At 45.9% G+C, this 71,767-nt stretch overlaps 1 protein-coding gene across 3 annotated transcripts; it reads right to left on the reverse strand.

Moving 5' to 3' along the window:
* Positions 1-7,383: 7,383 nt before the first annotated feature.
* Positions 7,384-38,121, reverse strand: EIF4E2 (eukaryotic translation initiation factor 4E family member 2). 3 transcript variants are annotated; one of them, XM_063306310.1, is made up of 9 exons: positions 37,976-38,091; positions 35,471-35,509; positions 34,528-34,642; positions 32,045-32,179; positions 20,762-20,866; positions 19,856-20,008; positions 19,634-19,770; positions 10,679-10,759; positions 7,384-7,771 (listed from the first exon to the last, which is right to left on the reverse strand). In XM_063306310.1, exons 1-8 carry the CDS (start codon positions 37,993-37,995, stop codon positions 10,714-10,716), a joined length of 750 nt encoding a protein of 249 aa, XP_063162380.1. In that variant the 5' UTR covers positions 37,996-38,091; the 3' UTR covers positions 7,384-7,771; positions 10,679-10,713. The 3 variants fall into 3 exon arrangements, with proteins under 3 accessions (XP_063162380.1, XP_063162382.1, XP_063162381.1); XM_063306312.1 differs by lacking the exon at positions 35,471-35,509 and having other exon boundaries at positions 37,976-38,121; XM_063306311.1 differs by lacking the exon at positions 10,679-10,759 and having other exon boundaries at positions 37,976-38,089.
* Between the last annotated feature and the right edge of the window lie 33,646 nt (positions 38,122-71,767).

The following is a 71,767-nucleotide window of genomic DNA, read 5'->3' on the forward strand; positions in this document are numbered from 1 at the left end:
GTGGGGTGGGGGTTGCTAGAAAGTGTTGAAGGGCAGCTTCACTAGCTTAAAGGGAAAGAGAAGGTCTTGCTTCATTGAGCTAGTAAAAGGGCATTTTGTGAATGGCGGGGGGGGGGGGAGGCCAAGGACCCCAACCCATTGAATGGCTGCTCTGGGGGACCAGGCAGGGCATGTTTTTAAAAGTGCCACAGACCCACAAAGATGGTTTAACCTTGTGATGATGCGCTCAAATGCCAGTTCTTCTGCCCTGTCCTGGAAGGGTATGATGCCCAAGGCTCGGCCACCACGAAGGTACGATGGAGGCTTCACCTGCTTTTTTTGGGTGACACAGGTGCAGATCAGGTCTGTGCGAACTGAGAAAACAGATTAAGGCAAAACCCAGATTACGTTGGGTTGGGGAGGCGCAGTCTGGCTGCATTCGTTCTCCACTCCGATCCAGATCTCCCTCTTTCTCTCCTTGGCTTGCTTTGTCCTGAGGAACTGTAGGATGTCATTTCAGGCTTCAGAAGAGATTGCAAAATAGATTCTGGAGCAGAAAAGAAAAGATCTGGGCAGACAGCCTCAAATCAGCGCATCTCAGTGGGCAACTCTAGTGGGGCAGAAAGGAAAGCAATGGATTTTCTTTCCCTGCGTTAAACACTGCTGATGGACTTGTTTTTAACAATTTAAAAGCCTCCAACGTTTTAAGTCGGCCTACCCAAAACTAGCTCCTCTCCCCTCCCCTCCCTGGGCATTTCCTTCTCTTCCTGATCCTTTCCTCAGCTCGCCCCCAACCCAAATGGCAGTGCTTTGGGAAAGGAGAAGCAGAACCGGCACAGGATATTCCAAAAGGGGTTGGTGGTCTCTGGTGGTTGCCAACCGGGGTACCCAGGAACAGCTGCCCATCTCGCAGGCCTGGTACAAAAGCTTCCTCTGCCGACTGCTTTGATAGACTGGCTTGGGCCTGGATGCACTTCTTATAATATAAATAAGTCAATCTCTGCCTTGAAGTCAAGCCAGTCTCGACTCTTGGTGACAGCCTGGATGAGTCCCTGCAGTTTTCTTGGCAAGATTTTCAGAAGTAGCTTGCCATTGCCATCTTCCCACAGCTGAGAAAAAGGGACTGGCCCAAAGTCACCCAGCTGATTCATACCTAATGAATTTCTAGCCTGGTGCCTTAAACCTCTACACCAATGTTTCTCAACCTTGGCAGCTTGAAGAAGTGTGGACTTCAACTCCCAGAATTCTGGAAGGCTGGCTGGGGAATTCTGGGAGTTGGAGTCCACACATCTTCAAGCTGCCAAGGTTGACAAACACTGCTCTACACCAAATGGGCTCTCTCTTATAATATTAGAAAGCATAAAGCACATTTGAACCCAGTTCCTGACTGTAAGTGTTCAGTGCCAGCAATGGCAGCTTTCTTCGACTCGGGAGGACCCAGCTGGCATTGTTAGATTCAGATCAGGAGTGATGGAGTCCCAAGGGTGGAGATTCAGAGCACAGCACGTGGGGCTTGTTAAAAAGGGGGGGAATTCATGGCATTCTTCAAATTGAGTTTAGCTCCTGATCACCTCACAAGCAAGCTGTATTGGGGGGAGGGGGGAGGGAAACAGCAGGAAAATGACTTGCCGTTGCCTGTTTCTGCAATGTTTGTTGACTTCCCAGTCATGCCTACACTCTCAAGATTTCCTGGTGGTCTCCCATCCATGTACAAACTTCTAATCACTGCTCAAAGAGGCTTCAAAAGCTAAGAATTCTTGAGACCCAAACGGTTGCCAGCCAAAACAGTTCACTGGATCAGGTGGGCCAAATTAGGATTTGGGATTTCTTTTTTCCCCGGGATGATGTGGGAATACCTGTTTCCCTCTGGTCCCACACCAGCCTGTCTGCTGCCATTTTGGCATTGTCTTTCCAAAGAGCTGAATGGAGGAGCATTGTGCTGGGGGGGGGGTGTCGCTCAGAACTGGGCACTACTTCCTGATTTAATGCAAGGCTGAAGATGTGAGACAGTGGAAAGATGGGACCTTTATAAGTGTAGACTTTAAGACTTACCCACAGATTTCCAGCACAAGAATACTCTTCTCCCCCCCCCCCAACACACACACTCCATTTCAAGAGTTCCCAAAATATGTCTAGTCTGTTTTCTTGTGTCTCACCAAATGGGAAAAAACTGTTTCTAGCCCTGCCATCTGATTGACCTGCTTGCTTTCTCAGTGCAGGGATTAGGGGATTATGTTTTCTGCATCAGAGGCTCTCCAACTGCCTCATGTTGGTCAACCACAGCTGAGATGGCCAAGCTATCTTCCACCCTTCCTGAAAGAATGCACATGCTAAGTCTACGTTGATCTAGCTCCTGGGTCCCTAAAGCGGTTACTCTCTTACCTGCCAGCTTTATTTCCAAAAGCACCCTTTAGTTCCCTTTCTGAGAAGCTGGTGTTAGAGCAATGTGGGGGTACAAAAGACTAGCTTTGTGGTTAAACTCTGCTCTTATTCTTAGTTCTCGAGCAAGTTCCTTTTCCTTCATCCTCAACAGTTGACTTTCGGTCCACCTCTCAAAGTTCTGGGACTGCCCACTGGTCCTGAAAGGTTGGGAAAGTTTTAGCTGTGTTCCCACAACATGCTTAACCTGGGTTACTGATTTCACCCACTTTCATAAACTGTAATCAGACTGATGATATTCTAGAGGTGACGGACTTGTCCCTGGGGGAGCTGGGGGTGTTGATGACCGACAGGAAGTTTTGGCGTGGGCTGGTCCGTGAAGTCACGAAGAGTCGGAAGCGACTAAACGAATAAACAACAACAATCAGACTGAATTTCCACCACTGATTAACTGCCCCCCTCAACCAATCCAGTGTAAATCTAGTCAACCCTTAGAGGTTGCATGAATGCATCTTCTGGGCCTGACCTGGTTAAGCATGTGTGAATGCAGCCTGACTGATCCACGGTGGCAGAAAATTGGGATTATAACTTCTTTCTTTCTTTGATTATAACTTCCTCCTGGGACTTCGTGTATTTTTAAGTAAGCTGAGGACGGGTGTCACAAGGGAGAGGGAAGGGCAATGCGCCCCTGGCTGCATCCCGAACATCTCTGCTGGAAAGGACTATGCCCAATGCCACAGAGCTGCCTGGCCCAACTGACACAACTCCCATCATCCTCTGCCAGCAAGACCTACTGCTGTCCGCAATATTTCCATCGGCACTGGATGGTCAGCCATCTCCTAGTGCCTTTCCTTGTAATCTGAGAGATGCAAATATGCAGCACAAAAGGCTTTTCCTACCAGGATGATGAAAAGCTTCACTTTTATGGCATCTGCATCTCAATCTGCAAGACTGGCCATTTGGACAAGGACATAACAGATAGTCCAGCCCTCCCAGGGGATGCCTCCCTGCCCCCCCCCCCCGGACGTTTTCCACCTATACCCCTGCTTGTGTCGGCTTCCTAGCATGGAAGCAAAAGAACGAGAGGGGTGGAAAATTAAATATTTCCAACAGCTGAAAGAACAAAGGAAACGGCTTGTGGTAGCCCTTGGTCCAGCCTACCAGAACCAAGGGTAGCCCCCTTCTTCCATGCCTCGGTTCTCTCATCATTCCCTTCCTGCCTCAGTGCCTGGAGGAGCAGCCCCAGCAGGGCCGCAACTAGGGTCTGTGTCACCAGGGGCAAACATGGATTCCGCGCCCATTTTGGTGCCCCCCCGCACTCATTTTGGTGCCCCCCCCCCAGCGTGGCGCCCGGGGCACATGCCCCGGTTGCCCCCTCCAGTTGCGGCCCTGAGCCCCAGCCTTGGTCGAAAGTCCAGTCAAGGCCCAGGTTGGCCCCTGCCCCTTCAGCTAGGCCTAACCCTTGTCCACGCAGAGACTGTGTCCCACCACCAAACCAGGGTTTGTCTGCAAAGCTTCCAGCTTAACAACGCCTGCTAGACTGCCCCTCCTTCCATCCCAGGTTTGACATTCTTCAAAACATCCTTCATTCCCCCCACTTTAAAAAGAAGGGGGGGGGATCAAAACGCAAGGGACCTTATGTCTGCGCGGGGCTGAGACAAGCCCTGGAAACCGGCGACTCAGCGGAGACAAAGCCCCCTCTTCCGACGAGGCTCAGCAGGAGAGGCGTTGCTGGGATTGAGCGGCTGCCCCGCGTCTTCGGATGGGCTCGTCCGCAGCTCGAGAGGGCGCGGGAGCTAAGGAAGACGCGGCAACTTGTTCTGCGCACAGCTGGGCTCTGGAGCGAGACTAAAGCCTTAAGTGCCGTCATTTGCAAAACAATTAATGCAACGTGGCGGGTAGGAGAGCACAGCTGGCAGCATCGGCGGCTTTTACATGGGTATTTTGTCGGCTTACAGCACCGGAGTGCTATTATAAGCGGAACGCAAATCCCACCATAACCAATATTGGAAACGGTGGGGGTCGCGTGTTTAGCTGAATAATAAATGTTAAAATGCTGCAGTGGCGCGGAGCAGAAAAACCTCAGACTGCATCCGGATGGGGCGAGGGGTGCGGTTTAAGGGGGCGGGCCGGAGGGGGGAAAGGGAAAAGTGAGGCTGAGGACCAGGTGGGGGTTGGAGCCCACATTCTCCCCCCCAGATCGGGTTTAGTCTTAAGAGGCGCTCACAAGGGATACCGGCACGTTTTGCCCGTCCTACAAGGCAGCGTCCCTCATTCTGCACCCTTTGGGTGTGTCGAACTGCAACGCTACTCGTCCCCAAGAGGGGTGTCTGCGGGGAGATCAAGTCAAGCGCAAGCTAAGCCTTGCTCTTTTCTGTGTGCATCACAGCGCTTCAGTCGTGTGGCCGCTGCTGCCGCCATCCCGGCTTTTTTGACCCCCACCCGTGGATGCCCTCACCCGCAACTTGCCAAAGGTTTTCCAGCAACCAAGCTGAAATGCCGGGCGGCCGGATTCAGGCCTCATGTTGAACCGGGTCAGCTAAGGAGTGGCAGAGCCCTACACACACCCAAGGGAGGCTTGGCTAGGGTTATCCTTGCATGCCTTAGCTGGCCTTATGTTGGGTAAATTCAGCTGCTTAGCTTACAGTCCCAACCCTTGGACACTGGAGCAACCCAGGGCTGATCCAGGGGAGTTTACTTTAGGCCCAAACTGGGTTGAGATGTTTGTATGCCCCAATGAATGAGCTCCACACATCCTTCCTGCGAAAGCAGATATAAAAGTCTCAGTGTGGATAAAAGGACAGTCCTTGGATCTCAAGAGCATCAGGTAGTCCTCACTTAATGACCATTCGTTTAGTGATGGTTCAGGCTTACGACGGTGCTGAAAAAACCAACTTACAACTGGTGCTCATGCTTACGACCATCAGTGTCCCCATGGTCACAATTTGGATGCCTGGCAACCGGTTCGCGTTTATGACCATCACAGCATCCCGTGGTCACGGGATCAGTTTTTGAGCTTCCTGGCCAGCTTCCGGCAAGAAAAATCAATGGGGAACCGTGTGATTTGCTTAACAACCGTGATGATCTGCTTCATGACCGCTGCAAAAAAGGTCATAAAATCAGGTTGGATTCACTTAAATGACCACTTTGCTTAGCAACTGAAATTCCGGTCTCAGTTGTGGTCATTAAGCAAGGACTACCTGTAAATGTGCAGCGCCCTCAATCAAAGCTGTTCTGCTAAAGAGCGACTGGGACAGTCTATTTCAGCGATGGGTGCATGACTCAATTTGCTTTTAACTTGGTTGCTTGTATTAGTGGCCTCAGTTGGAAAGAGCAGGATGGAGAGGTCGCTCAGTGGTAGCCTTACTTCTTTAAATTCCCCTTTCCCTTGCGCCTTTCATCGGCACCCGGCCCACTGCAGGACCCAGAGCCAGGATGCAAGCGCTCCCTGCCTGCCGTGCTCTGTTGCAAATGTTTTCTTTTACATGCTTCGCCGCCTCCTTGCCTGGCACTCGCTTCTTTGTCATTAAGAAATTATCAAGCTTCAGTTCCCTTCCGTCAGTCACCAGGAGCTTGAGTTCCAGAAAAAGGCAAGGCTGGCACAGAGACATGCCAGGCATTTCTCAGGGAGCAGGTGAATAATGGTGAATAAACTGAACCTCCAAATTGCAATTGCATAACGATCTTGAAATTCTGCAGGCACACACGTACAGCCAAATAGATAAGCAATAAAAAACAGGAGAGAAAAATCAATGTTGTTTTGTTATGCTCTTTGCTTTGAGCGCCTTTAGGACCCTCTGCACATTTAAATCACAAGAAGTAACCCTGGTTAAGACTTGCTCCTTGAGCTGGTGTTGAGCATGCCCACAGGGAGCTCTCCCCACCAACAGTGCCCTCTTTTAATAAGGAACACAGGGACGGGGGGGGGGCGCAAGTGACTTCTGTAGGGTTGTCTCTAAAATATGGTAGAAGGAAGTCAAGATGGTGGACGCGATGGTGGAAACTGAAGCTGTTTAGGTGCACTGAACACAACATACATAAGGAACAGGCAGTTTTGATTGCACTGCCATCTTGAATTTTTTGACCATTCCCTACAGACACCCCTGGACTTGTGCATGCTGGCACTAATGCAACTTAGGTGCTTACATCAGATGACGTGGGGCCGCTGCACCACACCATGTGGGTGATGGTATCTTGATGCGCATGTAGGCACAATGATGTCATTGTAGCTAGTTACGGGCACTGCCAACGAGGGGGCTCTCGAAATCCAGGCTTAACACTGGCCTCCCTCATGGCTCTTGGCTGGGGAAACTAAGTGGCCCGTGCTGGGGGAAAGCAGATTTAGAAAAGCAGTTTTGTTTCCAACTTTTTTATCTCTAGTTTGCAGGAAGTGCTCCCCCAACAGGAATCTAAAGCTTAGTACCAACTTGGCCTCCAAACAGTGGGCTGATAGGGAATTATGGGGATTGTAGTCTCACACATCTGTGAGTTGTATTTCAAACTTGGGCAACGTTGTTCTCAAATCCCCTTTGTTGGCTAATGAACTGGAGGAACATCTGGATCCTAAGCATTACCGCAAGGTGGAGAGATGTATTCATTAGACCAGGGTTTCTCAACCTTGGCCACTTTAAGATGTGTGGACTTCAACTCCCAGAATTCCCGAGCCAGCCATGTCCTAACCCTTACACCCCAGCATGCTGCTTCCATAGTATTTCTGAAACAGAGGAAAAGTCCAGTAGTACCTACAATTTAAAACAGAGGCTTAGTCCAACTGGCCCCGGTCTTGTTTTTAAGAACCCCTGAATTCCTTTTCACATTCCGCCACACGAGCAGGACTGAGAGACGCTGAGCATCAATCAAGTTTGACTGATTAACTCAGAATTTATGCAGCCCACCCCCAATTTGCATTTGCAGGCATGATTGGTTGCAGATTTGAACGAGGGCTTCCAACGCGAGCTCGGCAGGCTTTTGACCCCAGATCCCCACACCCACATTTAAAACAAGACACGAGGAGGAGGACCAACCAGGAGCCTAATTGTTTATTGGCAGAGGAAGGGGTGCGACTTGCCAATTCTCCGATGGCCTCTGTCGCAGCAGAGGCCCTTATAATACTGGAAACCCTCTGGGCAGACGTGGGCCCTTGGCAGGAGGAGCAGCATGGAAAGAAGCCAGGTGGGAGGGGTCCCAGGGAACGCAAAGGACAGCCCCCCGCCCTCGCTCGGCCCGGCAGGTCCCTTGGGCTCTGTAAGGTCAGTCTTTGACATGGGTGTAAAGGCCATCTTCGGGGTCCAGAGTCCGGGCCATCCCACAGGCTTTGACCGCAGGGCACTGAGGCCAGCCGGAGGAGCTCAGCGCCGTATCCTCACCTCCTCCTCACAGTGTGATCTTGGTATTCCGGAAGCTGGAGTTATCCCTGAAACACAGAGGAGGAAAGCAGGTTGTAAGGCCTCCCGCAAAGACAGAGCAGCCACCCTGAGTTTGTGCCTGCAAGGCAACTGATGAGCTAAGCCTGGGGTGGGGGGTTCCCCTTGCAGAAGCAGCAAATACTTCCTCAAACCCACAAGGTCCCACTGGCTGACAACAGTATGCTACACACTGCCAAGCAACTCTCTTTCTGCCTGGACCCCAGGGGGCACGAATGCAGCAAAAACAAGGCAGCTAACAATCCATAAAGGGCAGGGAAAGCCCGGACCAGACGGCTTGTTAAGATTTGATGATGGTTGTTTGCATAAAGAGGGTCCCACTGCAGAAGAGACGGCATCGACTGGCTTCTGTTTAACCCTTGCCATCCAAGCGAAGGGACGATGCCAATGTACCCCAATGCGGGCGCTCTCCAGGTGTCTCAGAGCTCCCCTCTCGTGGCTCTGCTGGCTGGGGGAATATGGGAGGTGGTCTAAGCCATCCAGAGGGCATCCAGTTGGGGAAAATATCCACACAGTTAGCCTGCAATGATCATCTCATGGGACTGAATGCCCCAAATGAAGCGGACCGCTCTAATTTCATCCCTTTCTCTTTCATGCACACCACCCATGTCTGGTTTATGACATCTGTTCAGAGCTTCTCTCTTTAAAACAGCCAGAGAGACTTAACTCATGGCTCCCATTGTTGGAAGGACCAATGTGTATCTCTAACTGAGTGGGCTAAGCCCTTGGATCCACACAGAGCCCTTCGCCAGCCAGCTTTGGCAGTGCACAGTGGACTGAAAGGGGGCCAATCATTTTCCCCAAACTCCAGAAAGTGGCCGATGCAAACCCAAGGGACCCATTTCCACCGGCCTGGCTGCAGGCCAGCAGAGCTTCTGGGGCATCCCATGAAGTTGGCCTGGGTGAGTCTACAAGGTGCCTTCAAAGGCAATAGCTGGATAAGAGGGAGCCCTTGGGGAGCGGGGAGCCCTGAAACAGATTCATGGGGAAATAGGTAAGGCTGGAGCCCACCTCAGGCTCAACCCTGCCTCGTGCTTGCTAAAGAGGAGCAGGTATTTGTGAAACCAAACATTTCACTCATCTGTAAGCAGTCATCTACCAAGCGCGGCTTGGGCTATTGTGTAATTGTTGCATAATGCCAACAAAGCTTGTCCTGATGGAAGATAATAAAATCAACACCTGGTCAGGCTCTTCCTGGTCTACCTGGGGAGGCTTGCTATTTTATTGTGGGTTTTTTGTTGCTGTTGTTGTGGCCATGCCCCCTCCCCTCTCAAGTGCCTGGTGCTTTATCAGCACAGTGGCTTGCTCCTGCAATCCAAGATGACTTGTCTGTTGTTTGGACAAAGGAACTGGGCAAAGCTTAATTAGTTAATAGAAAGCAGGGGCGCCCACAGAGCGTGGCAAACAAAAGTCAGGATGGCGGACAGCAGGTACAAGAGTGCAATGGAAGCTCTGCACATGCGATGTAAAAACTGGGGTGGGGGTGGGGAGCTTCAGTTGCACTGTCATGGCCAGCATCCTGACTTTCTGATCGCACCCTGTAGGCACCCCGGACAGAAAGCCTTTCTAAGGGGAATCTTCCACCCTTTGCGCCTTCTCCCCCCATTATAACTGGCCGGACACTTAGAAAACACGCAGCAGCCTCAGAGAAGGAAAGGCCCGTCAGTAGTGCCCAGGAGGAAGCTGATCATAGTTGAATGCCAAGCCAGCCAGCCATGGAGGCAGATCAAAGCTAGTTTGGGAAACTGCTGCTTTGGGCCAGCCTCGCTGGACCTCATCCTGCAACGCAAGCACCTTGCAATAGGCAGCACGTTCACAACAGCAACAACAGCAAAATGAAATAAATAAAACGCTTTTTTAGAAAATGAAGGGAGCCCTACAGCAGCCACTGGATCTGTCCTCGCAAAGTTCATTTTGGGATAGCCCCCTGGCCCTCTCCCTCCCGCATCTTGAGGGGTGAGGGCCATGACCAGAAGCTGACTCCTGGTGGGTGCCGAAGGAGCACGCTGGCCTCCCAGCCTTCAGGGCAGTGCCATTTCTTCTCCCCCTCATCTGTCACTGAGACTCAATTCTACAGACGTGGACAGACTGGACCAAATCTGGCCTTGGCTGCAAGTCAACCTGCCAAATCGAATGGAGGACGCTGGTCACGGTCCTACCTGCCAGAGGTGCTTCTTCCCAAGCCCATGCGTCTTGTTTTTAAAAATTGGAGGAGGCGACAAGAACATGTACATGGCTGACAGGCTGTGCCCAGACCGCTGGTTCTCCAGCTGTGTTGGCTGAAGGCAGATGGCAAGCGGGCTGGACTGGGGGCCTTCCTCCCTTCCCACTCGATGGTCCCACATCCACACAACACAAGCAAGCTACAGATGTACCTCTCAGCCTCAGAAGGGCCTTGCCAACAGGCCAGGCACTCTCCCAAAGGGGGCAGCCACGATGACATTTAAGGGGCCTGAACTCCCCGAGAATTTAGCCCGGGCCCTCTTCCCCGAGACCCACTTAAAGGACCATCCGTTGACAAGTTTCCAAGCAAAGTGTAACAATCTTCAGTCTGGGTAAGGGAGGGGTAAGATTGCTGGCTTCTTTTCAGAGATGCTCCAGAGCTGCATGGAGGATCATGAAATTCAGCTGTGGAAGAATTTGGTTTGGTCACACTTACAAGACGCTGCTCTGAGACTGCAAGGGCGAAGGGTGGCGTATGGAGATTAAAAAAAAAAAGATCTGGATTAAGGGAAAAGATTAGCCAGCCAGGAAATGGAGGAAGTCTGAAGGTGGCGGGACTTAGAAATGGAACCGCGGCTCCCTCGGAGCGGGTGTGAGTGCGAGTGGCGCTGGGGGCAGAAAGTTTGGGCTGAGAGGTGCATCGCACAACCGTAAGAAGAAAGATGTTGCCCTACCCTGGGCGTGTGAGAGAGGGAGGGAGAACGTTCGTTCAGCGGCCGCTGCTGTTCACCAGGCCATGAAACTCTTCCCAGGCCCTGGCAAGCCAGAGGGGGGTGGGAGAAAACCAAGGGGGTGGGGAAAGGGGAAGGGAAAGAAGTGGGGGGGACATACACACAAAAGAAAACAAAAACAAAAACAAAACGAGCACTTCAAACCAAAGGCTTAACTCTGAACAAGAGAAAAAGACAATCACGGGCAGCTTTTTCAGTACTTTCCAGGTTGGCTTCCTGGAAGGGCTGAGATGCAGTCTCGGAAATGCAGCCCCCCCAGCCTCCCTCGGGTCCCAGGCATCAAAAGGCAGCTCGGACACCCCCCTCCCCACTCCATATGAAGCCTTAGGAAGCAGGTCTTTTGCTCACATTCACCCTCTGCTTACTCCCAGCTCCCTCATCTCTCTTCTCCAGCCTCGGCTTACTCCCAGCTCCCTCATCTCTCTTCTCTACTGCTCCCCATCTCTGTAAGTTTCCCCTTCCAGGAATCAGACCAGTGTTTCTCAACCTTGGCACCCTTAAGATGTGTGGAATTCTGGGAGGTGGTCCACACATCTTAAAGGAGCCAAGGTTGAGAAACAACGAGTTTGACTGCAGGGTCCTTAGCACACCTACCTTTTATCTGGTTGTTAAAGACCCCCTCTTCCCCACCACCTCCAAAGAAGCTGGATAAACAGTTGTTTCGTTCCTGCTCTGGGCTCTGGAAACAACACCCCCCCCCATTCCACCCAGCCCCAACTCTTCCTGCCTTCAAGAATGGGTTGAAGACCTGGCTCTTGGCACAGGGCCTGGAACAAGGGCCTTTAAGATGCCCCATTGTTAGGTTCTCTAGGAGGGAAGCCATGTCAGTCCACAGTAGCCAAAATTCAGAAGGACTGGAAATCAAACTGGTTAGTCAGAAATTTGGTAATCAGAAAAGGGGATACCAGGCACTCTCTGAAGTTTTGCCACCGTTAGGTTGAATGTTATGGAATTGTTGGGTTTTTTTTTCTCCTCTGGTGTAGCTGAGGGAATCCTGGTTTAACTGTTCTAGGGTTTGAATCCTTGATAGCTTCCCAGAATCTTGTACCAGGGGGTGGCCATAAAAGTCAAAATTATAAACCAATAAACAGACGATACCTAATGTTATTTGAAATGGCTGCTTTTATGCTATTTTAGTACAAGCCATTTCGAGATGCATTTGCATGGGAAAAGGTCCCAAAATATATATGAGAACATCCCCCCGTCCTCCAAATGCAAGAACACAGTGTGACAGTCCCCCACTTCTGCTCTCAGGTGATGTCAGGGCATGACTGCCACACACCTTCCTGCAACTTTCCAAAGCTGAGGAAAAAGAAAACAGTTGCCCACCACCCCTCAGACCAAAACTGTCAATGCTGACTGATATAAACCTCCCTCCAATGTTTCCTAGGCCTGTGCAACATGCAGGCTGTTAACCGGAGACAGAAAATCCATGATTTTTGACACCTCCAAGGTTTGGCGCAACCCGGACCAATGCATCATTTTGCAAGCTGCACACGAATCTGTTAATAGAGCCATTTTTTGATTGGAAAGGGAAAACCAATTGCTACCAGTCACAGCTTGCTTTAAATCTGCTTTGCTAATGACACCCACAATAAACATAAAAATGCGATCGCTACGTGCAGCAAAAGTGCTTTCAGATAAATCTCAGGGAATGGGTCTAATGTGGCGGTTGCTGGGGCTATTTTTCTTGCTGATGGGTAAAGGGAACAGGGACGAGATCAAGCCTGCCTGCTTAGCAAAGCTAGACAAATGGGAGAGAAGGAGGCGCGAGCTGATGGGGCGCGCAGTGATCATTCATGGTCATTAGAGACAGACAAGGCCTGGAGCGCTCAGTCCCCTGGGTCAGTCTCTCCTGGCCGGCCTTGTCTTCAGACAAGAGAAAACGCTCACGCCCACCAGCACCACAGGCTCCCCTTAACAGTCTGGCCCTGAACTACCTTGTCACCAGGTAGTTCCCAGTGAGGATGTCCCCATGCGCCCCGTTTTCTGATTTTTTAACAGGTTTCTTTGGCCAACTGTCACATCAAACAATTCTACCTCCCCAGAAGTTAAAAGGAAAGTGAAAAATGAGTTATGTTTTGATAAAAGGAGGGCGCCTTCTTCCTTGATGATGCTCGAGAAAATAATCAACCTGCAGCCAACAAGATTTTAACATGATAAAGCCTCCCTCAAATTAAACTCAACTTTGGTGACTTTATCGCCAAGTCCATGTAATTTTCTTGGCAACAATTAAAAAAATATTGCCCCTGCCTTATTCCAGGATATTTACTGATTTTGCGGTTTAGTCTGTAGCCCAGGGACTTCCTAGCAGTCTCCCATCCAAGGAGTAATCAGGCTTGACTTCGCTCTGTTTTTTGAGCTCAGCCAAGTTTGGTGGCCCCCAATCTTTTGCAGAAAACTGAATGTGCCAAAGTCTTTCCTTTCAACTTTCCAATCTCCACTCGCTCCCTCATCCCAAACAACTTGCTGCCCTGTATAACCTCAGGAATGTTCATCCCAACTCACCCATTTCATTATCTCACCACAAAAACTTTGGTGATCTTAGATACCCCAATTTTGTGATTCGAAACTCGTGTAAATTTAAGCCAAACCTGCCTAAACCCCACAGCTGACCTCAGTCCCAAACTGACCGGGGTTCTCTTAAGTTGCAGGAGAGAGAGGGCTCATGATAGCTGTCTTCAAATACCGAAGGACTGCCACACTGTAGGGGGTTCAGTCTTATTTTCACTGGATGTAGATACAGAAGAGCCATTAGGACGAACTTCTCAAGAGCTGCCGATCAGTAGGATGGGTTTCCACATGGAGTGGTTTCTTCCCCTTCGCTGGAGGTTTTCCAACAGAGGCTGGATAGTCATCTATCAGGGATGGTGCTGTGAATGCTGCCATGTGCAGGGGCTGGACTTGATGACCTCTTAGGTCCCTTCCAACTCTATGATGTTTGACTTAAAAAGGGCTCTGGCTAAGGAAAAGCCTGAGGTCAGTCCTCCCCTTCAGGCCTTATTTGCTCCACAGCTTGGGACACCTTTTTGCCTCATCTCAGTGTCACAACTTCTCCAAGGGCTATTTTGCCTCCATGGAAAATGAGGAGAGACTAATCAAATTCTCAATAAACCTTAAGACTCTGAGAACTGCTCCTGGGTCAAACATGGGAAGAATGTTTCCCAGGTTGGGCCAGGGGGAGGGGAGGGAGAGGACTGGCAAACTGCAAATAACTTGCACAATTTGCCAGAAGGTGGGGAGGGGAGGGGAGAAGAGGAGGTATATGGGGGGAGCAAACAAACAAACAAAAATCTCTGCTGCAGACAACTGACCATAATGTTTGGGTTGTAAAGCTGTGTGTGACTTGGCACATATTGGAAGCCTTACCATACCAGGCGTGTGTCCATCTGTACTGGCCGGGCCATTGGTTTTTAGATTGCAGTAACTGCTTTAATTTGGATTTTGCAGAAATGGCTTTGGCAGCTGTTCGGGGTAGAAGGTGGACTACGAACACGAGAAGCACATGGGAAGCCTGGCCCGTCACATGGAAAGTTCCACAGATTCCTTGCCTCTGAGCTAGCCTTCTAATGCAGAGCAGAAATTATTAGAAAGCCACTGGGGGTGGGTGGTCATACAAGGGAGAAATCCCTGAGGGATGGAGGAACTTTGTTTTCCTATGATATATTCAAGGAATAAACGAAGAAGTGATGTGTCAGACTCCAAATCAAATGAGTGCTGAATCGTCTGATCGTGTTCGTCTGCACAGACGAGCCAACTCGTGTCAAGGAGGAAGACGGGAGGGGGGAACTGCAAGGAGTGTGAATCACTGTTGTTTGGGCTGCCAGGGGAGAGTCAAGGTCATACTGCCAGAGACATCTGCAGCCGGTATGGCTGACCGCCTGAGGTTGGATGAGAAAGGAGCAGGAAGGGGGTGCTGGAAAGTTTTAGTCAGTGAGTTTAGGCGGGAATCTCTTAATCACAGCTTTTCTTCTGATCCGTACACTAGTTTCAATAAACCTAATTTCTGCATAATCCAATTGTACATGAGTTGGGTCCATACTGGGACTGATGGTGTCAGTTCTTACATGATGGAAGGATTAGGGATCGGAAAGCAGGCAGTGAAGAGCCCATTAAAATGGTGTATGGGGCATTTTCTTTGGGTTCAGCCAATTTTTCTTTCTGAGTTGCCCTGGGAATCAGGGGTTTTCTGAAGCTGAACGTTTGAGGAAATTCTGGAGGCTGTTCACACAGAAGCAGCTCAATTGGCCTCCTCTGTTCTGATGCTCTCTTTCCTTCACTGTTCCCTATCTGGGGCCAAACTGGGTCCATGTTGAAACCAGCTGAAATTACACGGCTGAAAAATAACAGTTACATCAGCCATGGGGGGATATCTCAGGAATGACCAGCTGCACAGCCAAATTTGCTTTAAAGTGGCGATGCACTCCGCACACTGGTTCTACACTGGTTATTTATTTTATGGCATTTTGCCTAAAACTTTAATGTGGGTCAGCCTGGTGTTCCAGAGGTACCAGGATACAATGCGCATCATGTCCAGGCATGATGGCCTGGGCCACTGCACTGTTTGAGGGTGCATGGCTGGGGAAGGCTCAAACAGGTGCACGCGCGCTACTGGACTGGCAGAAGGTGCAAGTGTTCTGAGCTGCCATTAACTGATGCTTTAATAAATCTCCTTTCCTGTTAAGCAAGCAGTTTCCATCCATTTCTACCCTCCCTAAATCTTCCTTCAGACAACCATAAGCCTGCAGCTATGCCTAGGTTATTTATGAAGTATTATTGGGGATTTGCTCCATTTCCAATCTGTTTCTCTGGCGCAATGGGATGCTGTAAAGGGCCTGCTACTGCACCAAAAAACAGGAAAGTGTGTGTGTGTGTGTGTGTGTGTGCGTGTGTATGCGCACACACATTTCATCACTGATATAAAAGTCCATGATGCGGAAGAAATAAGGAACACTCAGTTCAGCATCTGACAGGTCTACCTTCAAATGAGGGACCTTGCCAAGCCAGCTCTTGTTGGCTACCCCAAAGTTTGCAATACCACGTCCCTCTAAAAATAATAAATACGTTTGTGTAACTAACACACACAGACACACACACCCCTTATGAATAAACTGGGCTGCAAAATTTGAGACGGCTGCTAGATAGCAGCCAAAGGAGAATAACAAAAATATATAACCATAAAAATAAAAACCAAAACTTGACAGAATCCCTGCTTGGTCTGCACAAGCCTCGCCAGCTTGAAAAAAAATACTGCAACTGCTCTGCCTAAGTGGGTGGTGAGGGGCATCATCAACAGTCTCTTCTTTGTTTGTTAGCTATCTTTTCTTGTTTCTCTATATTTGTTATATTGTATTTCAGCTATGTATATTGAAACTGAATAAAGTGCTTAATAAAAAAAAAAGAATCGGAGAACCTCGATCACAATGTTTGGTGGAGTGGATGCAGAGGTCTGAATCTACCACTTCCTCCACTTCACCGTTGCCTGGTGGGGAGTTCTTGCAGGGCCATCTTTTATGAGCTGGTTTGATTTACGTTATGAATAAAACAAGGGAGTGGATCTCCACCTCTCTTCCTCCATCTCCTCCCCAAAGTATTGCATTTAGGAAAAGGCATCAGTGCACCTCACAAACACTCCTTTCTGCCGCACAAACCTTCCACAACCTTTCTGCCTGACATTTGGCACTGGAAGTCCTTTCTAAACTACTACCAATGTACATTTTTATCACAGGATGCCCCCAAATCAAAGCACAGGCACTTTCCTGGAACAGGAAGGAAGGAAGGAAGGAAGGAAGGAAGGAAGGAAGGAAGGAAGGAAGGAAGGAAGGAAGGAAGGAAGGAAGGAAGGAAGGAAGGACGGACTTCAAGGGGCATAACTTCAAAATGTCTGCCATTTCTATGAAATCAGCATGCTCCTTTCCTTATAAAGGTTTAGCATTTATATATGTTTTTTTCCTATTCTAATGAAAAGGGAACATTTATTTTTAACCACAGTTCGAGACACTGTATCTCTTTTTCTGTATCTCACTGGAGATTTGGGCATTCAGCTGGACTGCCAAATCTCCAGGTGGAAATCCGACACAGCGACCAAGACTTGGCCGGTGTTTTCTTCCTCCTATGTACACTTCACAGAGAAGATGGAGAAGACTCAGAGAAGACTCCTGGGAATACTGTGGACAGCCAGGAAAACGAAGCGTTGGACCATCGAACAAATCAGCCCAGAGGTCTCACTCGAGGCACAGATGACCAGGCCCAAATGAGCCTCCTTCAGACACACTATGCGAAGACCCGGCTCTCTGGGGAAGGCTCGGATGCTGGGAAGGGTGGAAGGAGACAGAAGAAGAAGAGGGCGACCAGCAGCAAGGGGGAGGGGCTCAGTGACAGCGGCGATGGGGCGCCATTGGAAGACCTGAAAGAAATGTTGGGGACAGATCATCCTGGAGAAGATCTACCTATGTGGTTGCTAGGAGTCGGAAATGACTTGATGGCCCCTAATCAATCAATCAATCAATCAATCAATCAATCAATCAAAGCTCCTGCCTTTGCTCAGTACTGACTGCCAAGGGGAACAGCTTCTCTCTAGGAAGCCCCACTGGGGATAACAGGTTCTCTTCATAAAAGAAAGATCAGAGGCTCAGCATAAAGCCATAGAGAGGGAAGACCAACGACAAGAGCTGTTGAGTGTGCACAAAAACGTATCAAGGCCACTAAAGATGGGACTGAGCTGGCACTCCTAATCATATGGATGCAATAGCAACAATATTCACTCAGCCCTGCAGGGACAGAAATCTCCTCTACAACAGACACAACACAACGACTTAAGCCAGGAAAGAGCTTTACGTCCACCTTCCCCAAGAGGATGCCCTCCAGAAGTGCCAAGTACAACATCCTCCTAATTCCAGCCATGATCCGTAGCTGGGTATTACTGTATGGACATTTTACTCCACCCTCTCTGAAAGACACTTCATCAAGGAACAGCAGTTTAGACCTAGGCCCACTGGGCTTCCTCTCTGCTCCAGCAACTGGTCCATCCTATAAAGAGGCTGCCTGAATTCCCACTCCCAAAGCTTTTTATTTAACACAAACACAACAAAAGCAGCACTGCAGTGACCTCTCACCAACTGTGAAAGCTGCCTCGTCCACCATAAAGCAGCAACGGGATACAGTTTCAGAAAGGCCTGACGTGAGGCCTGAAGGCACGTCCTCCAGACGTCTGAAGCTAAGGAGGGCAGAACGCTCTGCTCCCGTTTTCTTCAACGCCACAACCGCTTTGCCAGGGACATTTCCCAACACTCCTCCATATATCAATATTGCACTTGGCTGGGCTCCAGCCTGGTTATCAGTTTTGGCAGAGGTCTCTGGGTGGGGACTGTCCAAAGCAGAGGACTAAATTATACGGCTTTTGGTCTGATCCTGTTGGACGGTTCTTTTTCTCCTGTTGGGGAGAAGAGTCTACCCTACTTCATTGCTCATTGTCTGGACATGAAACTTTCTCATGGCTGAATTCTATCTTCCACCTTATTCGACTCCTTTGCTTACGTTGGTTCTTCAGTGTCAGTCCTCCCGACCCAGCCTGCGTCTTTGCTTACAGTGCACTGATGCGTAAAGGGTTTTTTCATATTCTTCACCCCAAGCTCTTAAATATGCAGTGATCTTTTATCACTTTGCAAGAAAATAAAAGTCATCTTGAATGGCCTGTCTGGTAAACTAGAACAGCCTTCCTTAAAATACAGCTGTCTCCTCCATATATTACTGTCCTCTGTCCTGGTTAAAGAGCCTGTGTCACTGAAGGGGCTGGGAACACTTAATATACAGCATTTAAAGTCATCAGAAATCATTTGTACAGCACAGTCAATTTACATAGTGCCTTCCTGAGAGCATTTATAAATCTAACGGGCTTATAAATCCGTTAGCTTCTGCATTTTATTTCCCCGGGAATGCAGTGGGATCACACTGCGCATTCTTCTCTTGCCACTTGGGCTCACAAGAGCAAATTCAAACTTCAGCCCAGCAGCCACTGGAAACTCAGGCTGGAAAGCAAATTGCGTGGGAAGTTCTGAGGCGTGCTGGTGCTCCCTGGCTTAGAGGGAGGTTCGGGATGAGAAGCTCATCACAGCAGATGAGGCTGTCAACGTAGCACCAGCAGGTTAGAGATGTCCTGATATGAATGTTGAATTCATGATAGCGTCGAGACCGTACCCAATTCCTGCCTGGCAGCCCAAAAGAAGTGAGGGAGAATCCAAGAGCTGCCCCAGGGGCAGGCCAAACTCCTGAGGGCAGCAGGAACAGTGGTGGTTTTTGTGCTCTTCAGAATACAGGCAGTTCTCGACTTACGACCATTCATTGAGCAGCCATTCGAAGTTACAACAGCACTGAAAAAAGTGACTTACAAATGGTCCTCGCGCTTATGACCATCACAGCGTCCCCACGGTCACATGATCAAAATTCAGCGCTTGGCAACCGCTGCGTATTTACAACGGTTGCAGCATCCCGGGGTCACGTGATTGCCACTTGTGACCTTCCCAGCTGACAAGCAAAATCAATGGGGGAAAGCCAGATTCGCCTAACAACCACGTGATTTGCTTAACAGCCACACAACTCGCTTAATGACCATGGCAGAAAAGGTCGTAAAAATCGGGTGCAGTCATGTGATGCTTCACTTAACTGCATCGCTTAGCAACTGAAGTTCTGGTCCCAATCATGGTCGTAAGTCGAGGACTACCTGTAGAGAGCCTGCAAACCGCTGAGCTAGGTGGCTAACAGCCCTGATGAGAGCCACCTAAACAGAACATGCAAGCACTGTGCCCTCTCTTCTTTTTCAAGCAGCATTCAGCATGTAAGGAAACGGAATCAAGCGCATTCCAGCAACTGGCAGCTCCCTCATGCCCCCCCTGCACGTACTTGATGCTGTCCGTGTGCGTTTTGTATTCCATGATGGTGTTGGGGGGAAGGTTGAGAACTCGCCGTAATGTGTCCCTGATTCGGGCCGTGGTCGCCTGGTCGCTGGCTGTCTTGTTCCATATGGAGATGATATCCTCCTGTGGGGGACCATCAGGCAGTGAATAAAGGGGAGAGCCCCCTGCTCAGACTGGCAGCCACTCCCGTAATTCCCAAGTGACTCACCTGGAAACGGACGGAGACAACTGCCCCACAGATTTCTTCCCCCACCATAAATTGTTCTCCCAGCATTGCCAGAATAAGGTTCTCCCAGCACCGAGAGGCAAGGCCCTTTCGGAGGCGGATAATCCACTTGCCGCCATTCTTATTGGCATCGTCCTGGGAAGAGGGCAAGGAAGTAAGTTAGTGATCAACCTATCACAGGCTTGGGGGTTAACATTGCAGAGGGCAGGGATGCTGGACTGACGGGGTCTGCGACAGAGCAAGACTCTTTCTCTACAACAGAAGCATCCGCCTGTTTATTCCCTTATTTGCTAACGGATGCATGAAAGGTAGGAGCGTTTCCAGTAAACAGCACCGGTTTATATGCCACAGCATTCTGTATCCATACTGTGTGTGAAACGTGGCATCTCTGCCTCCCCTATGACAGCTTAACTAAACTGGAGGTACCCAACCACTGGAGGGCCTTTATCTGGCATGATGTCACTGCTCTCCCCAGCTGTCCTTGAAGGCCAATACAGGAAGATGCCTCACCTGGAGAGACAAGGCCCCTGTGACTCTGGAGACAAGAGAACCACAGAGCACGTCCTTCTCCACTGCCTGTATTATAGAGATATTCCTACTAGCCTCATCTCACCATTACTGTGTCAATACCCAGGATGCTCAGGACAATTTTACACCTCCCTGCTGCTGTCAGATTCCAGCCCTGGCAACTTACAATGTTGCCAGGTTCTGCGCAGATGATGACTGGTGCCATAAACTAGTTTTTATGAGCATCTAATTCATCACACTGGAGCGTTCTGTATTTTATGCTCCCCTACACTCAACCTAATTCTACACTGGAAAAGTCAGTCGCAGGAATGCATTGCCAGCAAGCCCCATTATCAGCTTTAAAGCAAGGGTCAGACTCACCTCCCACATGGGCTTAATCCCTTCTTTGAAAAGATGGAAGTCGCTGTGGCCTGTCAGGTCCCCAGGACGGACCATATGGCTGTAAAACCGCCAGAACTGTTCCACCTGTAAGACAACAGCCCCCAGTCAGCCAGACTTCCCAGTGAGGACGCTTGTTTTCCAAGCCCAGCTGTAGAGAGTCAAGCCTGAAGTCAGGACAGAGAGTATTTTTCAAAGCACTGAGGCCGCCCCACTCGCTCATCAAGAAAAAATGAAGGAAAACAGCAATAGGCAAGGCCTCCACTGCACTGCCGGGTTCTGGGCTGATTCTTAAAGCATAGTGCATTTCTGGAGAGCAGCATTTCTTTCTGTTCACTAGCTGGCTCACCTGAATCAAGGTTCAGCTGAGTCCAGGGTTGGGACCCAGAAAGATTTTGGGGTAACTGACAATAATACAGTGCCATTAAGGGATTTATAATGCCTGCAGATCTCATCTTAAGGTCTCTATTAACTAGCAGAGGAGCTGTGGACTCAACTGAAATCAGATCAATCCCGTATCAGTCACACAACATTAGAATAATAATAATAATAATAATAATAATAATAATAATAATAATAATAATAATAATAATAATACCTCAACCACATCCTGGATTTAAGGAAGTGGACTTTAGTTTGCAGAGACTTTAAGGGTTTAAGGCAGTGTTCCTGAACCTTAGCAACTTTAAGGTGTGTAGACTTCAACTCCCAGAATTCCCTAGCCAGTTGAACTCCACACATGCTGGCTAGGGAGTTCTGGGAGTTCAAGTCCACATATCTTAAAGTTGCCAAGGTTGAGAAACACTGGTTTAAGGTGTTTCAAGTTTCTTTCTTGTTTTGGTTGCAAAAGATTAAAATGGCAGTTGTCCCCCTTTGGAAAGCCTATCCAGCTTTATAATGCTTTTAAACATTCAAGTGCTTCATATATGCCATTGGGACAATCCCTACAACAATATTGTAAGGTGGATATTACCTAGCCTCAAATACTGATGGGGCAAAAAGGCTTGAAGGCAAGATGCATCTTGTCTAAGGCTACCTACTGAGTTCACTGTAGGGGCAAATGACGCTCTTATTTATTTCCGTTCGCTTTTGTCATCAACTAATGGGACAGGAAAAAAAAATAAATTTGATCACTTTGCATGGTGAGAGAGAGAGAGAGAAAAACTTAAAAATTGGACACCAAGCCAACTGACATGCATAACTTATACCATGACCAAGAGTTAGACTGACAGGTAAGTTAATCAAGAAGGAATGTTTTGTTTTGTTTTGTTTTATTTTTTTTATTTTTCTGGGTTTAGAGATTACTCCAATCACAAAGGAGCGGTACAACCTCCTCCATAAACTGGGCTAAAAATGATCCAACAAAAAGAAACAAATCAATATTATTATATAACTTACATAAAACACTGGGAATTAATCAGCGGTTAACTGCAGACAAATTCTACAAACTACCACAGAAAATCTGGCCGCATTAAACACCGATTCTGTGTCCTGGCCAGACAAAAAGATAACAGATGCAGAACTCATCTGGTTTTCTAAGCGGCACTATCCATCTATTATAAGAATCCCCATAAAGATCACAATATGGCTGGGCACAAGCAGGTGACTGAACAGTTGAGCTCCACAAGGCCAGATTCTATAAGCATTTGCAGCCTTCCTGGACCTGCCCTCTAGGGTAAGATGTCAAAACACAGAAGCATGAAGCCTCTGTGTCATTTAGCCGTCTGATCAAGGCACTTAGCTGGTTTCCAATTCATTCAGCTGGTTTCCTAACTCAACTTTACTATGAATTTGACTCCGCTCAGTTGGAGCTCCATATCTAGGAACGTTTGTTTGAGGACTACTGTACCTTGGCCTGTTTGTAGCCCAAGACCTACAGGGACTCAGGAGAACATCCGCACTGCAAAAGCTTACAGTATCTCCTATTCCAAGTATCCATCCGGGAGGACTAATTATTGCCCGCTGAAGTTAGTGGGACCAACCTGGTGGCAAATGGTGGTCCATGCTCTGGTCTAAACTTACTTCAGTGCTTTTGGGATATGCCATACTGGTTTCTGGATTCATAGCACAATTATTTGGTCTTTAAACTGGAACGATGTACAATGATTCAGCAGGAAAGCATGTGCTTACTACAGAAAAGTTCTCAGATACAATCCTGGGCATGCCCCGTAATAAGGATCTCATAGAAGCTGATTCCTCTGGCACTGGGTCCTGCTGAAAGTCAGAACATAAGCAGAGAGCAACTGCACATTTACGGAATCTGTTTTATACCTCACTAGAATCCTGAAACCCAGCAGCTGAAGCTAGTGCAAAAAGCAAGTAAAACGCTGAGAAATAAAACCCCAGAATTTAATTGTGAATCACTCTTTCCATTAAAAAAAGGCTACTGTGTATTTCACTCATTTGGGTCAGGTTTTCTTGTTGCTTTTGTTAAAAAACAGCAAGCTGGAAGCTCTTGCTGATCTACTACAAGTCACCTGGAAAATGCTTAGCAGATCCAAATTTACTCTGAAGTGGTACCGTGGTCCGACAGCTTAATTTCCCCCCCTATTATTAGGACAACAAAATGCATAGAGAGAATTTAGAGCTAGAGCGGCAGTAAATTCTTGTACTCTCTTGCCGACAAATTTGTCCGACGGTGGAAGAAAGAACAACGGATCTGCTATCTTGGATCTAATCCTCACCAATAGAGAGGAACTGGTTAAGAAGTGAAGGTGATTGGTACCTCGGTAGAAAGCGATCTCCTGATCCCTGAATTCCTGAAATCAGTAGGAACTGAGAAGAACGATACCTGCGTGCTGGGTTTCAGAAGAGCAGATTCTGATGAACTTGGGAGAAGATAGGTAGAATTCAATGGCTTGAAATCCTGAAGGAGAGAAACGTCCAGGAAGGATGGGAAACTCTGTGAAATGAGATACTGAAGGCGCAATCCCAAACAATTCCTACAAGAAGGAAAAACGGGAGAAATCTAAAGAGCAGCATGGATATACACTGAGCTCTCCAAAACGAAGAGAAAAGGGAACATGACTAGGAAATGGAAGGGGAGGCACATCACCAGAGAAAAAATATAAGATAACCTCCAGAAATTGTAGGAACTCTGTCAGGAAAGCTGAGGCTCTAAAAAGAGCTGAGGTTTGCAAGAGATACCAAAACAACCAGAAGGATTATTTGGATATGTTCAAAATGAAAGCGTGTTTCGATCCATTGCAAGAAGAAAGCGGTCAGTCAGTGAAAGGGCAGAACTCCTTAAATCTTATTTTACGTCTGTCTTCTCTCAGAAGGGAAATGTAGCCCTGGCCACTGTCGTGGGGAAGGGGAAGGAGAGTCGAGGAGAGGATAAGGGTTGATTTAAAAGAACACCAGTTACCAGGGACAGATGGATTACACCTTAGAGTATGGAACGAATGAGCAGGGCCACTTACGATAATCTTTGAGGGCCCCTGGAAGATTGGCAAGGTCAAGAAGACTGGAAGAGAACAATGCTGTCCCTATCTTCAGAACAGAGAAGAAAAAGGACCTGAGAAACTATCGTCTGTCAGCTTGACATCGATTCCTGGAAAGACCCTTGAACGTATTATTAAACGACATGCTTGCGAGCACTTGGATAGGCGTGGGTTTGTTGTGCCAGACTACCTCCTTTTTTGACAGAGTTATTACTTTAGTAGATCAGGGAAAGCTGTAGCTATAGCAGAGTTCCTCAACCTTGGCAACTTTAAGATGTGTAGATGTGGCTGGCTGGGGAATTCTGGGAGTTGAAGTCCACACCTCTTAAAGTTGCCAAGATTGAGAAACACTGAGCTATAGTGCACCTGGACCTCAGCAAAGCTTTAGACATATACACCTGCATGGTATTTTTCTTCATAATATGGCAAAGCGGGATCCCCCAAAGCGGGATCATTGATGGTTCTACTTCAATTTGGAGGGACAAACTGGTGCTACAGAGTTCTGTCCTGAGCCCTGTGCTGTTCTATTTTTAACTATGATTTGGATGAGTTGAGGGGACGATTATCAAGTCTGCAGACGACATAACGCTGGGACAGCTGGCTAACATTTTAGATGAAAGAGGGAAGATTCAAAAAGATAGGTTTGGACAGTGGCCTGAGATGAAAAGGATGGTATTTATCTGGGGGAAATATCAAGGTCTATAACTGGGCTGAAAAAAAGAAGGTACAGCTGTGATGGGTTGGTGATAGGACATACTTATTTATTTTCTATCCAGCCTTTATTACTTTTACAAATAACTCAAGGCGGGGAACATACCTAATGCTCCTTCCTCCTCCTGTTTTCCCCACAACAACAACCCTGTGAGGTGAGTTGGGCTGAGAGTGTGTGACTGGCCCAAGGTCACCCAACTGGCTTTCGTGCCTAAGGTGGGACTAGAACTCACTGTCTCCTGGTTTCTATCCCGGTGCCTTAACCACTGGACCAAACTGGCTGTTAACCACAAGTTAAACATGAACCAGCAATGGGATGCAGTTGCTAAAAAGGCAAATGCTATCTTGGGGGATGTTAATAGGAGGACAGAGTCCAGATCATGGGAGCATTTGTTCTGCTCTACTCTGCTTTGGTCAGGCCTCACATGAATCCTCTGTTCATTTCTGGACATCACAGTTCAAAAGGACACTGACAAACTGGACTGAATTTAGAGGAGGACAACCAACCTGGTGGAGATGATTGGAAACCAAGTCCTACGAGGAACATTAAAGGGACTGTGTTAAGTTTACCCTACAGAAAAGACAACAGTGAGGAGATATGACAGCCATCCTCAAATATCTGAAGGGTTGTCACACAGAATAGGGAGTGGAAATTCTCTATTGCCCCAGAGGGCAGAACCAGAACCAAAGGGCTGAAACTACAAGGAAGCAGATACAGGCTGGACATCAGGAGGAATTTCCTGACCGTACAACCTGTCAGCCAGTGGTGAGTTCTCCTTCACTGAAGTCTTCCAAAACAATCTTGGATAATCATCTGTCAAGAATGGTCTAATGGATGTTGCACTGGCGGCAGGATTAGATAACCCCTAAGATGCCTTCCAACACTATGATTCTGTGAAGATCATACCAGAAAGCTATCCTTGAAAAGATTTCAGAATCTGGTCTTTCTGAGCTCCGATTACAATGCATTATATTTGCACAGTGCTCTCACCCACTCTTCCCAAAATGGCAACAGATGGGGATCTTCTATCTGCTTGCGATCTCTACCACCATAAGAGCTGCCTGTATTTTTCCTGCTTTTTCGTCCAAAAATGGGTCTGCGGCTTCAGTGGGAGCGAAGAAGCAGAAACAAGAACCTGAAGACTTGTTGGCGAAAGCTACCCTAATTCTGAATATCCTGCAATAAAAACAAAAAGGTGTCATCTACAGGAGGGTACCCCTGGCCACAAACCCTTCACCACCTTTCACTACGGCCACAGCAACAGTCAACTAAATCTGGAGGAATCAACTGAGCGAGCATCTGAAACCAGGGGCAGGGCAGTGGGATGATTCATACCAGCAGGCTGGATTTGCAGAATGCAGTATGTCACAGAAAAGCAACCAGCCAATCAACCACCCTAATCATAGTTAATATGCACCAGGCTTAGCTGTTAGAACTTTAACTGACTTAGTTAAGCATGTGGTGTAAACCCAGTCTTTGGAAGCAGCCGTGCTACAGCCACATGATGCTAATCTGCAGTCCATGTCCTACAGGTACCACCAGTATCTTCCTGGCTGTCATACTTTCCTGCTGCTCTTCCCTGCCAGGCTCCTTAGGGTGTCCAGGAACTTAGAGGAGAACATTCCCACCACCGTCTTCTTCAGGAAGCACTCCGACTCCTCGAAGGAGGCAATCATGGACCTCTCTTAAAACTCCTGCCTTGCTGCAGTGTGCTGCATAACCTTTCTCTTCTTTCGGTGCCCTCTCCCATCAGTACTGACTGTTCAGACATTGAGGGCTTTCCTGGGAAAATATAATGTGGGGGGCTTCCACTGCCTTCTGCTGGCAGAATGTACCTCATCCTGGCCATTCTATATGCCAGTGCAACTGTTCCAGGCTACATTTCCATGTGTAGTTGCTACCAATACAACAGCTACCTTCAGTTGGGGAACTTACTCACTAGGTCACAACACTGTCCTTGGATACACGGAGCACAAGTTGTTGCTAGTACATCTTGGTAGTACTGCCCCGAATTGCCCACAGCTGCTGTGTGACAAAATATTTAACACTGATGCCAAATGGCCATTTCACCAGTCTGGCCCCAGAATGAGCTTTACAGTAGGTTTTCGGTTTCGTGGACCTTGATATAAAAGACTTCAGATCTAATGGACAATATTTTTGTACAGACTCTCTCATTTAGGGGACTAAGGCCCATCAAATCAGGAGTCTATCTGTCACCGTGACTCTTCGACAAATGCATTGATAGCAGACATAATGTAAACAGGAGCAAATCCAGATTGAACAGACACCCTCACCACCCACATCATCTATCGACATTTTCCTGTCTTTTGTTTGCAGAAAGAGGTTATATCTTTAAAACTTTCAGGAACCATGAGAAGAGATGACAAGAGTTATGAACATGAGACTAAAAAGACGGCTGCCCAGGACCACAGCAGACACTGCAAGCATTCGCCAGCCTTTCTGGAGAATCCTAGTGCCCTCTAGGGACCAAACCATAAACCACCATCCCATGCTTGCAGCAGCTTGGCTAAATGCTGCTTGGTAGGTTTACCATGCAAGCTTCTAGAGATTTAATCTGAAACCAACCCTGCTGAGTTAGTTTATGGAGGCTTACTCCCAAGCATGTAACCCCCTGGGTTGCTGTCTAAGCCAAGGGTGATCAATCCAGGCCCCTCCCCAATCACGTATAAAGCAGTGGGTGGGTGTAGAGTCCATCCGTAGTCTCTGTCACCCTCTCCAACACTGTGCTTTCATTTGCAGCCAGTCTCTTACAAGGAAGTAAATTCTGGTGGAGAAATAAAGCTTCAGAGAAAGAAGCAGGGCTGGAGAGGGACCAAGAGGAAGCAGAGAGTTCAGGGTGGGCTTAGCTTCCCTCAAGGCGTCCTACCTTTGCTTGAAAAGCCCACTATCTGGTGGGGGCGAAGCTGGGACAACAGAGGGGCCACCTGCCGAGATGCACCCATCATTCGAACCAAAGGGACCGATTCGGTTTGGCAGATCCACACGTAAGAATCCCAACGATGCCTTGGGGAAACCCAAAGTGGCTTTGGAGGAGGAAATCTGCCCTTCTACGCAAGCTGTCGTGTTAAAGAGGATTCCCAAAGCAGTTTTTTCACCACCAAGCTTCAAATGTGTCCTAGATACACCTCTGAAAGCACACAAGAAAGCAGGGGGTGTGGGAGGGGAGATGACCCAAGCCATGAGAAGTGGGGAAGATGTCACGTGGAACGAAAGTGGGCATTCAAGGGTTAAGGAAGAAGTCTCTTGGTTTTCAGCGGGGGTTCCTCACTTGAGGCCCTGCTCTCTCCACTTCCTGCAGGCGCTGGAAGTTGCCACGGCTGATGCCCAGGGCCCCTTTCTGTGGGCAAAAGGAAACAGAGGTGGCACTGCCAGTGGCAGCCAGAGCTCCCTTGAATCTGGCACTCACCCCTCCAGAGCCCACATTTCTGAAATGGAGATCCTCCACTCTCATGAAGCAGCCCTGCTCTGCCAGCCTTCCCTTTCAAGCGATGGGCTCTGGGATGGTGGAGGGAAGACACAAGGGCAGCTGGTTTCCACGGGGCCTATTCCGTGCCAGGGAGATACTGCTGTCCTTAGGGGAGGTGTTCCCAAACAGTTTGGCATCACACCCCCTTCCTGAGTCACCCCCCTGCTTTCCCACCCAAATCCATCAAGCATTTTATGCAGACATAAAATTATGTATATGCCTCCATCCCGTTCTTTCCAGAGATCCGCTGCTGATCTGCCGATCAGCCCCTATGCTGTAATCTTTCTGCTGAATACTCACTGATGTTTTATTTTTTTGATTTACATCCCACCTCTCACTCAGATGCTCAAGCCCTGTCCTCTCATTTTCCCCAAAAAATAACTCTGGGAGGTAACGGAGTTTCTGTAGCTGAGGGGACTAGAACTTGGGTCTTAGTCCACCTGAACCATCATACGATGCTGGCTCTTGATCTTCTAACTGTGCTATTAAAGTCCACACTGGTCTGAAACAAAGTCACACTCTTTTACCAACAACTGCAAAAGTAGGGACCGACTAGATGTGTGTCCCAAGCCCTGGATGGTTGAACAGCATGAATTTTATCTCCCTCAGCTGTAGGATGTAGCCCTGCCTCAACACAGGAGCAAAGGTGGGCCTAACAAAATAGTGGCTTTCCCCTTAACACTTACAGGTACAACTTTATTTTATTTTTATCCCACCTTTATTTTTTTTTATAAATAGCTCAAGGCGGCGAACATACCTAATACTCCTTCCTCCTGTTTTCCCCACAACAGGAACCCTGTGAGGTGAGTTGGGCTGAGAGAGAGGGACTGGCCCAAGGTCACCCAGCCGGACTTCATGACTGGGGCAGGACTAGAACTCACAGACTCCTGGTTTCTAGGCCAGCACCTTAACCACTAGACCAAAGTGGCTCTGGAGGATGTTGCTGGAATCATATGGTGGGCAGGGGAACTGTCATGAGTACTGATGGTGAGCAGGAGGGGGCCCCTATCCAGGGGGGAAAACGTATGCGTAATACTGAGGAGTTGAGCAGCCATTCAGAGAGACACAGATCAGGCCCGCCTTGACTTTTGTAGTTTATCTGTCTGGATTTTTCCCACGCTTCTTCAGTTTGTTAGGATTTTCTGTCTAATGTAGCAGTAATAAAACACTAGAGACCTATTCCTTGTCTCAGCGTGGTTCCTGACTGTTAGGACAGGAACACCCTCCATTAGTGGCCGAGAAACCTGTCACCAGCTCCCCATTAAAATTGCCTGGACCAATTCCAAACTGAATCACTGAATCGAGTCCAAGTTGATTTGAAAAACCGGCCTCTGGACATGTCCCCCTCCTTCCTTTGCTGGAGTCCAAACGGATTTGAAGGCATTCATTTTGGACAATCAATTTGGTCAAATTGCCTTGGATTCAAACCTCCCACTTGAATATTTGCATGGCTGTATCACAGATGCTCTGGATAATGCACACAAGGTTTCATTCATGAACTGGACACTTTGGTTCTCCCAAAATAGAAATTACTAATTTATATATAATAATAAAATATAAATTGGAACTAATATAAATCTGTGACATCAGCGCTCTTTCGGCCTCCATTTCCACTTTTTCTCACCCATTCTTTTGAACCCAGTTTTAATTTTTATATAAATACACACAGCACACATACATAGGTGGCAACACTTAATTCAGCTTGGTTGATTTCAAAAAGCTAAACAGGACCAAACCTGGTTAGGCCTTGGATTGTAGAAGGGCAGGATAATGGGTTAAGGCAGTAACAACATATTCCAGAAATGCAGGCATTACTCATGATGAGCAATCTAAGTCCTATTAATTTCAGTAGGAACGTGCTTGCCACTAATTTCATCTGCATGTGATTCATGAATGCTACCAAGAAAACAGCACAGATTTCTCCATGAAGTCACTAGGAGTTGAGCAAAACTCAATAAATGAAGTTGATGCTCCATACTGCAGCTTGGAAGGACGCTGCTTCATGGTATTTTTGCGGCATCCTTTCCACACTCCAAGGGGTCTCTGCGAATGCTGCAGGATTGTTCAGTAGGGCAGAACATCTATTACTGCCTGGATTTCAGGCTGAGGAAACCACCCTGTGGTGTCCCCGGGGCATCCATCCACACATTGGTTGGACTGAGAGAACAGCAGAATGGAAGCTGGTCTGAGAGCCGGCAGAGGCTGATTTCCACACACCAAAACTTTCCAACAAAGGCTAGCCTGTTTTAAAGCACCTTCTCAGCCCCTTCTCCCAGGCAAAATTAAGCATCCTGTTGCACTTGGACATTTACGTACTTTTGTGCACGTGGACATAGGCATCTTCCAAGATGTCTGCAAAGGGGATAAGTAAAACGGAATACCCTGAAATAAAATATGGATCACTAGCCGGCACGTGGAATAAGAATTGCCCACCCAGCACTGCTTTTAATACCTATCTGTTTGTACACTACTATCATCCCTGCCGCCAACAATTTTATTTTAGATTATTGGCTAGGATGTCAGAAAAGGGGGTGGGGGGTGGAAAACAGAAACATTGGGGTTAGAAAGAAGGACCGACCACTGAATTGCTAACAAACTTGCTTTCTACGACACCTTCTTTGCCTGTAATGCAGTTTAGATGCTGATGCTACTGTCTGTGGAGTTTCAGTGAACCAAACTGCTTTGGCAAGGTTTTCTTTTCTTTCCAAGCCTATTCAAACAACAGCATTTCAGACTGTGCATCAAAATATATTGATATGTATTGACTCTATTTTCTTGTATACAAGAGAAACCTGAATTGGTCAAACCGATTTTCCCTGGAGATACTAAACACTTCTGGATGTTTTACAGCAGAGGGGAGGAACCCTTGGCCCATCAAAACTGCTGGACTATAGATCCCATCATGTCTGACCTCTGATTATATAAACTAGGGCTGAGGGGATGTGGAGCCTATCGATAGCGGAAGAGCACAAATTGGCTGGGTACACGCAGAGAGGTACTTCTTTGTCAGCTACCAGAAAAATTCTAAAGCAACTGACAATAAAAACAAATAGAATCAAACGAAAGCAGATTTTACCCATCAATTTAACATTTGTTTACGAAGCAAAAGAAGTTAAAATAAAGCATCTCATAAAGATAAAACTCCACAAAAGCTGCAGACAAAGCAGAAACGCTAAAGAGGAGCCTTTTAATAAAAATTGGCTCATCGGAAAAGGTGCGACCAGACTCCTGACTTTCTGCAGACTAAATGCCTAAATAGTGTCCTCCTGTGATGTCTGAAATCAGGGGAGGAACCCTTTTGAAAGCAGAAGGAAGATTTAAATGCAGAGATCCGGTTTAGCTGTCACGGTGCACAAGGTTCACAGAAGGGATGAATCTGGCTAATCAAACTCCTAAAACTCACAGCCAGCTCCACGTTTTGTGACAGGGAGATCCGCAAGACATTACACGTGGCGGGACAAAATGCTTTCTTTTGCGGTTTTAAGAGCCGGTGGTGGCTCACTGCAGTCTCCTGCCGGGAGAGAGGCTGTCTCGCACCGAGGGCTCTATCCCCCTATTCTTCTGTGCATGGGTAACCCCCACATTCAAGCTCCACTGGAACCACATGACGGAAGTGCACTCACAGAGGCAAAGGTGCCAATCTGCTTGATGTTCTGCTCGTAACTCTGAGAGCTGGTGGGCCTCCCGGGTGTCCGTCTGGAGTACCAGAAGGTGTAATTATACTGCAGAGGGTGCTCAGCCGGTCCTGGAACCACAGCCTGTGTGTGAAATTGAAATACTCATTTGTCCTGATGCATTTCTCCAAAGAGGCATTCGCAGCATTAGAAACCTGCCTGTTCCTGCCCGCGCCGAGCGGGAAAGGACAGTTTAGCTTCATTTTCTTTCTGAAATTCCATCTCTGTTAATAGCCTGAAACAGACCATTAGTCTGCCAGAAACTGACTATACCTTGAGTAAGAGATGGGCCGCTTGCAGAGCACTGGAGTTTCTCCAAATTGGCAGAGGACGAGGCTCACGAGAGACATTTTGTGTTCCTTAAAAGCAGCTCATTAGGCAGGACCGGTTCACGAACTCTGCTTACACGCCTTTATTGGCCTCTGGTTGGAGGGTAACAGATCTTAAACTAAAACCACCTTGTGAGGCAATGAAATCTATTCCCCTTTCTGGGCATAGGAAGCGGATGGAATCAAGTTGATCTGACAAACGCCACAAAAGGTTTTTAAGCAAATCACCGTTAACAACTCTGTTCAGCTTTTAGATTTCCTGGATCAAAAATGTCAGAAGAATAGCTTCCAACTAATACAGGATAAATCAAGAGGATCCATTTTTTATCCTTTCCCAAAACATGGGCAAAGAAAGAGCGCCTGAAGCGAAGCCCTTAGACAAGGAACGCTTCCTTCCCACCATGATAATGACTTTTTTTTTAAAAGAAAGGTCCTGCTAAGGTCTGAAATCCTAACTTCCCTGCAGTGTGTACAAAATAGCCACCTTTACGGTGACAGGGTTTGAGTATTTAAAGGTGTTGAGAAAAATTCACTCAGTCTCTCTGGTCCGTTCTGCAGCTTTGGTGTGCCTTTCCATCCTGTTACCTTAACAATGGGGATTAAAGGTTAAGATTTCTCTCACTGCCAATTTTTCTGTCCCCCACGTTTTGCATTCTAGTGGCTCTAATTTGGGGGTGGTGAAGCCACAGCCTGCACGTGACTCCCACTATCCCATGTTTATGCTGCTGAAATTCGGCAGCAAAACGGCTGCATTTAGGCAGCATCCTCTTCTGGTAAGAAATAAAAAGTTAACAGAGGGGAAATGGGAGCTTAAGATCTCTGGGAGGTAAAGCACACTCTGAAACCCAGGAAAAAAAAATCATTAAAATGGCCTCTCCGGAAAGCCTTCTGAGACTGATCAGGTGGGAATTTAAAATGGTAGCCCCCAGCCTGGAAGGGTTTGATTGCCTCTAATGAGAGGCCTCCATCTACTCCCATGTAGAAAATGAGAGAAGGTGTGCTGGAAAGCCCCTGTAGGAGAAGTGCATCCCATCCTCAGATGTCGCAGAGACTCACTTTAACCTTGCCTGCTTGCTGTCACTGAAGCGTGATGGAGTTTTGCTTTCTGGCTTTTAAGTGTGGCAAGTAATGGATTCCAACAATTCAGGTCCAGGGCGTGAGAACTAAGGTGAGCAGCACAGAGGAAAGAAGGGCAGGAGCTGTGTACAATTTGGATCATTCTGGCTCAGGAAGGCTGGTACAATCTAGCAATTAGGACGAAGGGTTTCCAGTCTAGTAGATGCAATTTTGAACCTTGCGGGAAGTGTTCTGATCATACAGGTAGTCCTCACTTAACGACTACAATTGGAACTGGCACTAAGGTCACTAAGTGATGCGGTTGTTAAGTGATCCTAGACCCGATTTTACAACCATTTTTGTGGCTGTTGTTAAGCGAATCCCTACAGCTGTTAAGCAAATCATGTGGCCATTAAGTGAACCAGATGGTTGTTAAGTGAATCATGCGGTTCCCTGTTGATTTTGCTTATTGGAAGCCAACCGGGAAGGTTGAAAATGGTGATCATGTGACTGCACGACACTGCAGCCGTCGTAAATACACAACAGTTGCCAAGTGCCCAAATTGCGATCATGTGACCACAGGGATGCTGCAACAGTTGTAAATCTGAGGAACGGCCATAAGTCCGTTTTTCAGTGCCGTTGAAACTCCGGACGGTTGCTAAATGAACGGTCATTAAGCAGGGATGACCTGTGCTGGAAATGGTCCCACTGTGAGCTCAGACTGTTTTGAACTGAAACTATTCTGCACACAGTAGACGCAGACCCTTCCAAGCTCTAGCTGAAGCTGCGGTGCCCAAGAGACAGGTGGCGTTCTGGAGCTGCTCGCCACAGAGCACCTTTCCCAACTTGGTGCCCTCCAAATCTATGAGAGTACAACTCCGGTGCTGGATAGAAGTGCTGAATGTTGCAATTTCAACTTAGCTGGAGGGCACCACCTTGGGGAAGGCTCATCTTCCCCACAGAGCACCTTCTGAGAATTATAATCTGCTCTGAGAACCTTCAAGCAAGTGCTTCGACCTAGTCTCTAGAGAAAAGACAGCAATGTACCTTCCTCTTGGCGCTGCTTTGAGATTTGTCTTTATCGTTCTTTTCCTTCTCACCATCTTTCTGTGTGCTATTCTCTTCATTCTGGTCATGATCTCCACTGTCGTCATCCTTCAGACTGGCAAAAAAAAAAGAGAGAGAGAGAGAGAGAGAGAACCAGTTTGAAAGTGAGAACGGCTGCGTCCATTTTGGGATGAAACAAGCCTTCGTGACTGAGTTCAAACATCCTATTAAACAACGATGGCCTGCTGAATAAGCTACAAGAGGTATGTTCATGTGATACATGGAGTCAAAGCCAAACCAATAATGGCTTTGTAGGATAGCCTTAGTTATTAAAAAACAAAAAAACGATTCCCAAGTTGCAATAGAGGCCTTGTCACCGTACACAGTGGGAAAACACAAAGACCTCTTTCTTCTTTAATCCTTTTTGTACTGTAATGTCACTGCCCCACATCAGGAGCTAATAAATCCCACTGCAGGGAGAAATGCTCAGGGCAGTGAGAGGAAGTTCACAAATCTCTGGCGCTGACTTAGCTCTCTGTCCCAGGTTTATCGAAAGCTGCAGCTTATTTCTTTAGTTTTAAATGCAAAACAAATAGATCAATGTGAAGCAGAAAAGAACAATACTTTTTTGAGAAACCTTTTCCCGCACTAACCTTGGAGGCGGAATTTTTTTCCGGATATATCAAGAAGCATTTTTATTTTCTCCAAGACAAGAAAATACCCACCACCGTAGGGGAAGTTGGGGAGGGGAGAGATTGTTTAGCATAATTTCCAGGGTTTGTTTACAAGCATGGGCCAAGGCATTCATTGCAAGGGGTGAATTTCACTCTGGTGACAATTACGTGCCCAGGTGGGTCCTCCGGTGGAGTGCGATGGTAAAAGGGGGAAGCTCAGTTTGAATCTCTGCTCAGTGAAAGCTTTTTCACTGACCTTCGCAACTTACCTAACAGGACTGTGAGAGTGAGAAGGGGGACTATATGTCCTGTATTGAGAAAAACAACAAGAGTGAATAGCAGTAACAACTTCCATTCAAGAAGAGCTAGTTCGAGGTCACTATCTGAGATGGAAGCTAATTTGTTCCAGCAATCCTGACAAGCGGAGTTAAACTCAGAGCTTGTCATCATCCATCGAGACAAATTATTCCACCTAAGCCTTTCCCCCCCCCTCCTCTGCATAACTTTGTGGCTGGACCTGAGAACCCAAACTGAGTTGCTGACTATAAATTCTTAAGGAAATGATCAAGTTAAAGTGGGGAATAAGGTTTTTAAAAATCAACAAGCTTTCCCCTTATCTAAAAAGATAGTAATGAAGATGGCAGATTCCACCTCTGACTGTTACTGACGGTACTGCTGGCCCCCAATCCCTAAAAGGCAGGATGCTAGAGATGCACTTCCAAGAAAGAGCCATGAGAGATGATGCTCCTATATTCTGCCCCTACAACCTGCTGCTGCTTTAAGCTTTAAAGGCCAAACCAGCCTTTGGGGAAAAGGCTGGAAATGTGCAAACGTATTATATCTGCTAGGACTGTGAAGTCGTTTGTGCTGTATTTGATTTGGCATGGGAGCCCTAACTCAGCATCTGTCTGCAATTTTTCACAGCAGTTGTGTATTTTTCAAGGATCACAAAGCAACCGCAGAGGCTAGCCACATGATCTGGGAAAATATGCATCCGCTTTAAAGATCTGCAGACAGGTGCTACGTTGGGAGCACTCACGTAGTCTGAAGCATCTTTTTTGGAATCAAATATAAAGCACTACATAGTCCTATTATGGACCAATGGACCTACTTAGCCGCCTAAATTATGAAAGAAAAAAAATAATCACAGTACTGCTTCCAGTTCAGAGTTTTACATTCTTTTCTCTCTTTTCTTTGGGGCTATTTTATCTTGCCTTAAAAAACACAATAAAACGAAACAGAGCATCCTCATCAATTTCACATCCCCTATATTTAAGATCACCCTTGATCTCATCTCATTCCCATCAACATTTATGTAACTGCCCTGTTCTGCTGAATAGAGATGATGGGCACAGTAGTCCGACACAGCAGGAGGACATCAGCTTTGGAAATTTAACTTAAAGCACACGCATCCCATTCACAATCATCCCAAGCAGCTTTCTTCTTTAAGCGGTAACCCTGGGTTTACCCAAACTAGCAAACATTTAAAAAACCCTCAAATCACTCAATTCAGGTAGCAAGAACACACCAGTGTTATGAAATTAAAAACAGAAAGCTCAGCAACTGAAGACACATCGAACATATATCTGCTGTAACAGGCAAAGGAACTCTGCACACTGAAAAATGTGGGAGCACATTCAGGCAAGAAAGGGGTGCCTGATCTATCATCGCTATGGCTGTTGAATATTTTGCCTGCCATATGCCTTGCCCGGAAAAAAACAGCAACCTCAGTCTTACTCAATTACGGGTAATACAAATGACTGTAAAATAGAGAAACGCCTGCAAAGAACAGCTAGTCTAATCATTATGCGGAACAAGTAGTTTTGACAAACATGACTACGGAAATCCCAGCAAACTGGAACGTAACCAATTAAGTCGGACCCTTGCTCACTTACTTCAGGATGGCCCAGCCTGGGCTCCTTTGCATCCCCTGCTACCTGGTCCTTGGCTGATCTCAAAAGGCTAAGCAGTGCCAAGGCTTTGAGTCCTTGGAAAGGAGACCACGAGGAAACAGCAGAGCTGTAGACTCGCCTGGGGACCCTCTTTACCGCCAAGAGAACGACAGGGGGTATCCAGGAAGGTCCCCAGAGGCAGCTCAACTCTTGGCCGCTCATGGGGAGGAAGAAGCTGCAGAGGTCCAGGATCGAACCGGGGCCTTTGAGCAATACTCCCCGCCCAAACAGAAGCCGATGCCTGCAGACCCTCCATCCGCCTCCGGGGAGCCAAGGCTGCCATGAGCCCCGCATGCCTGTGGCCAGCCGTGTCCATGGAGAAAGCCGAGACTGTCTCCAGTCAAGCTCCACCGCGGCAATGAGAGAGCAGGGGGCGCCGCTGCCTTCTCTTGGGGCGCTGTTCGGGTCCCCGCTAGGATTTCCTGGTGGTCTCCCCTCCAAGGACTCCCGGGGAGGAGCTACTGCGCATCGGCTGCCCGGGACGAATCCGGCTCTTTGGCCTCGGTCCCCCGTCTCGGAAGCAGCCGCCTCGACGTTCCTGCTCGCCTTGGGCCTTTCCTGAGGACGATGAGGGCTACAACCTTGGCTTCGGCTTGAGGAAGCCGGAGCCCCGGAGCCCCGCCGCCAATCAGGGGCTCCGCCGGCGGGCCCCGAAAAGGGCTCCTGTGTCTTTAAGAGTCCGGAGCGAGGGGGCATTTCGGCGAACGCCGCTTCTCCCCCGCCCCGAGGACCAGCTGCGCACGCGCCACGGCCGCTCCCCGACCAGGAGGCCGACGCGAAGGCCTACCGCCCCGAACGACCGCGGCGTCCCGACTCACTCACGCGTCGAATTTGTTGTTCATCCTCCTCAGTCCGTCGCTAGAAGCCTCTTCGCCTCCCCTCAGCCCCGCTACTTCCGTTCAGCGGCCTCCCTCGCTTCCATTCGCTGTCTTCCCCCACTTCCGGCCCTGCGGAACCCTTGCCCTGGGTGGCGGCTTCTGCCCGGGCTGACAGGACGGTAGCACTCCGGCTGCCGCGGGGGACCTTCTTGACTGCGGCACTCTATGGTTGTCCCTCTACGCCTCGTCATCTCTATGTTGGGAAGTCTCCTAGACCAGAGAAACAAGAGGAGCACCCCCATTGCCTGGATAGGCTGTTTCCTGGTTCGCGTGTTTAAAGCCTGAGAACCGCCCAATGACATCACGGCAACGCAGAAACGCGCAACTCCTTAACCCGCGAATGAAGCAGGTTTTGCGCAACGTGGGAAGGCTGCGAACCTAAAGGGGAACTATGTGGGGCGAGGGGAGTTAGAGACTAAATGGAGGTCTCAGACTTAAGGCAAGCTCCTGCCTCCAATTACAACAGCGTTTCTCAAACTGGGCAACTTGAAGACATGTGGACCTTAACTCCCAGAATTCTACTGGGTGGGGAATTCGACTGTCTGGCTGGGGAATTCTGGGAGTTGAAGTCCACATGTCTTCAAGTTGCCCAGTTTGAGAAATTAGAAAATGCAAAGGAAGAGGCCACTTGGGAAGCTGAAGTTCTGATTCCCCATCCACAAAATCCACCCCCTCCCCATTTTTTGTCGTTATTATTTTTGCTTCTAGCAGCAGTGGTAGGATCTCCTCATGGTGACCCTCCCAGTTCTAGTCAGGGTCAATCCAGCTTCGCTTCTTAAATCAAAAAGGTTTGACTAGGCGCCATCATCTGTTGAAGCTAATGGGAATACGCATATTAAAAAAGCCACGGGGAGGTTGCTTGTTTTGTGTGCGTATGCTGTAGCACAAACACACAGCTCACAGAGGATTTGCAACAGATTGGGAGTCGTGTTGAGGCCAAGAGCTTGGTTTCCTGCAAACTAACCCAGTTCTATTACCCCTTTATGATAAGCTGAGGGATCTTCCCTATAGCATTACCATGAATCCCCATGTGGCAAGATGGTCTTATTGAGCTACCACACAACAACCCTGCAGGGTTGTGCAATTTTATTAAATCATTATTGCCGGTAATTTCATGCATTGTTTACAGGGAAGAGTGGAAGCGAGTTTGAAGCTGATTGGGCTTCTTTGCCAACATTCCTTCATAGGGAAAAAACTCTGAAATTACATACAGTATAAATTCAAAAGATCTGAGTGATGTTTCTCTATTGTATTATTATTAGGCTAAGACAACAGTCTCTGAGGTTTATTGATCTCCTCTTTTTGCAGATATTTTCTATTGATAATGGAATTGTTTGAGGACAGATTATCCTATATCAAAATGTATATTAAACATTTATATTAATTGGCTGACTCTCTTCACCGTCCCTTGCTCAAGTTTTTCATCAGGATGCTAAGAGTACGTCAACTGTACTTTATTACGAGTCTAGAGAGCACATTGAACTGTCAATTAGACGAGTGCTTCTCAACCTCAGCAACTTTAACCCATGCTGGCAGGGGAAGTCTGGGAGTTAAAAGTTGCTGAGGTTGAGAAGCACTGAATTCTTATTTTTTATATAATAATTTTATTAAAGTTTATACATACAAAGATAAGAAGCTAAAACAAACGAAGAAAATATAAAAAGGAAAGAAACAAAAAAGAAATACAAAGAAATAGAGAAAAAGGGAAAAGAGAAAGGAAGATATATAAAAGATGACCCCCCCCAGATAAGTATAAACAATTTCAGTAAGTTAACACCTTCCCTAATAAGAAAAAAATAATACTCTCTTCTTCCCATATCACATCCCTTCTTAATGATCAAAATATAAGAAATCATCATTTAATTCTAATTTGCAAAGATCTATTAAAAGCTGGAGTTAGCATACAAATTTTAACCTTAATTTAAAAAAAATCCATTTTATACTCCAACTTATCCCTTTCTCTAAAAAATAAAACAAAAGAAAACTCTCTTCTCTTATAGATAAATCCTTAAAGCCTTGTCATACAGTGCTGACCAAAAAAGAAAGCCCATTAATAACTATTAGATAGCACAACACATAACATTTAGCCCTGATCAAATAGATTCACTTTACAGAGCTTCTGATTACTTTAAAAAAGCTTAATCTTTAACCCTGTCAAATAATGTCCCACACGTTCATTTTTTATTTTGTCTTTGTTTCCTTTCAGGAACTGTCTCCATAATTTCTCTTTGTCTCCTCCCAGAAACAGCTTCATTGGTCTAACACACTCTTTTTGTAAATATGCGATAAAACGTCTTTCCAAGTCACTGTTTCAGGTGTACGTACATCTGAAATACACACAGCTTGCAACATGATGGTGCCATGCTATTTCTGTCATTTTGATGAAAACCCTGGACCCTGCAGGCACCTAATTTCCAGGGGAACCACCTCCATGAAATAGGTGCTGCCACTGAGGAGCTGTGCCTACAGACCTCCCCTCATGTATGTCCTGGAAATGGGGGATCCCCAACGCTTCTTCCCAAGACACACCCTTGGGGAGAGTTGAATCTAGTCGGAGAAGACAATCCTGCAGGCACCTTGGTGATAAACCCTGGAAGCTTTTATAAGTAACAACCAGCCCTTTGAATCACATCTGGAAGCTAATTTGAAGCCAGTGCAGGGCCTGGAGTTTTTTCTTAACAAGTGCGTGAAACTGCTTTTTCCTTCATCTTCAAAATCATAAGCAGATGCTGGGAATGTCTAGGAAATGTTAAGGGAGGCTGGATAATTGGTGGGTGGGAGGCACAACTTGCAGCTTTGATTATTTAATATATTTGCTAGGGCTGGGAAACCCTTTGAAAGCAAAAAAACAAAGTGTTTTGCAGGAATGGCACAATCATACTATTTTCCCCTGTATTAGAATTTCAGCTTTCTTTATTTCTCCAGATTGCTGTTCAAGGGCGCACCTAGCTAACCTGGGCTATCCCTTAAGGCTTGGACCACACAACCACTTAACCTGGTTCCTGAATTAACTCACGTTCTGGGCATGCAGAATACATTGGACTATAAACTAATCAAAGGAGCTGAGTTCACACAACACCTAAGTCACCAAAATCCTAACCAGGCTTAGCATGTTGTGCAAATACACCTGCTACATTGGGTTCTCTGAGCTTTGTTGTTTTCCTGCAGATGTTTTGTTATCTGCGGGCTAGTTACCATTACCAGTGCATCTGTACTATTGGAACATCTGGCAGGGCAAGGCAAGTTACAGGGACACAGCTTAGAAAATAAATGGAAATAAAGCTTCCCTGCCGGCAGATAGCCATTCTAGGAAGTATAGGAATATCTGTCACGGATGATGGCTCTGCTCTCTTCCAGTGGAATTTCCATCCTGCAGGAGATCTCTGTGAGCACATCTGGAGCCAAGGAACCCTTACTACAAATTTCAGCATGCTCGCACACTTTCCCACAATTCATCTGCAGAGCTTGTGACACTTAGCAATGCTTCATCAGCAGGAGGAATAGCAGATGGTCTTGCCCCAAGGAACTTCCACATTTCAAGCCTGCTGGTAGAGCATCCAGCAGTCCAGCGAGGAATAACGCAGGGCTCACTGGGATGGGGTTGTGCAACAAACCCACCAATCCCTATTGCTTGTTTCCTTCGCACCTTCTGGCAGCTGAAATGTGATTGCCCGCTGGAGGCTGACCATTATAACCAGGACTGGTGTTAATACTTGCAGTAATTTTGGGGTTATTCACCTGGGACCTCGCCTCAGCAACTTTCCTCCCTCCTGTTCTGGCTCATCCTTAGGCATAAATCCCAGAGCCAGTTCAATTCTTTATCTGCTCTGCACCACACATTTGCTTACTCCACCGCCTTAAGTGCCCAGGTGCTGATAGAGTTTTCAAGTGGCGCCAGCTTTGCCTTGGCACTTAAAAAAAAAAACCCCAACCGCCCTAAACAGCCACATGAATTGTTCTGAGGTCCTTTTGCCTGGCTGTAGTTGGCAAAAAGGGCATCCCTGGGGGGATAAACTTATTTCCCCTGGAGTCTCCTGCATAATTTCTGGTTTGATCTTCTGGGGGAATCAGGATGCTTCAGTCACATCCACACTGCAAAAAATCTGACTTCTTCACTCCTCTATTGTAATTGCAGGAAGCATTGGTCACATCAGTGTTTTTCAAACATGGCATCTTTAAGATGTGTGGACTACAACTCCCAGAATTCCCCAGCCAGCTATTCTGGGAGCTGAAGTCCACACACTTTAAAGTTGCCAAGTTGGAGAAACACTGGGTTACATGGAATGACACTTAATGCTGCAGCCACAAAGGCTAGGAATTTCTACACACACACAGACACACACACACACAAACACACACACTTGCTGCTCCAGTTACTTCCAGGGCATTCCTTTGTGGGGAAAAAAGTGCTTTCTTTGCAGTATCTTATGAATCTTCACATTGTCTTCTAGAATATTTCATTATCCATGTCTTCTTTTTGAAAAACTCAGTCAAGCTGGCTAATGAACAGTGTAAGGAGCCAATACATTGTTACTTAAAACATTATTTTGGTTCACCTTCTGTAAATTGCCCTATCCTTCTTAAATCTTTGATTGGCTGTGTTTCGAGTGTCATTAGAATTATACTCAGGACCCAGTGTTAACTTTCCTACTTCAGTATTTACTGAAAGTGCAACATAACTGAATTTTGGATCTGTTACTCCTTCTATGTTGTTGTTTATTTGTTTAGTCGCTTCCGACTCTTTGTGACTTCATGGACCAGCCCACGCCAGAGCTTCCTGTCGGTTGTCAACACCCCCAGCTCCCCCAGGGACGAGTCCGTCACCTCCAGAATATCATCCATCCGTCTTGCCCTTGGTCGGCCCCTCTTCCTTTTGCCCTCCACTCTCCCCAGCATCAGCATCTTCTCCAGGGTGTCCTGTCTTCCCTTTATGTGGCCAAAGTATTTCAGCTTTGTCTTTAATATCATTCCCTCAAGTGAGCAGTCTGGCTTTATTTCCTGGAGGATGGACTGGTTTGATCTCCTTGCAGTCCAAGGCACACTCAGAATTTTCCTCCAACACCACAGTTCAAAAGCATCGATCTTCCTTCGCTCAGCCTTCCTTATGGTCCAGCTCTCGCAGCCATATGTTACTACAGGGAACACCATTGCTTTAACTATGCGGACCTTTGTTGTCAGTGTGATGTCTCTGCTCTTGACTATTTTATCGAGATTTGTCATTGCTCTTCTCCCAAGGATTAAGCGTCTTCTGATTTCCTGACTGCAGTCAGCATCTGCAGCAATCTTTGCACCTGTCCTAACAGTCAGAAATCACGCTGAGATGAGGAGTAGGTCTCTAGTGTTTATTACTGCTACACAAGACAGAAAATCCTAACAAACTGAAGAAGCGTGGGAAAAACCCAGACAGATAAACCCGAAAAGTTAAGGCGGGTCTGATCTGTGTCTCTTTGAATGGCTGCTTAATTCCTCAGTACTACGCATGCGTTTTCCACCCTGGATAGAGGCCCCCTCCTGCTCGCCATCAGTACTCATGACATCACCTAGAAATACAAAGTCTTTCACTGCTTCTACATTTTCTCCCTCTATTTGCCAGTTATCAATCAAGCTGGTTGCCATAATCTTGGTTTTTTTATTGATCTTTAATAACTTGTTTTATATTTTTATCGCACGCTAGATATGTTTTAAATATTTAATATTAAAAATTGTAATGTATTTACATGTGAAATATTTAATTTTAACCAAATAAATAAAGTTCATTACAGTTTCCAGTATCTGAGCAGTATTTCTTATTTACTGTAATGCATATAAAATGCCACTAGGGGGTGCTGGTTACTTAAAAAGGGAGGAGACACACTATCCCGCGTGAACTAAAACATCAGTTTACGCAGATAATGGAGCCAAAAGTGGGGTGTAAGGAGGACGGATGTGCAACATTTAATGCTATTTCTCATTTGCAAAAACCACACTAAGAAAGTCCAATTAATTGCTTCAGTGATACAGGTAGTCCTCGACTTACAACAGCACTTGGGGCTGGAATTTCCGTTCAATAAGCGATGCGGTCGTAAGGCACGATCGCATCGCTTAGCAAAGGCTATCCCTGCAGTCCTATTTGCTGTCATTAACTGAATCCCATGGTCATTAGACGAGGCAGCTTTCTGCTAGCTTCCCACTATCAACTCAGCGGCAAGGGTTGGGGCGGGTGCATAATGGTGCGAAGGGGTGCGTGAGGGTTCAAGGGGGTGTGCAAGAGTGTGAGAGAGGCATGGCAAGGGTCAGGAAGGGTGTGCAAGGCTGTGAGGAGGCACATAAGGGTGTGAGGGGGTGTGAGGGTGCGAGGGAGGCATGGCGAGGCTCAGGGAGGGTGCACAAGTAGCTAGCGTGGCGTAAAGAGGGGCTGGGGAGGTGTGTGGGGGTGGGGAGACTGACCCCAGTGACTTGCGACCTTCCCTGCCGGCTTCCCCATTGACTTTCTGGGGAAGCTGGCAGGGAAGGTTGCAAATGGCGATCACGGGATCGCAGGGCACTGCAACCAGTCGTAAGTGCAAGCTGGTTGCCAAGCACCTGGAGCGCGATCATGTGACCACAGGGGTGTTGGGATGGCCTGAACTCTGAGGACTGGTCCTAACCACCATTCATCCAGCATTGTCATAACTTCGAAGGGCAACTGAATGGTCATAGGTTGAGGACTAACCGCCAAAACTTTGACGTACTCTCAGCTGGGTTTCAAGTAGTGACAGACAGATAGTCCTTGCTTAGCAACTGCCTTGGGCAGAGACTGTTCAAAGTTACAACAGTGATGGAAAAGTAACTTTGCAACCGATGCCCACATTTACGACCCTTGCAGCATCTCTCTCTCAGTCGCCGATACGGTCAGTATGTGTTGTCCGGTGCCTGATCCATCCCCCCCCCCCCGCCCCCCAGAGTGGAGGGATTGCCTTAACAAGCTGTCTCTTCCTGAGCGGCTTTTCTCCCCAGCACAGAGCAGCCCCAAGAGGGGCTAACAGCAAGTTAACAAGCTCAGCTGTGTGACCTTGAGTAGCCCCCTGGTAGCTACTGCCTGCCTGTAACTGACAAGACTAATCACTTTCACACCTTTGGCTTTTGTTTGCCTCCTAAGCCTTGGCCTTGGGAGCTGGGAGCTGCAAGAGCACTAGGCAAACTGTCCGGCTGAGCCCAAGAACGACCAAGAATCAGTCCATCCAAACTCCAGTTCTTCATTTGCTCACCCCGTTCAGACAGAATCTTGCCAGACTAAAGCTACTCTACCTAACCTGAGGGGAAATAACCTGGGAAGGCTCTAGAGGGGGCTACTCTGAACCTCGTGGTCTTCCCACATTCCATCTCTGGACTGTGTCTCCTCTTATCTTGCTCTCCTTGGAACGCGTTCCCTCCTTCCTGAGAACCAGCAGCGTTACTGAAGTCCGCCACACAAACAGCCGGTGCTAGTGCACTGCTTTCAATATGTATTCCCACTGGGTGCCTGCTTACTCTCTTGTAATCCCTTCCTCTCCAATGAATGTAAATGCAAACCTTAATTCCCTCCTTGCTAATCATCCCAGCACTGGGGGGGGGGCATTCCAAAGGGCGGGGGAATGAGGAAATAGGAAAGCACAGTCATGTGATTTCCCACTTAGCAACTGCATCACTTAGTGACTGAGTTGCCGGTCCCAATTGTCACTAAATGAGGACTACCTGTATCAAAACTCTTCCAAATGGGGCTAACATATCCAGGGTGCAAAACTCATAGATATTTGGAAATATTTGGCATTGTCTTGATTCCATCAACTTGTAGGTTGTTCTTACTTGTCTCTATGCAAAAGTCTGTGTTGCCTTCCTTGGCATTCCCTCTGCACCTGCAAGTCTGAATGACCCATTTTTCTCAGGCCTGAGGGACTGACAAGAGCTGGTGATGTCTGTGGTGGAAACCTCACCTAACGAGCCAACAACGGAAGAAGATTCCAAACAATTGTTTATTAGCTCCAAAGCCAGCAGGTTGCAACCCCAGAAGATCCAAGATAAAATCTGGGGGAGATGGGCGGTGATAGAAATTTGAACAATCAATCAATCAATCAAATCTGCTTCTAAGGCATGAATTATTGTTTAATCTGTTCAATCAGATTCTCAGAGACCGTCTGGACCAGTCCCTGCAGTTTTCTTGGCAAGGTTTTTCTGAAGTGGTTTGCCATTGCCTCTTTTCTAGGGCTGAGAGAGAGTGACTGGCCCAAGGTCGCCCAGTTGGCTTTGTGCCTAAGGTGGGACTAGAACTCACAGTCTCCCGGTTTCTAGCTCTGACGCCTACACTACACCAAACTGGCTCTCAGGGCATGAAATTGAAATTTCAAGGCATGAAATTAGTTAGTGGCTAATTAGTTCATAGTCACCAACAGGCAGAATAATAAAAATCCCATTTTTACATCTGGAGTAAGGGCCTGAGAATGACAGGAAGGTGTCCCATGTCTCTTTTCCCTATTGCAAGTCTGGACTGGCTGTGATAAGCAGGAGAGACTAAATTTAACACAGGAGGGACAACAGTTAAAGCATAAATAAAGGAGTAAAACGATTATAAAGGAAGCAAAGATAAAGAAGAATCAGCAAAGAAAGCCAAGAAAAATCAGGCCAAAAGGGTTGAGCTTCCAATAGCTACATTCTGAAAAAGGATGGAAAAGGGTAGCTTGTAGGGAATAATATCAATATCTTTTTCTGCCCTGTTGCATTTATTTACCCCCAGGCGGCCAGTGGAATTAATCAATTTGTAAATGTCTATCAGCACATGTAACAAATAATCCAGGGCCTGATTATTGGAATGAATGAAACTAGAATGAAATCCTTGACTTCATCTAGTAAAGCGACACCAGCAGAGGCATTAAAGGGCTTTTCCACCCCTGCTGAAGTGCTAGCGGTAACCTTTTCCATAGATTGAAAACCAGTAAAAGATACAAATGCCTTGATTCCTGAGTAAGACCAGGAATTATATTGCCCCCAAAACTTAGGTGCACCCCAAGAGTAGCCTTTATGGATGGCGAAGTGATTTCCTAATGGAGGGTAACATCTGGGAAACATCTGTTGCCCCAGGGAACAGTTTCCCATAAAGATCCCAAATAAAATTTTAACAGTGCACCTCCCACACTTCCAGGGGAGTCTTTTCACCAACAGGAGGCATAACATAACTCCATGACCTCATGACTACAGTCAGCTCTGGACCTTTGAGTGAGCACATGCCTTGTTGTGTCTGAACAAGCCAGAGCATGAATTTGCGGGCAAACACAGCTTCCACGTTGTAACCCTGACATTTTCAGGGGAGGGCAGGTATTTAAGTAGGGAAATAAGGAAATTAAAAGTAATCTGTTACCTGGGAGGGATTATGAGAGGGTGATACTCTGTTCTTCAACAACCATCAGTCCAACTCTTGATGATCTGGGTAATGAAAAGCATGGCCTGATCATTGGCCAGAGTGAACTGGTGAAAAAGCAGCTTTGTTCTGTTTTGCAGGAAAGTTTCTTTTTAATGCAATTTATGGGCATTATGCCTGGGCATTATGCACAGCAATTGATGTTGAATGGCATCCTTGGATAGTCTTCCTTTTTGAAGTCCAGAGGGTGGCCACAAATATGAGATTGAAGTCCCATCCCTTTTTCATGTAGCTTGACTTATTTCACAGTCACACCCATACACATGCATACCCGACACACCTACCAATGTAGTCCTTATAAAGATTTGAGTTGAGACCTCTGTTCTTGGCAGACTCATCCCTATCAAGGACTGTTAGCGATCAGCAAGTTTGATAATGCGCACTGGGTGAGTTCACTTTAACCCTTAGCAAAAAAAGTTTTAAAGAGAACCTTAAGGACAAATTTTTTTGTGTGTGCTTGTGTGTGGAATAAGCAGCAAAAGGGTGATTAGAACATTGATTTTGGAAAGTTCTAAATGGATTAGAAGTCCAGAGAGATTTGAAATAAGATTTTGAAATTGATCATTGGACTCCTTCCCATGGAAAATACTGTTGTTTGGGATTTATGAAAGAAAACATGATAAGACGGGAATTTGAACATTGGACACTAGAGGGAGCCAGAGGCAACTAAAGATTGCAATTATAGGAGAAGGAGTCAAATTAAATTTGACTTATTAACACAGAATGGAGAAAAATACTTTAACACTGGATGTATTCAAGGATCTTAAAAGTGTCTGCTGTTATAGATAAACGGTTTTTAAGAGATGCTGTGGAAGAGGAATAAGTTTTACCAGATGGGACTGGACTGATTTGAAAGTGGATCTGAAAATGTCTGGCTCCAAGAGTGATGTGGAAAAAGATGCGATGGAAAAGATGTTATTGAAATGAAACTGTCAGCACAGCAGAGTTGCCAATAAAGCTGCAACCTTGGCACAGGTGTGGGAGGAGCATGGATGAGAGGTGTGTGTTTTGGAAGCTCTGCAGCCACCAGTAAACAGAGGAAAGCAGCCGAACAAAAGAAGGTGTTTTTCCTTCAAAGCGAGTGGACGGCCCAGAGGAAGAAGTAGTTTAGAGGCACAGCAGAACGTGGAAAGGTGCAAGTGCTTAACATGCTGGCCATTAACAGGGAAGAAAAAAGTAGAAGAAATCCCAGAGGGAGGAAGTAAAGCAAGGCAGAACAGGATTTGTAAGAAGAACACATTGCTATATAATAGTGGCATTATAGAGCAGTGTTTCCCAACCTTGGCAACTTTAAGATGAGTGGACTTCAACTCCCAGAATTCCCCAGCCAGCCATGCTGGCTTCTGGGAGTTGAAGTCCACACTTCTTAAAGTTGCCAAGTTGAGAAACACTGCTATAGAGTATAGTATAATAATAGTAAAGAGGAAATGTAATAGTAATAGAATAGTAATACTATAGAGTATAACATGGAGGAAACATTGTAATAGTAATAGTAAGTGAACAGTAATAAAGTATATTAATTAGCATAGTAATATAGAAATAGGAGCAGTAGAACAGAATATAGAATAGAAGTAATAGAAAGCACTCATATTTAGTTTTGTAAGTTTCACATTTCACTTTTCTATCTTGTTTTTTTTCCAAAATAAAACATCTCCCCAACCCTCAGAGGGAGATATAAAAAACCTCCTGTCCAGAGTCCAGTGCGTCTGTGGCTCTTTTGAGTCTGGGTCAATCTAATTTGGTAGAGTTTTGAAAAAAGGACCTGAGACTGATGTACAAGCGGCAACCCAAAAGAGTCACTTGGGCAATTTTCCTATATTGGATTTACGAAAAAGATCTGTTAAAGTTTTGAAGGATTTGGGAGAAGTGACAAAGAAAGAATGAAAAGAAAACAAGCTCCAGGGCATTATTTGAAGGGATGAAAGATCGAGATGTAAAAAGTAAAAGGAAGGAATATAGAGTGGGTTTATTTGATCAAGGTTAAAATAGATAGGTTGTTATTTCTGGTAACCCTTGATGGACTTTTGCTGACCAGGGCTGAATGATGAGGCTATCTCTAAACAGGGTCTGTTTAGAGATATGAGATGAGATATGGGAAGAAAAGATCCTTTGTTGTATTATAAGAGAGGGTGATAAGTTGTTAAAATTGTTTATGCTTGTTGTGATGAAGGGGGAAGTTACTTCTTTATATATTTCTATATTTTTAGATTTTTACCTCTTTTTCTGCACTTTCTTTTTTCTTTTTATTCTCTCTTTTTTAAATAAAAGAACTTTATTAATTTTCAAAATATAGTTAAAATACAAAACATAGAATATAGAGAAGACAGAAAACAGAACTAAAGAAAAAAGAAAAACTATAAAAGTGCGAAATTAGATAGAAAGCAGAAACAGAATGACTTCTGACCTTCTCCAATACATACATGAATGCATTTATAAATATAATCTCTTACCATTAGTTAAACCTTAGTAACATTATTTCTATCCAATCAAGCCATTGAATCATCAAAACCCAAAATCAAAACTTTATTTTTTTCTGACACAAGCGAATAGTCTAAAAGTGGTTGCCAAACAGAGGCAAATCCAGTCACGGTATTTTCTCTTATCGATGCAGTTAACTTGGCCACTGGGGCCAGTTCCACCAGTTTAATCATCCTTTCCTCCACTGTAGCGATTTGTAGATCTTTCCATCGTTGTGCATATAAAAATTCTGCTGCTGTAATCATGTATAAAAGCAAAGTCCCATATTGTTTCTCGAGTCCCAAGAGAAACAGTCCTGTTTTTTTTCCCAAGTTCACTTTGAGAATCTTTTCAGTATTAACACCTATTTGATCCCAGAATTTTTTAGCCTTCTCACAAGTCCATCAAAGATGATAAAAAGTTCCTTCACCCTGTAAACATTTCCAGCAAACATTCATTACCCCATTATACAGTTTTGACAACTTATCAGGAGTTAAATACCAACGGTACATCATTTTATAAAAATTCTCTTTTAAGTTATAATTCAAAGTAAATTTCAAACTTTTAGTCCACCTGTTCTCCCATTTCTTATTATTCTCTTATTTATCGTAGTTTGTATAAGTTTTTATCTGTTTAACTATAATGCTTAATAAAATTATTACATATATTAAAAAAGGACTGTTAGCAGGACAACCCCCCTGGGCCAATATTGATTGTTATCCAGAAACCAAAAATTGCCGGTCAAGCTTGAGTTGATGCTTTTGGCAGCCGAAGCTGTAAGACATAAGCTGCTTTTGGCACACTTTATGAATTTATGGATTTGATTATGTATCCTCTCTCTGCAGAGTCAGTAAAGGTTCAAGTTTACAGTAAGCTGATAAAAAGTTTCAAACATCCATGGGAAGCACCATTAAAATCAGAATGGTAAGCTAATTATAATTGTTAGAATAATGGAGAGAATAAATTGCCCAACCTAGATACATGTCAAAAATGCATATTCATTTATTTATTATTAGATTTGTGGCTCACTTTTATTTTATACCACTCAAGACAGCCTACATAATGTTCCTGCCTCCTATTTTCGCCACAACAGCAGCTCTGTGGGTTGAGTTGGGCTCAGAGAGAGCTTCTGGCCTAAAGTCACCCAGCTGCCTTCCATGCCTAAGGGAGGACTCCTTGTTCCCAGTTAGCAGTGTAACCACTACACCAGACTGACTCTTTATACACACAGATACACATGCACACCTACCACATTGCCATAATCAGGAACATTTGGTGTTTTCCACCTAAGGGTTTGGAGCGCCACCCTCTTGTTCCTCTGCATTTGCCAGTTACTTCATCCAGGCCGCTTGGCTGTTCCATCTGTACTGTATTTGTTGTTAATCTGGAGATAATGATTGGAGTACCATAAGCTCTCTTAAGAACAGGTTATGACTGAGAGAGAATCACTGCACCATCAGCATATGGGCGAGTAGGCAGGGGAGGGAGCTGGAAATCTGAATTGTACAGACGTGTGGCTGGGGAGTTAATTCAAAAATTAAATAGGGCAGGGCTCATCAACCTTAGCAACTTTAAGATATGTGGACTTCAGCTCCCAGAATGCCCCAGCCAGTCTTCATCCACAACGAAACACCTGGCATGTACAGTACCTTTGAAACACCTCCTCCCTGAGATGTGTCCCACTTTGCTCATGACACTGTGGGAGGAAACAGTGTGCTGCAGGACTCTGGTACAAGTCCTGTTCCACCGTTGGCTGCATATAAGTCCATATTTGTGAGGCTGAGCTCAGGAGCAAGCTGGGGGTTCTGCTACTGCATTAATCTCCCCAGCAACATGGCACCATCCCTACTCAGGCAACTTGACCTCATTGTAGGGCAGTTATGGATTTGCCTAATCCTGGTGATTTAGCAGGATAGGAAGAATACTGATGCTCTTGAATGTTGGTCTTGAAGAAGACTCCTGAGAAGACCGTGGACAGCCAAGAAAACAAACCAATGGATCATCAAACAAATGAGCCCAGAGTTCTCACTCAAGGCACAAATGATCAAGCTCAAATGATCTTCCTTCAGTTATGTTATGTGAAGACCCAGCTGTCTGGAGAAGTCCATAATGCTGGGAAAGGTGGAAGGAGGAGTAGGGGAAGATGCCCAGCAGCAAGGTGGAGGGACTCAGTTACAGCAGCAATGGGAGCACCGTTGGAAGAGCTGAAGGACCAAGCTAGGGACAGATCGTCATGGAGAAAGTCTACCTACGTGGCTGCTAGGAGTCAAAAATGACAATATTCTCAGGAGTCTTCTCCAACACTGAAGTTCCAAGCGTTTGTTACACCTTAAGATTTCTGGCCTTAGGAAACCTTTTCCCACAGCTCTCTCTGCCAATTCAGCTGCTGACTGGGGGAGAGCTTTTGGCTAAATTGAGACTACCTTATGATTCCGGTGGCTGTAACCCATCAGATTTTCAATGATGTAATTAGGCTTTTATTTTAACATCTTTTGTTGTTCTTGTTGGAATGAGACTTTTTTATGATTAGTCTCCTCCCTGGCCCCATTTGGACACCAAATATGTAATGTCTTGGAAATCTTAGCAGTTTTTAGGGCTACCTTTGAAACATTTGGATGTTAATAGGAAAGGAATGTTTTCGATCCATAATCACATGAGAAATTGATCTTGTGGAATAACCCAAATTGGAAAATAGTGGGGAAGATTTTTTTTTTAATTGCAATGCTTGAACTACACAAAAGATCAGTTAAATCAGTAAATAATTTCCTATAACATTTGGTAACTAAACCTATGGCCTGAATACTGTAGCAGCCTCTGGAGCACCTTCAGTTCCCTAAGAGATGCAGCTCAAACCAAAAAACCAACAATTCAATTTTATAAAGAATTGAAGAATTAAAAAGCCAAATGGGTGTCTGTATTCATCATATATCTGAATTGTGGAATGAAGAATTGGAATATCCAGGCTCGAAGAACAAATGGGTCCAGATGTTAATAAATGGGAAATATGTTTCCTGTAATTTAAAATGAATTAATCCATCAGAAAACATGATTTTGTGTTTAATAGACTCCTCAAAGAATGTTTAAAAAGGGATTGGATGTTAGATTTTTTTTTTTTTGATGCTGTAAGAAATTGGAAGGTTCTTTGACTCATATGATTTGGTCTTGTCCAGTTGTAGCCTTGTTTTGGTTTCAAATTACTACATATGTTAGTATAATTTGGGGAAAGAAACAGTATATCTAAGGATCTCAACATGTATTGAACTATATTCCTAAAATATGGAATTTGTCATCTCACAAAGAGCTCTGTCAAGTTTGGGGTGCAGCAAAGAGAATAATTTTATATGATTAGAAAGAAGCTGGATCCAAAGTATGAGTTTGTTATTGATCTTTGAAAATCGCTTCTTTCTAAAAATGAGCAGATAGGACAGTATCTTGCTATACGGTCTAGATATAACGATAAGCTTAAGGCCTGAATTAACTTTATAGTGTTATTTATAGTTATATGGAGTTTTATCTGGCTTTTCCCCTTTTTTTCTCTCTTATCCCATTTATTTAATCACTGAGGTAGAATTAGATTGCCTTTCTTCACTGGTAAGTCATTATCTACCCACGCAGGATTTCTCCTTCACTTTGTTTTTCACCATTATAACATTTTAAAAAAATAGATAGAAGTCTGATGGCATGAATCCTCTTCTTTTTTTTCCCCCTCTTTTTTTTTGCATCTGGGGATGTTCTGTCTTATTGTATCCAGACCCCATATGTGCATAGACCGCCACAACGCAACTATGGCTGCAGCACACAGTGACCAAGCTAAATAACTCCAGGTTCACAATTCACTGTATTTTGTGAGTTTGCTGTCAACAAAAATTTGTGTTGGCGCCGTCTGTATCTCAAGCATTCATGGATAGCTCTTCACATCTTTCACTCATAGATATTAAAATTGTACCGCCTGAATCTGCACCTTACACGTGGATGCTCTTTCTCCATCCTTCCAGTCAAGTGCCACAGTTGGGTTGGCAGCACAAGTCCTGTGAGATAAGCTTGCTTTGATCTGGAATCTTTAAAACCTTGGATTCTATATTTCATATTTTATATCTTAGAGTTTTCTGTGTATTTATATTTTCATAATGAATCTGTTTTAATGATATTTTAATTTTTTATTGTCTTAATTAGTTTGTAAACCACCCAGAGTTGTTTGCTGAGATGGGTGGTGAAGAAATGTGATAGATAAATAAATAGTCCAAGGTCATCAGCTCCTCTGATTAATTTCTTGTTATTTTGGCCATTTGTGTGGGTTCTTTGCTTCCCAAGGACTGGACACAACACAGCACAGCAAAACTGTACACAATGCTTTATTGCAGCACACACCATCCCCAACAACAGGCTTTTTGCTCTGGGACAACTCCACCCTTCTAGGACTTGCAAGGTGCTGTTGCCACGTAAATACATCTTTAATACTCAGTCCTTTATACTCCATCTTTTAATACTCAGTTCAAACAAAAGTCAAACAAATACTCAGTCTGAACAGCCTTTGCCTTTTCCCAAAAGTTCTTGCCCTAGTTGGGATGAGGTGCTGCTTCAGTGTGTTTCTTCCTCTTCGGCTTGCTGCTGAGCTCCAGGCCATCCTCCAGGCAGGACTCCTGCCAGGATGTGCTGCTCACCATAACTCATGACCCTGGCAGCTGAATGGCAGTGCTCTGCTTGCCTGCTGGAAAAGCTGCCAGTCGTCAGACATCGCTCTGCTTCCCTGTCCGCATGCCATTCGCTACCACCTTTCCTGCTACGCAAACCCCTTTTCTCCTCTGTCTTAGCATTTGTTTTTTAAGCTAAGGGCCTGGGTGGGGTGAGGCTGCCTCTGGATGTTGGCAGGTCCTTGAAAATGCCAAGGTGTGGTTCAATCACAGGCAGCTGGAACAGCGGCTTGGATGCTCGTGAGGAACATTGTGGGTTGGTGAATGAATGTATGGGGGAAGTGAGTTGAGTCGGGTTTCTGCCTGGCTGTAGCAACCTTTCCCAACTTCACTCCCTCACACCATCACAAGGACATTCCAGCTGTCTTTGCAAATCAGGGAAATGATGGCATGGGTACATGTCTGCATGTGTCTGTGGAATCAAATCCCTTTGCCAGAAAGCTTGATCCTGAAGCAACACATCCCACCTGCAGTCACATAGTACATCTAAGCCTTAGCAGCTTCATGTGCACAACATGCTGAGCTTGGAAAGTGTTGCTGCTTCTCTCTGTTTGCAGCTTAACATGTTGTGTGAACCCAACCCAGAATTTGGTAAACTCAAAGGACTTTTTTTTCTCTCTCCTGCTCCTTCTATCTTTGCTACCTGTTCTACGTTCCACTATTTATATATCTTTATGTGGAAGTTAAGGAGTTTTCTCGCTCTCCTAGTCCACTCTGGGGATCACGATATCCCTCCCATTTGCAAAGCAAAAAAAGTTTGCCTACTCACCCTAAAAGGATGTGCCCTCCCAACACAAAATAAAGCATGATGTTTGGAGAAGAGGTATTCATAATAAGAACATTGTTTCCTGTATTATTGATTTTATGTGCTTATTGTTTACATAGTTTTTTATATGACACTTCCTCCCAAAGGGTCCCAAAGAGGCAGACAAAGAAAGAAGAGTCCATCTTAAGTGAGATATCTTAGAAATTAAAGTTCTTAGTTCACAGGATTCAGCTGTTGATGGGATGTACCATCGACAGATAGCTGAGGTGGCTGACCTTGGGAAATCCTACCAGTGGCTGGAAAGGGCTGGACTAAAAGACAGTACTGAGATACTGACCAGAGCAGCACAAGAACAGGCAATAAGTGCCAGATCCACAGATGCATGGGTCTACCACACTAGACAGGACCCGAGGTGCAGACTGTGCAGAGAGGCCTCAGAGACAGTCCAACACACAGTGGCAGGGTGTAAGATGCAGGCAGGAACAGCATACACTGAACGGCACAACCAAGTAGCTGGCATTGTGTACAGGAACATCTGCACAATTTAAGGGCTAGCCCCTCCCAAGCACAGATGGGAGATTCCACAGAAGGTTGTGGAGAATGACAGGGCTAAGGTCTGGTGGGACTTCCACACCCAGACAGACAATCAGGTCCTGGCCAATCAACCAGACACTGCGGTAGTAGACAAGGACCAGAAGACAGCGGTGGTGATAGATGTAGTGGTGCCAAGTGGCAGCAACATCAGGAAGAAAGAGTAGGAGAAGCTGGAGAAGGACCAGGGCCTGAAGGAGGAACTAGAGGGGATGTGGAAAGTGAAGGCCAAAGTGGTCCCAGTGGTGGTGGGAGCACTTGGGGCTGTGACTCCTAAACTGGGAGAGGGGCTCCCACAGATCCCAGGAGCAACATCAGAGCTCTCTGTCTCTGTCCAGAAGAGTGCAGTGCCAGGAGCAGCTGAGATCCTGCGCAGAACCTTCAAACACCCACATCTCTGGTAGGGGACCTGAGGCTGAGGAAGACCCATACCACCCATGGGGGTGAGAAGGGATTTTTTATATATACACACACATTGGGGGGTTGTTACTGTAACTGTGTTACATTAAGACTGCTCCCAAGGCTTATTGAGAAAAACAAACAAGCAGGCAAACAGAATAGCAGGATGCATGAGCATGTTGGAACTCGAAGGTGGTGACACCAAGTACCAATAAGCAAATGAGCAGGGCAATCGATTTTTCAGCGACTCACAAGGTCAGGTTTAGCTAGCGAGGAAGAGCCCAGAGCATCTGAGGGTGTGGTTGCAACATCATGCCTTTAATGTGTTTTGTGTTCCCTTCAGTCACTCCTTCTGGGAGCTGGAAGTGGGACCTTCTCAGCAGGTTGGCGAAGAAGAGAAAGAGTTCCATCTTGGCTAGATTTTCTCCCAAACGGGATCGCTGACCTACGGCAGGGGCAGGAGGAAAGGGAACAAGAAGAGCTGTGAGCGTTAAGGGTGGTTTCCTCTCCTGCTTACTTTGTCTCTTGACATAAATAATTCTTCTCCAGGCTGGAGTCCTACAGAGGGAGAGGACTCCCATGCCAGGGGAGAGTGGGAGTTGTAGTCCAATGGCTCTGAAAGCGACCTGGTCGGGAGAGCTGCTGTCGTGTAACGAGGAAAGGTCTCTTGAAGGATTTTAATGCAGTGGTATGAAGATTTGTCCAGTTTCCAAATGCCATTTTGGAAGAAACAAGGTTTCATACAATTCATACAGTACATCTGAAATAGAAACCCTTGAGGGAAGACTCCAAATCTGCACCAGCAGTGAGCAGATTCTGCTCCATACTCGCTTACCAGCTGGACACACCCCGGTTTGCACGTGTTTGGAAAAGTTCCCTGATGCAGGCTTCGGACTTCCAAGCTGGGCAGGGAATCTGAATCACAGGACAGCCCCTGCCCTGCCATGTATGGATCCTTTTGGAGTAAGTGGACCAACGTCTGCATGAAGCGAGAGTGAAAATCTTGGCTGCCACTTAAGGTGCAGCTCCAGTCTGATAGCCATCTGTGTTCTCCAGCTCGCAACAGTGTTATTAACTAATTATTTTCTCTAATAATGAATGATCCCAGCCAGAAACAGACAATTGCGGTGTGGTTTGATTATCAGGGAGAGTGAGTCTGTGACCTTCCAAGGCAGTTCTGTCTCCTTCCTTCCCACCGGGGGACAGTGCGGGCAGCTGCTGAGAAAGACGCAAATGGCACTCCTCAAGAGTTTATAGAAATCACTTGAAAGCTCTGAAGCATCTCACTCCTTTAAAGCACCGATTGAAGGAGGAGGATGAGCTCTGCGTACGATTTGTCCTCACGTTTCATGGTATCCAGGCTGTTGAGTTTTATCTTTGCCTCTCAATTACACACAGGGACGCGGTGGCGCTGCGGGTTAAACCGCTGAGCTGCCGATCGGAAGGTCGGCGGTTCGAAACCGCGCGGTGGGGTGAGCTCCCGTTGCTCGTCCCAGCTCCTGCACACCAAGCAGTTCGAAAACATGCAAATGTGAGTAGATTAATTGGTACCGCTTCGGCGGGAAGGTAACGGCGTTCCGTGAGTCATGCCGGCCACATGACCACGGACGGGTCCTTAGGGACAACGCTGGCTCCAAGGCTTTGAAACGGAGATGAGCACCGCCCCCTAGAGTCGGACACGACTGGACTTTACGTCAAGGGAAACCTTTACCTTTACCTTTACCTCAATTACACATTTGCTTGTTGTATCAGCATGCCCTAGACCAGTGTTTCTCAACCTCAGCAACTTTAAGAGGTGTGGACTGCACCTCCCAGAATTCCCCAGTTCTGGGAGTTGAAGTCCAGGCATGCTGGCTAGGGAATTCTGGGAGCTGAAGTCTGCCCGGCTTAAAGTTGTCAAGGTTGAGAAATACGGATCTAATGAGAGTCTCCTTATAATATCGAATGTGACGGGAGTGGGGTCTCCAAAGCAGCACAGAGAAGTTTTAACTAAGTTTTAGAAGGCAGGAAGGAACCAAATGGCTTTTTTACAGGGGAATTGTAGATCTGTACTCTTGAAGAGAAGCAGCCTTTAAAAAACAAAAACACAGCCTCTTGGGTGGGGGAAGTTTACCTACCTCGCCATTCTAAATGTGCCGGAGGCATTGTGATTTTAATTTATCTCCAAATATGGGAGCAAAGCAGGGATCCAAGAAACTACCAGGGAATTGCACCTGGAGGTCTCCCAGGCACAAATCCCATCTTAGTTAGGACTTCACTGGGGGATCGGCGGGATCAGAGAACTGGCAACCGAAGAACCACCTTTCCCTCTATTTCTCTTGCCACCACAGCAATTCTGAGCAGCCTGGGCATCTGCTGCCAGGGCTGGGTGGGATGGCAGGAGAAGGGGAGAGATGGTGACTTCTTCTTCTTTCCCCTCACCCTCCCTCCCTCCTTCCTCCTCCTCCTTGCAACTAATTTGAACAAGGTTGTTCCTCCTGCTGCAGGAATGGCTGTTTACTTTATTTATTTTGTTCAGTTCATATAGCCGCCCATCTCATTACCGTGGTTAGTGAGGCATCTTCATGGTGCAGTTAAGAGGATCAGCCCTCAGCTTCTTTATCTGCAGTACAGGAATATGGAGCTGAGCTGTAAAATTCTTGAATTCATTGACATGGAGAATGTTGAATGCTGGGGAAATTCTGCCTAACTGCTAGATATTATTTTATTGTTGGGGAGTAGATTCCCCCGGAACATACCTAGGGAAGATGGTATGAAGGCTTCTCTGTTTACAAAGTTTCCTTCTTGATTCAAAAAACAACCGAGATTGAAACGGCCAGGGGTCTCCCACTCCTTGGGATCCAGGAGGGCCAAGGATATACTTGGAAAAATGTGCACCCTCTAAGAAAGGGACAAGAGTTTAAAGATGTTCAGTTTCGTCCAACCAAAAAAGTAAATACAAGAACCAATTTTTATGAACACCCACATTTTCACTGCATCTCCTTGTTGGGAGCATCGTTAGCCATCTCTCTCTTCTAATGAGAATGCAGGCAGAATAATGTAAATAAACCATCATGGTCTCAAATCAAAGATTAGTAGAGAGGCAGAAAATAAGCTGGTGGAAAACAAGTTTCAGTTAGGTTCAATGGATCCTTTCTTAGAAGACCCTCCAGATGTAGGGTCAAAGCAGAAGAAGTTCTATCTCCTAAAACCACATGCTGAACATCTGGTGGAGGAAAACTTCAGAGGTGGATCTCAGGACTTTGGAAATGCTTACAAAGCACTTGAGATCACTCATAAGATATTTTAATGGTTTTAACTATTACTGAAAGTGGTTGATATTTTTTTGCTAATACTGCAATTTTAGGAGAACCTCCACCTCACTGAAAAAAATACAAGATGATGAGGAACATCTACCTTTGGAGTAGGAAAACCAAAGACTGTTGTGTCTTTCACACATTCCCTGGGGGCACCAATTAAGAAAATGTTGGCATAGTGCTGGATCTCATGAACAACAGCGTTTGTATAGGGCAGGTTCCTCTGATCGCTACAGGAGATCAACTGAGAGGAAGAACCCAGGACATCACCAAGTTCTCTTTGGACTTTGGCTGAAAAAAATAGATGAGCTTCAGAGAATACACAGAAAATCTCCAGCCATACTCCTCTTCCTCCGCATCTACAAGCAGTCCTCGCTTAACAACCATTCATTTAGTGATGGTTAGGACTTAGCACAGTGCTGAAGAAACTGGCTTATGACTGATCCTCACACTTATGACTGTCACAGCATCCCTGCAGTTACATGATCATGATCTGGGCGCTTGACAAATGGTTCGCATTTATGACCATCGCAACGTCCTGTGGTCACGTGATCGCCACTTTCGACCTTCCCAGCCAGCTTCTGGTAAACAAAATCAATGGGGGACTACGTGATTTGCTTAATGACCATGTGGTTTGCTTAATTACTGCTTTGCTTAGCAACCAAAATTCCACTCCCAATTATGGTCGTTAAGCAAGGACTACCTGTACTGATTTTGTATATCCCCAAAACATGAGCAGCCCTGTGCTAAATCAGCTCAGGGTCTGGAGCATCCAGCCTTTTGGTCTCCAGGGCAAACAATTATATGTCCACAGGAAGCCCTCCAGAAGGACCTGAGAACAATGGCCTTCAGAACCGTCCTGCATTGTCTAAGTGTTTCGCCTCAAATGCATTTGAGGAAGGACTCCATTTTGTGAGGCGTGGTTGATATGAACGAACCTTGGGCCCCAATCTGATGTTCAGCTCAGAGGTAGGACTTAAATTACTTGCCTGAAAAGGGAAGGAAATGAGATTCATTCATTCCTAAAACTGTATCCCACTTATCAAAATGGAGCTGTCATACTTCCAAGGTATCTCAATGCATGTTAGCTTAGGAGGTGAGAATGGAAGGTCTCCAAACATCTCTTCTCACAACTCACATGAACTAAGACCTCATCGACTCCCTCTTCACTTTCCTTGTCCTCCTGGCCCCCAGGTAACTGTTGTCCCTGCTCTCAGTTGCCATCGATTTTTCAGCCCCTTCCTTGGATGGTGAAAGGTGGAAGGTCCCCTGTGCAAGCACCAAGTCATGTCTGACTCTTCTTGGCAGACTATAGAGCGGGGTGGTTTGCCACTGCCTTCCCCAGCCGTCTCCTTCCCCAGCAAGCCGGGTGCTCATTTCACCGACCTCGGAAGGACGGAAGGCTGAGTTGGTCTGAGCCGGCTGCCCGAGAGAGAATCCAGCTTCCGCTGGGATCGAACCCGGGTCGTGGGGAGAGTTTCAGTTGCAATGCTGCTGCCTGCCACTCTGCGCCACACGAGGCTCTTTACTTGGATGGTACGGGGTTGTAAAATCCCAGTTCAAATTAACCATTGTGTGGCTTAGATAACTCCTGGCTGGAAGTACAAATCGCCCAAAATCAGCTGTGCAGTTCAGTGGCTGAGCTGGGACTACTTTTCCTCCTCCAAGTCCAAGGTTGTTGTAAGAAGAGGGGGAGAACCTTGAGCAACTTGGAAGAGGACAGAACAAAGATATTAAATGTAACCGTTCTTCAAGTAAATCCCACACGCTTACTGTAGGTTTGCAGGTCTGTAAATTCCCCCTGCTTCCTCTACCCTCCTCCCTCTCACCTTGAATGCCAGGATAGGCCACCATGGAGATCAGAGCCCAATGCAAGGTGGTAGCCGTGGTCTCTGTGCCTGCTATGAAAAAATCGTAGATGCTGCTTGCTAGGTTTTCTTCATCCAGGCTTGAAGTAGGGTCATCTTTGCTCTGGAAAGGCAAGTCAAGAAGCCCAGGTGAAGGGACAGGAAGAATGCAAGAGTGTTTGGGTGCACAAGACCTGCATTTATTTCATAAGAAGCTTGATTAAGAATCAAGGCCCTTGATCAGAGCCTTGGTTAGCTGATACAGAGACCGGGCAGAAGAGGCCAGATTCCCCTATTAGGAAAATCTGGATAGAAACCTCAACCAAAGCCTACTGAGTCCATTTTGTAGCTGAAGAGAGATCGTGGGTCAAGGTACTGTCTACCGTCCACCACTATGATCGCTCCTCTGTACTAAGGGATTTGTTTCTGGTGCTGTTGTGCTAAGCAATTGAACAGTCTTTGCAGGTTGGATGAGATTGAGGCTAGGTTACTCGCTCTGCCACCCTAACAGGCTTGCTTGCTTGTAGGTTTATTGGCAGGGTATTTCCCAGAGGATGCAAAGTGTTTTACAATATCAAACAATTAAAACCACTGACAATCTAATGTAATTAACACAGTACTCAGTAGCATCAGCACATAAATCAATCTTGTTAAGGTCTTGCCAAAAAGTAGGAGGTGATGAGTGTTGCTTATGTGAGGAGGCTTGGTGTTCCAAAGGGTGGTGACAACCATTAAGAAGGGGCAACATTGACCTCCCACCACCTTCACCTCTTGAGTGGTGGGGGCCCAAAAGCATTCCTTCCCTTCAAGCCTGCCCAGGGCAGGCACAAAATTGTTCTAGTGTGGCCGTGGGAGATTTGTGAGTTGGGTCATATGAGGGATTTTGACACTTAGGGTGCCAGTACTGAAAAGTCCCTCTGCTTTTTCTCTTTTCATAGAGAACGTCAGGAAGGGCTTCAGTACGAGATCTGAAAACACATGCAGATAAGAATGATGCTTATGATGAAGACAACTTGGCTCAGTCTATTTTTGACCTCTATATTGCTGGGACAGACACAACTTCAGCTTCTCTCCAATGGGCAGTGCTTCTCATGGCAACTCATTTAGATATCCAAGGTAGGACAAAGTGATGCTGTGGTGACAGTAAGATGTAATACTGTACAGGAAACAAAAGAGCTTATTTCAAGGGTTTTTTAAAGAATTATTACAATGTTCCTATTTAAATTAAAGTTATGGTGGTGAAGGTACTGTATTACCTTTCATTCAACTCTTGTATAATACAAGGACTACAAAAACCGCCATGTAGGACCAACAGGTAGAAGATGTCGGAACACATCCATCAATAGCAGTTAACTGTCAAAAGACACAAGGAAGGTTTCATAGTTTCATAGCACAGAGACAAGTTCAACCCCAGTTAAGGTTGGGAAACTGGATACAGGTTAGACCAAGCCAGGTCTAAGAATGCAAGAGATTTCCTCAAAGCCTGGCACTCTGTCAAATTAGCCATCAACAGACTGATAGAAATAAAATTCTATTGATGAACCAATGAAAAAGAACAAGTCGAAGAAAGTCAATCAGCCATTAGAACATCCTTCTCACAACTTCTCACATTCTTCTCACATAGATTTAGTGTTTAATAAATAAGATTTAGAAATAAGATCTAAGTTAGAAATAAATATAGATCTGCTAGCATACAGTTCTACATGTCAAGCTCAAAGCTGACTTTGTGTAATAAAATTCTCCCTTACCCTGGAGGGAGATAATATGAAACACAGCTGAAGTCCAAGACTTGATACGTCTCTGAGTCTGGGGTCAATCCAATTGTCATCGGAGTAAACAAATATACCAGGATAAGTACTATATGGGGTATGGCATGGGGGGAGACCTGTCCTGGCCCCCGTGCTTTGGAACTTGCCACCCCCCACCCCTCCTTGCATGTTGCAGTGTGGTTCCTCATTATGCAGCATGGCTTTGGTCTTGGTAGATTGTGGGCACCCATTATAGAGAGAAGGTCCTTACTGTAGTCTCCTCTTTTTAGATTATTTGACCTGTTTCATTTCTTTGTTGTACACTGCCCAGAATTTTCATTGATTAGGGTCATTGACTAAATTAGCAAATAAACAAATAATTAACTAAGCAAGCAAATTTCCCTTGATGCCAGGATGTTACCCTCCAGGTCACTTACTATTCAGGGCCATTTTGTTTTTAATGGCAATCATATGAAATCATTTTGTATGCAGAATAATAGCTCTCAGTTTACCTTATTTCTTTTTGAAGATAAATTGAAGGGACTGAAAGAAAACACACGTTTTCACTCTTTTTCTCAGATAATGTGCACAAGGAGCTGGAAGAAGTCTTCAGTTCATCTCACTCAATCTGTTATGAAGATCGGAAGAAAATGCCATACACCAACGCTGTCATTCATGAAATCATGCGAAGCAAATATGCCTTACTTTATGGGCTTGCAAGAAAATGTATGAAGGATGTCTATCTGAATGGTTTTCTCATCCCCAAGGTACAGAATATGGATCCTTCTGGCTGTATATAGCCTAGTGCATTGTGTGAAACCAAGCAATTAGGGATAAGTCAGTAAAACATGGTTAAGCAAACTATACTTAGCACATTGTATCAACTCAGCAGATGTTCAGCTGAAAGTTCAGATTTTTATTTCACAAATGAACAAAAGCTGTGTCACAACCTCAAGTATACATTTTCCAGATAAAGTAGTGGCTGTGGTCTGCAGAACATGTTTAATCACTCAGGTAAAAATCTAGCAGATGGATTTGCACAGCATGATACACTTGCTGAGATATTTGGTGGGTGTTGTGTGTTCATTTTCCTCTCTGGCAAGCAAGTGCAACCCGAAATTGTTGCAAGGGAATGTGTATGAGTGTTCTGGAGAGTGGGAACCCTTGCTCCTCTCCCCTCCCAAGGGCAGATCCTTCCAGCCAGAGAATCTGCAGAAAAGATCATCTCTGGAAGGCCTGGATCCATGATGGTAGCGTGCCTGCAGCCGAAGGCCAAGAGCTGCGGGCCAGAGGGTAAGGGCAGGGATTGCCCAGATGGGAGATGGCAGTGGTTACCGGTAGGAATACTGATCTCGTGCAATGCATTGCGACCGGGGCAACAAAATAAAACAAAACAACTTCTTTTGGGGGCAGCTCCTTGATTTACTGAGTCCTTTTGGGAGATGGGAGGGACGCGGTGGCGCTGTGGGTTAAACCGCTGAGCTGTCGATCGGAAGGTCGGCGGTTCGAAACCGCGCGGCGGGGTGAGCTCCCGTTGCTCGTCCCAGCTTCTGCACACCAAGCAGTTCGAAAACATGCAAATGTGAGTAGATTAATTGGTACCGCTTCGGCGGGAAGGTAACGGCGTTCCGTGAGTCATGCCGGCCACATGACCCGGAAGTGTCTATGACAACGCCGGCTCCAAGGCTTTGAAACGGAGATGAGCACCGCCCCCTAGAGTCGGATACGACTGGACTTTACGTCAAGGGAAACCTTTACCTTTACCTTTGGGAGATGAAGCGCAAAACAGTGTCTGGAGTGCTGGTGGAGGAAGTCTAGGAGCAAAGCCAACCACACATGGTTATGAGAAGGGAGGAGAAGCGTTCTTACTTCTCCTCCTTTATTGTGTCAGAGGGCTGCCTTCCAGCGGCCTTGTTCAGGATGGTGAGTTCTCTTTTGGGAAAGAGACAGTCTTGTGTGGCATTTTGCTGACAGAGTTGCTTAGATTCACTACAGCCTTGCTTAGACAGTCTTTGGTGGTGACTGGGGAACTGCTGGACCCTTATCTGGGACTCCATTTGGTCTGGGTCCTCCAAGGAAATGGACAGGGCACCGTCTCGGTTGTCTTCTGCTACTTGGCCACTGGATCCCTGCCCTTCCTGACTTGTATGGGAAGCGGGTGGGGTAGTGACCACTTGGCTCTAGGAAATTGGCAATGCCTTGTTATGGGAGGGAGAGTTCCTGACAGACCTGAAAGAGGCTGTGGTTTGCACCCTCCTGAAGAGGCCATCTCTGGATCCTCTGGTGTTGGATAATTCGCAGCAATCTGTATGCTAATTATACCCAACTGTACATGGCTATTGAAGGCTGTTAGGGAGATACTGTTGATATCCTGTCCAAGAGTCTGGAAACTGTCAGGGTCTGGATATGAGAGAACAGACTGTTCAGTAATGTACTTGGGCTGCCCCTAGAGACCATTCAGAAATTACAATTGGTCCAAAATGCAGTGGTCCACATACTTTCTGGCTCCTGGCATTGGGAGCATGTAAAATCTGGTTTTGTGAACCCTGTATTGGTTACTGATTGGTTTCTGGATACAATTTAGAGTCGTTTTGGAGAACTTTCCCCTGAATTGATGTTGTCATCTTTAACTTTTATTCTTATTCTCTTGTTCTTTGCTCAGTGTTGTTTTATTGCTGTTACTTATGATGCTTTGGGATATTTTTTCGATTTTACTGTTGTTTGTTGTTGTTTATTTGTTTAGTCGCTTCCGACTCTTCGTGACTTCATGGACCAGCCCATGACAGAGCTTCCTGTTGGTCGTCGACACCCCCAGCTCCCCCAGGGACAAATCCATCACCTGTAGAATATCATCCATCCACCTTGCCCTTGGTCGGCCCCTCTTCCTTCTGCCCTCCACTCTCCCCAGCATCAGCATCTTCTCCAGGGTGTCCTGTCTTCTCATGATGTGGCCAAAGTATTTCAGTTTTGCCTTTAATATCATTCCCTCAAGTGAGCAGTCTGGCTTTATTTCCTGGAGGATGGACTGGTTGGATCTTCTTGCAGTCCAAGGCACTCTCAGAATTTTCCTCCAACACCACAGTTCAAAAGCATCGATCTTCCTTCGCTCAGCCTTCCTTATGGTCCAGCTCTCGCAGCCATATGTTACTACAGGGAACACCATTGCTTTAACTGTGCGGGCCTTTGTTGTCAGTGTGATGTCTCTGCTCTTAACTATTTTATCGAGATTGGTCATTGCTCTTCTCCCAAGGATTAAGCGTCTTCTGATTTCCTGACTGCAGTCAGCATCTGCAGTAATCTTTGCACCTAGGAATACAAAGTCTTTCACTGCTTCTACATTTTCTCCCTCTATTTGCCAGTTATCAATCAAGCTGGTTGCCATAATCTTGGTTTTTTTGAGGTTTAGCTGCAAGCCAGCTTTTGCACTTTCTTCTTTCACCTTCATCATAAGGCTCCTCAGTTCCTCTTCACTTTCAGCCATCAAGGTGGTATCATCTGCATATCTGAGATTGTTAATGTTTCTTCCAGAGATTTTAACTCCAGCCTTGGATTCCTCAAGGCCAGCTTGTCGCATGATGTGTTCTGCATACAAGTTGAATAGGTAGGGTGAGAGGATACAGCCCTGCCATACTCCTTTCCCAATCTTAAACCAGTCCGTTGTTCTGTGGTCTGTTCTTACTGTTGCTACTTGGTCGTTATACAGATTCCTCAGGAGGCAGACAAGATGACTTGGTATCCCCATACTGCTAAGAACTTGCCACAACTTCTTATGGTTCACACAGTCAAAGGCTTTAGAATAGTCAATAAAACAGAAATAGATGTTTTTCTGAAACTCCCTGGCTTTTTCCATTATCCAGCGGATATTGGCAATTTGGTCCCTAGTTCCTCTGCCTTTTCTAAACCCAGCTTGTACATCTGGCAATTCTCGCTCCATGAATTGCTGAAGTCTACCTTGCAGGATCTTGAGCATTACCTTACTGGCGTGTGAAATGAGTGCCACTGTTCGATAGTTTGAACATTCTTTAGTGTTTCCCTTTTTTGGTATGGGGATATAAGTTGATGTTTTCCAGTCTGATGGCCATTCTTGTGTTTTCCAAATTTGCTGGCATATAGCATGCATTACCTTGACAGCATCATCTTGTAAGATTTTGAACAGTTCAGCTGGGATGCCATCGTCTCCTGCTGCCTTGTTATTAGCAATGCTTCTTAAGGCTCATTCAACCTCACTCCTCAGGATGTCTGGCTCTAGCTCACTGACCACACCGTCAAAGCTATCCCCGATATTGTTATCCTTCCTATACAGGTCTTCTGTATATTCTTGCCACCTTTTCTTGATCTCTTCTTCTTCTGTTAGGTCCTTGCCATCTTTGTTTTTGATCATACCCATTTTGGCCTGGAATTTACCTCCGATGTTTCTAATTTTCTGGAAGAGGTCTCTTGTCCTTCCTATTCTATTGTCTTCTTCCACTTCCGTGCATTGCTTGTTTAAAAATAATTCCTTATCTCTTCTGGCTAACCTCTGGAATTTTGCATTTAATGGGGCATATCTCCCCCTATCACTGTTGCCTTTTGCTTTCCTTCTTTCTTGGGCTACTTCTAGTGTCTCAGCAGACAGCCATTTTGCCTTCTTGGTTTTCTCTTTCTTTGGGATGTATTTTGTTGCCGCCTCCTGAACAATGCTGCGAACTTCTGTCCATAGTTCTTCCGGGACCCTATCTACTAAGTCCAGTCCCTGAAATCTATTCTTCACCTCCACTGCATATTGCTTAGGAATATTAGTGAGCTCATATCTAGCTCATCTGTGGGTCTTCCCTAATCTCTTTAGTCTGATCCTAAATTGTGCAAGAAGAAGTTTGTGATCTGAACTACAGTCAGCTCCAGGCCTTGTTTTTACCGACTGTACAGATGTCTGCCACCTTTGGCTGCAAAGGATGTAGTCAATCTGATTTCAGTGTTGTCCATCTGGTGAAGTCCATGTATAAAGCCATCTCTTAGGTTGTGTTTGTTATGCAGAGTGAATTGTCTTGGCAAAATTCTATCAGCCTATGTCCTGCTTCGTTTTGTTCTCCCAGGCCATGCTTACTGGTAATTCGAGGTGTCATTTGACTGTCCACCTTAGCATTCCAGTCTCCTGTGATGAAAATAACATCTCTTTTAGGTGTGTTGTCCAGTAGGTGCTGCAGATCCTCATAGAACTGCTCTACTTCAGCTTCTTCAGCATTTGTGGTTGGGGCGTATATTTGGATCACTGTGATGTTAGATGGCTTGCCCTGAATTCGAATTGAGATCATTCTGTCGTTTTTGGGGTTGTATCCAAGCACTGCTTTAGCCACTTTACTATTAATTATGAAGGCTACTCCATTTCTTCTGTGGTCCTCTTGTCCACAGTAGTAGATCTGGTGGTCATTTGATGTGAAGTGGCCCATTCCAGTCCATTTCAGTTCACTGACGCCCAAAATGTCTATCTTTAATCTGGACATCTCACCAATAACCACATTCAATTTGCCCTGGCTCATAGATCTTACATTCCAGGCTCCAATGGTGTGTTGATCCTTAGAACATCGGATTCGCCGTTCACCACCAGCACCGTCGGCCGCTAGCCGTCCTTTCGGCTTTGAGCTAGCTGCGTCATCACATCTGGGGCTAGTTGAACTCATCCTCTGTTCCTCCCCAGTAGCATTTTGACCATCTTCCGACCTGGGGGTCTCATCTTCCGATGGTATACTGACATATCTCTGGTTGTACTGATCCATTTAGTTTTCACGGCAAGAATACTGGGGTGGGTTGCCATTACCTTCCCCAGGGATCGCATTTAGTCTGACCTCTCTGTCACGACCTTCCTGTCTTGGGTGGCCCTTCACGGTTTAGCTCATGGCATCACTGAGGTGCTCAAGCTCCAGCAACACAACAAGGTAACGATCCTTTGCTGAAGCGATTTTACTGTGGATGTTTTAAATCATGGGTGTCCAATCTTTTGGCTTCCCTGGGCCACACTGAGTGAAGAGGAATTGTCTTGGGCCACACAAAAAATATATAATACAGTTAATGTATATAAGTAATAACACTTCATTTATTTTTTATATTTATTATAAGATTTAAAAAAAGAGGGCGACATAAAATTAGTGGGATATTTGACCTTGTTTTTGTGAAACTAATGAATCAATGTCTGGTTCGATGAAAGTGGTTGCAATTCTCAGTGAGTTCTCAAGGTGCTCGTCAGAAATTTTAATTCTAATTTTACTCTTCGTGTCCTCCATCCTTGAAAATAGTTGCTCACAAATGTACGTGCTGCCAAAAAGCAATGTCATGAATAAGGCGTGATTGTGAAGCGAGGGACATTTTTCTCTGGGAAGCTAGGTCTTATAAAAGACCAGTAGAGAGACATGGTCAAATTTTTCTTTGAGTTGAATGTCTGATTGCAACTCTATGCATCCCATTTGAAAATTCGGTGGTAATGTAGTTATGTCGACTGAAAATGGATTCAAAAATATACCAGAATATTGATGATTTTTCTGGAAATCTTGAAACCTCTTCTCAAATTCCTGTATCAAACCAAAAAGCAAGGCTGCATATTTCTTGCTGTTCACAGGACTGTGTTTAGCCAATGTATTAAAATGTATAACATTATTTTCCATAACTTGAGCTTGCCATACTTTAAGTTTCATTTCAAACGCTGTTATGGTTTGAAACATGGCAGTGATAAGTTGGTTTTCACCTTGAAGACGCATGTTTAACTCATTTAAATGAGCGGTCAAATCCACCCAAAATGCTAAATCTGTGAGCCATTTTTCATCTTCAAGTTCTGGCACAAATTTTCTTTTTGATTCCATAAACGACTTGATTTCATTTCGCAAATCATAAAATCTTTTCAGCATTTTACCCCAACTTAGCCACCGTACTTCAGAAAAGTAAATGATGTCCCCATAATCAGCATCCATACTTTTAAGGAACTCCTGGAATTGGTGATGATTCAATCCCTCGGCCCTTATGAAATTCACTGCCTTGATGATAATTTGCATGACATCTATTTTTAAAGCTTTCGCGCATACATTTTCTTGATGTAGAATGCAGTGATACTTCATCAAACGTGAGTTGCCAGCAGCACTTGCATCGTTTTCTATCAATTTTGTAAGTCCCTCACTTTGACCCACCATCGCCAGGGCTGCATTACTAGCTGTTCAGGGCTGAATGTGGTCTGCAGGCCGCGGGTTGGACATGCCTGTTTTAAATAGCCTTTTTGTATTCTGTGTAAGGTGCTGAGTCTTTTGATTGTGGCAGGATAAAAAGGTGCTCAGTCAGTCAATAAAAAAGTTGGTTCCAGGTGAGGCGGTGTTCTCTCCAACAGGCAAAGCAAAAGTGGCTGGATGGAAGGGGATGGTCCTGCAGCAGGTCAAATAGAGCTTTGAAGGTTTCTGACATCCCTCAGGATCCTATTGTGGTAGGAACCCACCAGGAGCCATTCATCTTTCTGGGGGCTTTTCTGAAGGCCAGGGCTGAAATCAGCTACTTACCTTGAGATTTTGTAACAGCTGGCCACCCTGGTAATATGCTTGATTCAATACTATCCCTTCCTTATGTCATTCCTTCTAGGTTGACAGGATAGGGAGCTTAGGGCACTATAGAATAGAACAGAACAGAATCTTTATTGATTTAGTTATCTGACCGTATCAAAAGTATGAAACTGATACAAGTAAATACAAAGAAAACAGTAGGACATATTCATAAGAAGCTGTCACCCCTACAGTTAACCCCAATCTGATCTAGATAGTTTGTCCTCTTCGAAGTGGCCTTTGATATAAAGACTGAAGTCTTACTAGCGAAATGCAAGTTCCCTGCCAAAAGTAAGATAGCTCTTCCTGGGTGCCCCAGTGTTGTTTAGTTTTTAAATAAGAATTTAAGTCAACAGTCCTTTCTGCAGAATATAGTTTGCAAGCAAAAAGGGTATGTGCAATGTCTTCAACAGCCGGTGCACCACAGGTACACAGTCTTTCTTCAAATGGAACTCCATGAAACCTCTCATATCTTACCATGGAATCTAGTTGTTCAAAAAGGGCTCTAGAAAAAGCTCTTCTAAGATGTTGGGGCATGTAAGTTGTTAAATGCTTTTCTAGCTAGGAGGCTGATGTGTGTTGAGCCAGCCACTTCAAGGACTTAACACGTTTAAAGGATGCAATATCATCTTGGGCAGCCACATCCATGACCCTTTGTTTGAAACTTTTCTTGGCCTTCAGAGCTGATTGGGCTGGGAATTGGATGGAGGAACCACATTGTGAGGTAGCATTTGAAAGCTGGGCAGCTGAAGCACGAGAAGCATATTATGCATCTGCTCTTCAAAACAAAGCTGGGGTAGTCTATCTGGGTCCACAGATAAGATCTTCAGCCAAGAGCTGAATGCTTTAATTACTAGATGACTTCGTATAGGGGGTACACCCAACACTGCCCTTACTGCTGGAGTTGGTGTAGGCTAGTCCACCCCCAAGATGCATCTTAAGAAAGTGGACTGTATCTGTTTGAATAAGGGGGCATTTATAT

This window comes from Candoia aspera, chromosome 6, assembly GCF_035149785.1.
Source record: "Candoia aspera isolate rCanAsp1 chromosome 6, rCanAsp1.hap2, whole genome shotgun sequence".
Classification (NCBI taxonomy): domain Eukaryota; kingdom Metazoa; phylum Chordata; class Lepidosauria; order Squamata; family Boidae; genus Candoia; species Candoia aspera.

Excerpts from the sequence above, each read along its gene's own strand:
- EIF4E2 (XM_063306310.1), bottom strand. The coding sequence starts at position 37,995 with ATGAACAACAAATTCGACGC. Across the intron at positions 35,510-37,975 it reads ATGAACAACAAATTCGACGC|GACATATAGTCCCCCTTCTC; the intron begins GTGAGTGAGTCG and ends TTCTCAATACAG. Across the intron at positions 20,867-32,044 it reads AGATTGGCACCTTTGCCTCT|GTGGAACAGTTCTGGCGGTT; the intron begins GTGAGTGCACTT and ends GTTGTCTTACAG.